We start from the raw sequence: 71,213 nt of genomic DNA, 5'->3' as shown, positions 1-71,213 counted from the left end.
CTCAATTAAAATCATTTTACTAGATGCAATTTTTTTTTTTTTTTAAATTCAAACTACTTCATTCAAATAACAGTAGAAGAGTTACAACAGATAGTGTTTTCATCTAATGGAAAGGCATAACCCATCCAAGACTTACACCCAACATGCATAGCATGACCAACAAGCCTACGAGCTAGGACATTTAAATCTCTACTTATAAAATTAACAGACACAATACTAAAAGCATTCAACAACAGTTTACAATCTGACACTATTGGTTCAATCCTAGCAATTGAATTAGATCCTCTAATTCATTCAATCACCACAAGTGCATCTGATTGGCTAGTAGCTTCCTTCAGATTTTGATCAGCCGCTAGTTGCAAGGACCAACGAATCGCTAAGGCTTCAGCTAGAGTGGGATCTGATGTCACTCTCTCTTGCAAGCTGAGAAATAAATGTTACCCGATGAGTCTTTAAACACACAGCCAAAGGTAGTAAAACCTTCCGAAAAGCAACCTGCATCAACCTGAATAGTATGAGCACGGTGAACGACAGGGCTAGTGGCATTATGATTTTGCCTTTGCTTTTTCTGCGTAGGAACAGTACGATTAAATTCATCAACAAAATTCAGAGCAGCAATTGCTATATCAGGGGGAGAGGGCCTGAGTTGCTTAAACACAACTTGGTTCCTAAAAAAACCACAATTTCCACAAAATAGAACAAAACAATTGAGTCCCTAAAGTATCTTTTCTCTTCAGCCAGCATAATAACCAATTGTTCAAAGAAGAGTTTTGAGGAACATGGAGCCCAAGGCTAGATGAAAACCAAGATAGTTTTGCAATGTTACAATGAATAAGTGCTCAGATGTTTCTACCTCATTGAAGCAAAAAGGACAAACATATTCAATTTTCAATTCTTTTTTACACAGGTTATCTCGAGTGGGGAGGATATTTTTTGCCAACCTCCAAACAAAGTTTTTAATTATGTTTGGGAGATTAATCCGCCAAATCTCCTTCCATAATTTATCATTTGGATCATGAGACGAGCCCGGTAGATCTTTCCTCCTATCAACTCCCAATTGATGGTAAGCTGAGCGAACTGAATACGTGCTATCCTTCTCACCATTCCGCAAAAAAGAATCCACTGGAAGCCTAAATGAAAGAGGGATACTAACAATAATTTGTGCTTCAAACTGATTAAAGACAGAAAATTAAGTCTTTGTTCCAATGCTTAGTGTCTTGATCAATAAGAGTACTCACAAAATCATCTTGGTTGAGAATTTCAACTTGACTTTTAACACAAGGATTGCTCACACTTGGGAGCCAATTGTCATGCCAAATCCTTACTTTCTCACCATTACCTATCCTCCACTTTCCGCCTTTCGTAATTACTTCTCTAGCACTCATGATACTTCTCCATGCATAACTAGGCAAGAAACCCAATTTTGCTTCTATGAAGCTTCCTCTAGGATGATAACGAGATTTAAAAACCTTTCCCATAAGTGATTCCTCTCCGATTAACAACCTCCAACAATGTTTCCCGAGAAGTGCTTTATTGAAGTTACTCACACCCCGGAATCTCATGCCCCCTTTGACTTTTGCCTTAGCCATTCGATCCAAACTCATCCAGTGAATTTTCCTTTTACCTTCTTTTGTACCCCACCAGAATTGTGCTAGTAGCCTTTCAATCTCACTGCAGCAGCCTTCTGGCAATTTATAGCAACTCATAATGTAGCTTGGAATAGCTTGTGCCACCGCTTTGATCAACACTTCCTTCCCAGCTCTCGAGAGGTATCTATCTTTCCAACCTTTTAGCTTTTTCCAGACGCGGTCAATGACAAAAGAGAAAATCTCCTTTTTGGATATACCAAATACAACTGGGAGGCCCAGGTATCTAGTGTGAGACATCACAGTCTTTACATTCATCTTATTACAGATAATTTCTTTTTCCATATCAAGCACATTTCGACTAAAGGATGCCTCTGACTTGTCCAAATTAACCACTTGTCCTGAAGCCATCTGGTAAGAATGCAGAATTTGCAATATTCGCTCGGCTTCTGATACATTAGCCCGAGCAAACAACAAGCTATCATCAGCGAACAGCAAATGTGAAATTTTCGGGGCCTTTCTTGCTACTTGAATACCATGGATCTTGTTTAATTTAGCCTCCTTAGACAACAAGCCTGACAAGACATCAGCACATAGAATAAACAAATACGGGGAAAGAGGGTCCCCCTACCTGAGTCCTCTCTCCAGAGTAAAATGTTTGCTCGATTGTCCATTTATCAGGATTTGGTAAGAAACAGAGGATATACACTTTAAAATAAGATCAACAAAAATAACAGGAAAACCCATAGCCTCTAACACACCACGGACAAAATTCCACTCAATTCGATCATATGATTTTGACATGTCCAACTTAAGGGCCATCATACCTTTCTTACCCTTCTTTTTCTTTTTCATCCAATGGAAACATTCCATAGCAATGAGGGCATTACCAATGATCAACCTACCTTTGACAAAGGCACTCTGTTCTTCATCTATTACGTCAGGCAGAATTTGCTTTAGTCTATTTGCAATGGTTTTTGTTACAATTTTTATCACCACATTACAAAGACTTATTGGTCGGAAATCCTTTGGAGAAGAAGGATTCTTGCACTTAGGAATAAGGGTAATATAGGTACTGTTTATATCCTTTGGACTTTTTCCTTTGTTCAAAACTTCAAGGACAAGATTCTGGACATCTCCACCTACAATGTGCCAGTACTTCTAAAAAAATACGGCAGGAAGGCCATCTGGACCTGGTGATTTCAGCGGATGCATATGAAAAATTGCGTCTTTCATTTCTTGACTTGTAAAACTAGATGCACACATTCCTTTATGCTCGCCATTTAATTTTCCCCTCACAACTTCACAGACAACATCAACATCAGTCGGGTTGGAAGAAGAGAATATTTTCGAGAAATAGTCAATTAAGATCCTCTCCACATGATCATCTCCATTCCACCACACCCCGTCTGCATCCTTCATCTTCCTAACCTCATTTGTTTTCCTCCTTTGGTTGGCCTTCTCATGAAAGAATTTAGTGTTTTTATCTCCTTCCATAAGCCACATCGCCCTACTTCTTTGTCTCCATATGATCTCCTCTATCTTCAATTTCTCATCAAGTTGGTTCTCAAGAGTTTTGAAACGCACCAAGTCTTCATGGGAACTAGACCATAAATTTTCATCATGTAAAAGTTTTTCAATTCTTTTGATCTCCTTCCTAACCGAGCTTAAATTAAATTTATCAAAAGAAAAGTCTAGATGGTGCATAGCCTTAATTCGGCTAGAAACATTGTTAGCCTCCCTCATCCAAGTATTCTGAATCGTATCCTCGCAACTCTCATCTTTTGTCCATGCTTCTTCAAACCGAAATAAGTGGACTCTTTTTTTCAATGTCTCAAAGAAACAGCTTCCAATTCAATTAAAATAGGAGCATGATCAGAACCATACCTGGGAAGGTGGATAACTCTGATAGGAGAGAATCTGTTGATGAACTCCTTCGTTGCCAAGGCTCTGTCTAGTCTGCATTGGATGTTTTCTTCAAGTTCCCTACCACATGTCCAAGTGAGTGGATGACCCTCATAACCCAGATCAAGGAGTCTGCAAGTGTCTATCGCATTCCTCCCCAACATAAGTTGGTTCGGACTTCTGGTATTGCCTCCCACCTTTTCTGTCGAGTTGATTATGTCGTTCAAGTCACCAAAACAGGTCCATTTGCTCTCAACAGTGTTAGAAAGTTCCTCTATCAGTTGCCAAGTTTTATTCTTGTTGCATTCCTCCGGGTATCCACAGATGCAAGAAAAATAACACTGTTGATTATTTTCTCCATCTACAAAAGAACCACCAATGTGATTTAAGGAATAAGATAAGACAGAAATTTGTATCGGTTCACTCCACAGCAAGGCCAAACCTCCAGCTCTTTCCTTCCCAACACCTCTATAGTCAACGGCAAGAAAAGAATTGAAACCACATCTTTGTTTTACTGCTTCCATCTCAAAACTCTTTAAACTAGTCTCCATTAAGAAGACACAAACATGATTTTCAACTCGGATAAGCCTCAACAAGACTCGAACTGTAAAGGGATTCCCCAACCCTATGCAGTTCCAACTTAATATTTTCATTGGGTAGGAGGTGTTGGTCTTCCAACACCCCCTCTGGTAATTGCACAGAAACCTTGTTAACTATGGTTCTCCTCTTTTGTTCGGCCCCACATAAGTCCATTGGGTCACCTTCTGAGATTGTTACCTCCACAAGTTGTCTTTTTCTTAGTTCAGCAACCAACTTTTTCTCTTGAGTCTTCCCCTTCCTGTCTCCTTTCTTCCTCGACCATTTTTTGGCTGGCTTCACAAGCTTTGATTCAAACTGTGACCCTTTGTCAGGGTGTTGTAGACCTTCAGGTGTGATTGCAACGTTACCTAGTGATTCTGCCACACTCTCCACTTCACTTTGTGACTTATCAATCTCAGTGTTCAATGTTGGCTCCTGCTGAATGGTTTTGATCATATTATTTGCCGCAATATTCTGCCCTTCCACCTCATTCCTTTTCTTCTCATGCGATCCTCCATTGCTATTACTTGTTTCTGCAAACAGACTTTTACCACATGAACCAGAACTATTTTCTTTCTTGATATCCATAGAGATTTTTGGTAGTGGGGAGGCCCTCATCCATTGACCAAATGGCAGCTCCTTTGCTTCAATTTCTTCAAACTCAGCTTCATCCTTCCCATCCATCTCTTCAGAATCTTTGATTTGATGGCCGATTTTCCCACATACAAAACAGAAAGTGGGCAATCGTTCATATTTGAAATAAACCCGAAGGTTCTTGCCTTGATACTTGACCACTGTTCCTCTCTTGAGGGGTTTGCCTAACCTGTTTGCTTCCCAAGCTTCTGCGCCATCTCCTCTGACCTCTGTTTTAGGGGAAGGTCATAAATCCTTGCCCAAAATTCACCCACATATGTTATGAGTATTTTCTTGCTGCCCTCTAATTGATTCTATTGAAAAGATGTTGAATGCGTTTTGGTGGGAAATGGTGAAAATAACGTCAGAGGTATTCATTAGCTATCTTGGGATAAACTCAGTGCGCATAAGAAGTGTGGGAGCATGGGATTCAAAGACTTAACAACTTTCAACATGGCAATGTTAGGTAAACATGGATGGAAGATTCAAACTGATACAGAGAGTTTGGTGACAAAATTGTTTAAGGCGCGGTACTTCCCTCGCACGGATTATCTTGGCGCAAAAATTGGTCATAATCCGAGTTTCGTGTGGTGAAGCATCTTTACTGCTAGGAGGGTTGTTCGTGATGGGTCTAGATGGAAAATCAGAAATGGTATGAATATCCCAATTTTTGAGGTACCATGGTTGTACAATGAAGGAAGTATTTCAGGAGTGGGGCAATCAGATGAAGTCATTTAGCAGACAAGGATTCATTCTCTTATTGATCATGGGAATAATAGTTGGAACCAACAATTAATTACTTATTATTTTGACAATACCGTGGTTCAAGAGATTCTTAGAACTACTCTGATTAGTCAAGTGGCGGAAGACCAACTAATTTGGAATATGGAGAAAAATGGTCAGTTTTCAGTTAGAAGCGCTTACAGGCTATGCTTGGAAAATATTGCGGACAATTCATTTTTGCACCGGCCCGGTAATTGAACGAGTATTTGGAAGCTGAAGGTACCTCCGAAAGTGAAAAACTTGTTATTGAGAGTGTGTAGGGGATGTCTGCGCACGCGAGCAAGATTGTTGGATGAAGGCGTAAATTGTCCATCTGCGTGTGCTATGTGTGAGAAAAATTATGAGGATGCATCTCGTGTGCTGTTTGATTGTCCGAAGGCAAGAAATGTATGGCTGATCTGCTCTTTAGTAGACAAAGTGAACTCGGTAATGCTTAGTAACAACACTGCGGCTGAGATCATTTTTACTTTATTACAAGAGTTAACGAAGGAGAAAGCCGAGCAATTTTCTGTGATTTTATGGAGTTTATGGAAAAACCGTAATTTAAGAATTTGGCAGGATATTTCTGAGACGTGCCAAACCATTACAGCTCGTGCAGGTCAGCTGTTACACGAGTGGAGAGCTGCAAATAATCAGAAGCAAAGTTGTGGCTTAACAGGAAGTTCAATGGGACTGCTAACAGCTGCTGGAATGCAACCAGCAAGAGCGAATGATACATATCAGCTGAAGTTCAGTGGATAAAACCGCAGCAGGGAAGATTGAAGTGCAATGTCGACGCGTCGTTCTCGGAAGCATTGAACCGTATTGGTATTGGTCTATGCATTAGAGATGCTGCTGGAAATTTCATAAAGGCTAAGACTATGTGGTCCAGTCCTATGTGCTTGCCAAAGACTGAGTTATGAAAATGTCAACAACTTTGGACTAAACCTCAGTTTCACTCAAGTACCAAAATCTTACTTGACTATTCCAAAAGTTAGATTACCTCGTCAATCCATCAAAATAACAGCTAAGTTGCGTCAAAATAATAGTTATAATTGTTAATCTATCAAAATAACATCAAAACTAAATGAACTTTTTCAGTTTTTATTTAAGATTTTGGTTTCATTGTTATGAACTCAAGGTTAATTGTGGTGCTGAATGTTGAAACATTTGTTGTAGTAGATCATTTCATAGTCCTGTAAGGAAATCTATAAATTGAGAATGAATGTGAGTCACCAGTTCAATGTTGATATAAATAATCAATAAAAAAAAGAGAGAAAGTAGCCTCTAGTGTAATTTTTCTTTACATATTTTTACAAAAGCACTGATATTTAGTTGATTGAAAATTTGTAGTGTAAGTTTAGGATGATTGTTTTAATATTATTGATCTATAAGTGTTGTACCCAAATTTAGTGAGCAGTTTTTGAATGAGAGGTTGGTTACTGAGGTTCATAGGCTTGGGGTGGAGGTGGGTGCATGTGAGTGGAGCTTATCACCCTATGGTCCACGACACAAGGTGGTGAGTAAGGAGCAAATTGAAAAGGTTGTGAGGAGGATCATGGAAGAGCTCAATGATCAGAAAATGATCAAAATAAGTGCAGGAAAAACTGTAAAGCAGTTTGAGAGTGTGGATCCTCTTATCACAGTATTTTTACCCTTGTTCAATCACTAAAGCATGTTTGTCTTGATATTGTACTTTAGGAAAATTAATGCTAATGCTAAAGTCTTGCTTGTTAGAACAGATATATGCTGCACATGAAGGGAAATGAGGGTCGTCGAAGCACAAATATGAAAATCGGACACGGTACTGACAATGACACGTAGACACCACACTATTAATAATATATGGAAATGAAATTGATTGAATACAATTACATATGTTGATATCATGTTGGTGGTGCAGACAGGTACCAAATACGTCTTCGATCTTCCATCACTCAAATAGAAATCCATGACAAAACGTAGTTAATGAACATTCTTTTTGTCATTTTCCATTTCGGCCATTTAATTTTCATCACTTGATGTATCCTAATGTCATGATACAGAAAAAACTTGCATACCATTTTTTTTGGATAGTCAATATGATAACAAATATGGAATAGCAAATCATTTTTAGTAGTTAGATATAAATAGTAAAACTAGTTACAAAACCCACAATGATATATTTCCTAAAAAAAAAAACCCACAATGATATATTTCCTAAAAAAAAACCACAATGATATATGTCCTCCAAAAGTTATTAACACGCTGTGGCTTCTTATTATTTTGGTTATTTTGCCAGCACTAACATGAATATCCTGCTTTTATCTTCCAAACTCATCCCATTTAGTTGTTTGTTTGGCCATCATAGTGAAGTAGAAGGATTGTATGTTTCTCTAAAAGTTGCTCAAGCAAATATTTAGTTAAGAAAATAATACCTAAATATGGCTATCGGCTAAGGATAATTTAGCTCTCCAAGAAATTCTTCAACATGGCTTTCTATTATGTTATGGGTGTTGTGGGAAGGAAGAGTCGGCTAATCACTTGTTTCTTGGCTATAATTTTCAGGAAGGATATTCACATTTGTTTTTCATATAATTTTCAGGAAGGATATTCACATTTATAAAAAAAATTCAACATGAATTAAATAAAAAAATTAAAGTGCAATAAACATAAAATTTCATATTTAATTAATCATTTGTTAAAAAAAATCAACTTTTGCAATAGTTAATTAAATGATGTACTAAATATGACTGAAAAAAAATGATTAAATATGGTTTTAGTCCATATTAATATGTCAACTTTTCGATTTAGTACCTCTAAAAAATTTCTTCAACTTTTAGTCCCTCCTTTAAAGTAAACTTATACCTAGAATTCATATTATTGAATAAAAATTTGCAGAAAAATTCATAATATTATAAGAATCTCTCCCAAAAAAAATTAGAATTTTTTAACTAAACATGAATTTAATACGAATTTTTATATTTCTGACGGTTAAAAATTCATATTTAATTTATGTTTTGTTAAAAAATTCTATTTATTTTGGGAATTTGTTTTACAATATTCTACACATATCATTAAAAAAAATACAAAAATTAACTTGAAAATAGGGTCCAAAAGTAGTGATTGAAAATTTTATAAGGACTAAAAGTTGAAGGAAAATTTTAGAGGGACTACAACGAAAAGTTGGTATATTTATAGGGATCAAAAACATATTTAACCCATTTTTTTTAAATGATACACATTTGTTGACTTAAAATAGAACCTAAAGATAATGGTAGAAAATTGCTAAGGACGAAAAACCGAAGTAATTTTTTAGGCAATTAAAATAAAAATATAAAATATTTAAAGGGATAAAAAATATAATCAACCCATAAAATTTTGTCTTAATTATACAAATAGTCTAGGCAAATCTGACATTTTAGTTTTAGTCAATGTAAAAATATTTTTTAGTTTTAGGCCTTGCAAATATATAAACTTTTGTTTTGATGTTTTGTTTTAGTCCTTATAAAATCATTTAATATTAAACTGGTCTTTATAATAATCATTTTAATCTTTACTTTAAAGGGTTAAATATGTTTTTGTTTCCTATAAAATTGAGACTTTTAAGTTTAGTTCTTCCTTAATTTTAACAGTCGTTTTAGTCCCTATAAAAAATTTCTACACTTAGTTTTAGTCCCTTCTAAATCCAAATGTTTTATAATCATGCTTAAACTCTTGAGGTTTTGAACGATTTTTTCTAGACGTGTTAAGAACATTACTAAAAGTTCCTCCGCAAAAAATTAGTTCAAAATTTGATTTCTTTTTTTTTTTGAAAAAACTCAAAATTTGATTTCTACGTTCAATTTTTTGTTATTTTTATGTTGAACTTTTGTCATTTAAACAAATTCATATTTAATTCATCTCATATTAAAAAAAAATCTAAATTTTAGCAAATGAACCTTTTATAATGTTTTATAAGTGTCTTCGAAAAATCGTTCAAAAATTTAACAGTTTAAAGTTAATTAAACAAATTTAGTTTTAGAATATTCTGCATATGACAAAGACCAAATCAAATATACGTGAATTTTACGACGACTAAAACAAAACAACAAGAATAAAAAAAAAATCAGATATTTACAACTATTAAAATTAAAGAAATATGTATTAGGGTTACCCTTTTTTTTGTTGAAAGACCGTAACGACTAAAACAAATGTGTATTAGGGTTTAACAACACCGTCGCTATCACTCTCATGAATTCCCCTCCAGCAAAGTCTCCTCCTTCAAACAGCGGCGTTGTTCCAACGTCGCTGTTAATCCTTCTTGATGAACTCATCACAGAGATCCTTTCACGACTTCCTGTCAAAACTCTGATGCAATTGAAATGCGTTTGCAAATCATTGAAAACCCTAATTTCTCATCCTTCCTTCATCAAACTGCACCTTAACCGATCGCCACAGAACACCCACATCTTACTATTACCAATCTGGTACGGTGCTGCCGACATTTATTCCAGTGTTGTACCCATTCCTGTAAGTCATTTGCTCGAAAGTCCGTTGGCTATCTACCAACCTTACTATTATCGATTGAGGGAATTCAATATTCCCAATGATCCTTACATATTGCGTAATATGAAATGCGATCACATTGTTGGTTCCTGCAATGGATTGATCTGCTTGGGTGGAGGTTCTTTCAGCTCGCGTAAGCATTGGTTCCGTTTATGGAACCCAGCCACGAATACATTATCTGAGAAATTAGGTAATTTAACTAACTTTTTCAGGTTAACATTCGGCTATGATATTATAAATGACATTTATAAGGTGGTGGCATTCTCTGCTAACACGGTGAAAGTTTTCAGTTTGAGTGATAATGTTTGGAGGGATCTTCAAAGTTTTCCTATTGTTCCGCTTTCCTTTCATGTTAGACGTCGTCATTGTCATCCAAATGTGGCTCACGGTGCTTATGTGAGTGGAACTATTAACTGGTTGGCTATTCGAGATAAGACTGAATATGAATGGAATGATATTACTATCAAACAATTTGTGATAGTCTCGCTTGATTTGGCTACGGAGACATATCGGCAATTGCTGCCACCTAGCGGTTTTGTTGAAGTACCACCTGTTGAGCCATCTGTTACTGTGTTAATGGATTGTCTATGTTTTTCTCACCGTTTCAGGGGAACCCATTTTGTTATATGGAAGATGATGGAATTTGGAGTTCAAGAGTCTTGGACTCAATTCCTAAAAATTAGTTTTCAAAATCTTCAAATTGACAATGGCATTAGTGCTAACCTTGCATATGGTTCTCAATTGTTCTTGTTACCATTGTGTGTTTTCGAGAGTACCAACACACTGATAATGGCAAGCAATCAACAATGCTTCATGGGGTTTCACAACCAACATGTGATTCTCTACAATTGGAAAGATAATAAAGTTGACCAAATTGCAACTAAGAATGAAATATCATGGTTTAATACCATGGATTATGTTGAAAGCTTGGTTTCAACCTCTTGAAAGTAAGTTTTTCTTCAATGATTTAATTGTTCTAATTAATTTTTAAGTGTTTTATGATCTCTGAACTGAATGAGTTTGTTTTGATATATTATCATAACATGAAGATAATCCCCCCAAAAGGAAATTCAATGACCCTTGAATACAAAAACTGAAGTATGAAGTTGTTCTCAATTTTGGAGGAAAATACATTTTTTTGGAGGAAAATTGAGATGCAGGGGGGAAGTTAAAATGTAGTAAAGTGAAATGTTAAAGCGAGAAGAATGTCAATGATTTGGCTACATATATCTTTAACTTGGACAAATTTATTATCTATTATTGATCTGTACATAACAAATATTAACTTCATTTACTTCAAAACTTTGTTATATAGGATGAGTGTGTAGTACTTGTACTTTGTATTGTATACACATTCAAAATGGCCTAGCCTTGTTTTTGAACCCACCTCCTTTGTTACTTGTGGTTGAACAAAGGTTTGGAATGAGTACCAACTGTTTTCTAATGCAATAAATTGAGTTAACAAACAAGGTTTAGGTCTTCCCTAAAAAAAAAAGGTTTAGGTCTAGCACAAGAGGCTATACTCCCACAACATGGAGAACCAAGGTTTGATACTAATTTTGGAAACGATGAATATTTTATTTTTGTACTTGATAATGGTATTGCGGTAGAATCTAAATTTTAATATCATAACCGTCGTGTCACTTGTGGTATTAACTTTTATTCATCAAGGTTGAAGCTAATATCTCTATTATTCTTTTTCACAAAGGAATGTAGCTGCACTTTTGAGAATTATGTATCAATTTTTTCTGGGTTTTTGTTCTACATTTTGTATTTTAATGTGTCTCACTCATGTGCAATATAGGTCTTTCTTGAATCATAGGACCACAACCTCAACTTCAAGCACATCTGGCGTTATTGATGGTCGGTGCATGATAGCGGGAAGGAAGAAATGGGAAAAGAGTCTTATTGGAGCTACATTTTCTTAGGTTTTAGTACTCATTTTGTATAAGACGTTTTTCTTGATCCTTTTTTTGTACTTTGAAAGTGTTTTTAGAAATTTACCACAATATTTGTGTTGTTTTGCAACTCTTCTTATATTTTTGTAAGCACCAGTAGAAGTCTCCAACTCTTTGCTAAGCGATTCAATCACACATTTGGCATGATCATTTGCAGTTTGATGATCTTTCTTTGACATATCCGTGAATTTTTCCATTGATTTAAATTGCTCCCGCTATCAAGTGTTTTCACCCAGTTAAACTCTATTTTATCCATGGAAGAGAGTGCAGGTATGGGTCAAGGTGCATGTACAACTACAAGTACATGGTCCTCATTAACTAACTTTGATATATCTGCACTTATTTTTCTTCAGTATTTTTGCATTTTAAGATTGGAGTGTATGAATTTCATGACAAACTGGTTCTACTTTAGGGGTTAATGTATAATTGAGTATGTATATTGTTCCTAGTATCCATGGAGATTTATTGTGACCAGTGAGAAACTCACCTCACAGGTTGTTAGACGATTTTTATATAAGCAACTGTCACACTAGCCTAATTGTGACAGGTTGTATGACTATGATTACTTTCACAAAATCATTCAATTAAAATCATTTTACTAGATGTATGGTGTTTGAGTTTGAGGTTGCTCAGCTCGGAGGTTTCTATTTGCTTTGAGAGTAATATTTGGAGTCAGGAAGTGGGATTGAGGCATCTTGAAAGAATTTCCTCGGGTGGTTTCTGTGGATGATGAAGAGTTTTGTGTGGCCGAAGCGGGTTTGAATATCAAGAGAGGGATGGTGGTGGGAGGATGTGCCACAGAAGTTGATCTTGAAACAGCCTGCAATTGTGTTTGGAATTTGATTGTTGAAGGGATCTGTGCTGGAGTTCTCATCATGATTACCATGCCCAGTTATGTCGGTAATATCCCGCCTGTCAGTATCGGAATATTATCAGTCGTGTGTGTCAGAGGATTAATATTTCAAAAGAAAGTTATGGAGAATATTTATTATGAGATGTCAGCTCATTACGTAATAAATATTAGAGTCGGATTTAACACGTTTAAAGGCAAGGGCATAATGGTAATTTCACCCTAAAGGATATTTATTTTGAATTGTGGCCAAAATATCTCATTTTTCCTTTTCTTTCTCTCTCTAGGGTTGAAGTTAGGAAACTTCTCTTCCTTCTCTCCTCTCCCTCACGCCCTTTCTCTCTTCTTCTCCATTAAATCCTCTTCCTTCATTTTTCCAAGTGAGCTAAGGTTGCTCTCTCTTGATCTCTTAAGCATGTGAAACTTGGATCTATCTTGAATATCCTTCACTTCCTCTTCTTCAATCTTTCCCAATCTCTTATCAAATCAAGAAGCTTGTTTTGGGGTTGTTCTTTACTCCTAATCCTCATCAAATATTTCCTCCTCAAGGTTCATGAATCAAGTTTTGGTTTTTCTATGATTTCACAAGGGGTTAGTAACTTGGATGAAGCTTGTTATCTCTTTTCCTCCTTTTTAGAAGATAATCAAGGCTAGGGTTTTGGTTTGGAAAAGTTGGAACTTGAAACATAAGTTGTTCTAGCCTTCACAAGTTTATAGACCAAGAAGCTAGGGCTTTGGGTTTGTATTGAAGCTTTGATGCTAACTTGGAATCAAGATCAAGATTTAGGGTTTCAAGATAAACAAGAAGTGGGTTTGATGATGTTATGATAGTTATGGCAAATTGGAAGTAACTAGTGGAAGATGGAGCATGAGCTAGAGTATGGATGGTGTTGCTTGGTTAACCTAAAGTTTTGGAGGCAAGGAAGTATACTTTGGTTTGGTTATGTGAAGGCAAGGTGATGCTTGAAGCTTGTGAATCATGATAGGTGAGTTCCTTAGATAGCTCCCACCCTTGGGATTATGTGGTTTATGCTTGTAAGATAACCATGAACTTTCTAGGGTTTTTATATGTATATGTTACCCTATTTTGTGTCATGCATATATATACATGTGAATACTTGTGTCAAGACTATTTTACATGTTCTATATGATATTTAGCAACTTGCCATGCTTTGGGATGATTGTATTGAGGTTTTTGGGTCAAAAACTCCATTTTGCAGGTGTTGGACTGTCAATACTCGCAACTGCGAGCAGGTAGCTCGCAACTGCGAGCAGAATGGCCGAACTGGAGGTTTACTCGCCTCCTAGCTCGCCACTGCGAGTTGAAGCTCGCCACTGCGAGTTGTAACTCGCCATTGCGAGTGGAACAGTGCCCAGTGCATTGTTTCACTCGTCTCGCCTCAGCCGTCGTATTCTGGTCCAGTTTGCTTGTATGCATTCTCCTTCAATGATAACCCCTCAATACATAACTTCAATACATGGACTTTTATAAATGTATCTTGATAGTTAAGCAAGTATTCATAACGTATAAATAAGCATGGCATGCAAGAGTTTTTAACATGAATTGAACGGGTAGCAAGAAATAGCAAAATTGGGAATGGAACTAGAGACTCGATGTAGTTGTCGAGAATTAGATCATTGATTATGATTATATGTAAGTAAAGTGCGATGAATATTCTTCTACGCTCGTGAACTTATATGTTATTACCCCAAGGGATCGATTAAGGATCCGAGTTAAGGAAGTTAACTCAAGAGGTTATAGATTAACCATTCATGTATGCATAAGATTATGATTAATATAAGTTGTAGGTGTTCGTGTCTCTCGTTATCCACGTTAGGGGGATACGAGAGGTTCTCGACCTAAGGGGAACGGTTTAAGCCGCAAGGGACCCGCACGACACTGAGGGAGTCCGATGTACGTACATCGGTCATGTATGGGAGTGTACTCGGGGTTACTCCACCCGGGACTCTCTGTAAAACGAACCAAGATTATGTTTGATTGTTCAACGCTAACATAAGAATCAATGAATACATTCATGCATGTTTTATGATATGATTATGTTAGGTACAAGTTAAGTAAAGATTATGATGTCGTTGACGTTCTTAGGTTTCCCTAATCGTCCGGCTTAGGTTTGTGTCATGAACATGTCACATGAAGACCTCGATGCGTTTACCGTATCTTGGCATAGTGGTCTTAGGTTCCCTTGACCGCCATGACACATATGATGATAGTAAGCCAATTACACATAAGTTGATTTATGACGGTCCTAGTGTGCACCTCCGTCTAAGCATGCAAGTCCCCACACACGTATAATCAACCGTCAGGTTGTAAAGTAGACACGTGGTGACCGTAGGTTTCCCTTGAGGTCGCCTATAGCCTAGGATTAGATGGAACTCACTGAGACATTATGTCTCATCCCAATCCTATTTTGTTTCAGATAAGCAGGTTGGACGACAAGTTAGTTGCCGGATGGACATCTCATCAAATGCTCGTTCGTACACGCTGAGGGTTGGATATGGATCTCAAGGACGTATCTGTTATTATTTTAGGAAAAAGGTGTAGTAACGTATTTTACGAATGTAACGCCCGTCTTAATTATTTACTTAATTTAATAAGGATTTATATATTTATTTATATATATATTTATATGATTTAAGAATTTAAATAGTTTGCATGATTTATAGATAAATTATGTGATTTTCTAGCATGACGTGAAGTATATTGATGTTGTGAAGTTGTTATGTTGGTGTGACTTATTTTATTATTAAATAAAATAAGATATGAGAAATAAAATAAAAATATTAAAGATTGGGCTGCGTGGTGAGATGAGCAATTAGTAGTGAGAAGAGTAAAAAGGAGAGATAAATAGACAGACATAAGTTAGGAAAAGTAGTACGTACGTTTTTGGAGAAAAAGGGAGAAAAGTCAGAAAGAGAGAAGAACCAAAGGAGGGCTGCGATTCTGCTATTATCAGGTAAGGGTGAGACTAATTTTCAATATTATTAAGGGTATAATTCTATAGGATGAATTTAGCATGATTAGGTTAAGTTTTGGTGAGAATTGAGAATTAGGTTTAGGATCAATTTTGATGAATGAATCAAGAACAGATGTTAGATTGATGCAAAATTAGTGTACAGACCTTAGATATGACTTAAGATGATAATTAGATGCTATTTGGATGAAGGAATCATGAATATAGGTGGAAAGTTGTGATTTTTAGGTTTCTGGCCGTACTGACATTCATCGCTCGCATCTGCGAGCAAGAACACTCGCATCTGCGAGCTAGAACCCAGAACTCGCAACTGCGAGCAATGCAACTCGCAACTGCGAGTGACCTGTAAGCTCGCAACTGCGAGCAGAATAACTCGCCACTGCGAGTAAAGACTTAGGAACCCAGAACGCATGCTTTGCTCGCCATTGCGAGCAAAGTTACTCGCAACTGCGAGTTAGGCTGTTAGTTGCCCAAAATTGTCCCGATGCGATCCTTTCGCACGTATAGTCTTGAGCTGACCTTAGAAGTAAGAATGAGGGTGATTTAGAATGTTTCCAGATGTTACAGAAGTCTGTTTATATGACCGAAATGATTAGTAATGTTGCATGAATAATGTTATGATGTTTTATGATATTTATGTTGATGTAATCCATTCCTTAAATGATGTTGAGATATTCCAACACTGTTATATGTTGTAAATCTGTTGCTGTTCATTGCTGCTGACCTTTAATGTCTTGAGATTGCATGAGTCGGTCTATGTTGCAAGAAATTAAGAAGTTGTCCATGATTATGAGTCGTATGAGTCGTTCATGTTGTCGTCTAAGTTGCTAGAAGTTTGAGTTCATTGCATACTCATTAAAGTTGGGGGCTTTAGGCCCGGCAGCCTTTGTGCTCATTAAAGTTGGGGGCTTTAGGCCCGGCAGCCTTTGTGCTCATTAAAGTTGGGGGCTTTAGGCCCGGCAGCCTTTGTGCTCATTAAAGTTGGGGGCTTTAGGCCCGGCAGCCTTTGTGCTCACACGTTGAAGAGCCTATTATGCTCATTTGTTGTTGATTGGTACCACATGCATTTGCATATCAAGAAGTTTCATGATGTTTAAGTTGTCAAGTTGTTGAGTTGATAGAGTTGCATGGTCTAAGATGAGTTGTGTTGTCAAGTTGTTGTTGAGTTGATAGTGTTTCATGGTCAAAGATGAGTTGTGTCGTCAAGTTGAGTGTTAAGTTGATTATGATTTGTGATGAAAATTAGTAATGATATTTGATGATTGTATTTGTTATGAAATGAAAAATATACTGATTGTTAATTGTTGACATGTTATTAATGTTTAAGTTGTTAAATGCATTTCATTGGATTATATGCTTAATGTATTGATTGTGAAATCTCACCCCTTCTGCGTATATGTTGCCTCGACCGTGGGTAATGTGCAGGTAATAAAGATTAGATGCGTTCGTGAGTGGACTCCTCACTTGGTGTCTAGGTGCTCTGATACGTAACGGGATGGGGGCTTGCTTTTACTTCTATTCCTTACGTGTCTCTTTTATGAACTAATTATGAGATTTTCCAATAAGGCATGCGTGCCAAGACTTTTAAATGCTGAACTATTTTCCGCTGCATGATTTTAGATATTGATGTTGAATTTGAGAGATAATTATTATTATCCATTTTATGTTTTAAAAGAAGTATGTGACATTCCGTTTGTGATCAAAATACTCTGATTTTAAATGAAATTTTTATGTTGGGAAAACGGGGTGTTACAATTGGTATCAGAGCAGGTCGGTCCGTCCGGCCAAGTAGTGAGTCGAGTTGTGTCTTTAGGAGTTGGAATACCACTATTATGATATTCTAAATGTTGTGTGTTGTGCAGAGAAGAGACCTGGAGGCTGCGAATCTTATTTGCTATAAGAGGACTAGAATGGCTGGAAGAAATGATGTTGCGATTGCTGCTGCTTTGGAAGCTGTAGCCCAAGCTGTGGGACAACATCCAAATGCTGGTGCTGGTGCGAATGCCGATGTGAGAATGTTGGAGACCTTTCTGAGAAATCATCCTCCTACCTTCAAAGGAAGGTACGACCCTGATGGAGCACAGACGTGGCTCAAGGAGGTTGAGAGAATTTTCAGAGTTATGCAATGTACTGATGATCAGAAGGTGCGTTTTGGAACGCATATGCTGGCTGAGGAAGCTGATGACTGGTGGGTGAGCCTCCAACCTACCCTAGAGCAGGATGATGCAGTTATTACTTGGGCTGTATTTAAGAGAGAGTTCCTCAACAGATATTTTCCTGAGGATGTTCGCGGAAGAAAAGAGATCGAGTTCCTTGAGCTGAAGCAAGGAAGCATGTCGGTGACAGGGTATGCAGCAAAGTTTGTGGAGCTGGCTCAGTTCTATCCACACTACACTGGGGACAATGCTGAGTTCTCTAAGTGTATCAAGTTCGAGAATGGTTTGCGTGCTGATATTAAGCGAGCCATTGGTTACCATCAGATCCGTGACTTTTCTGCTTTGGTGAGCAGATGCAGAATCTATGAAGATGACAACAAAGCTCATTATAAGATTATGAGTGAGAAGAGGGGTAAGGGCCAACAAAGTCGCCCAAAGCCTTACAGTGCTCCTGCTGACAAAGGAAAAGGAAGAGCTAATGATGAGAGGAGGTCAAATAAGAAGGATGCTGGTGCTGAGGTTGTTTGTTACACTTGTGGCGAGAAAGGCCATAAGAGTAATGCTTGTACTAAGGATATTAAACGGTGCTTTCGTTGTGGCAGTAAAGGACATACACTTGCAGAGTGTAAGCATACGGACATTGTGTGTTTTAACTGCAAAGAAGAGGGTCATATTGGGTCTCAGTGTACGAATCCGAAGAAGACTCAGACTAGAGGGAAAGTGTTTGCTTTGACTGGTACTCAGACTGAAAATGAGGATCGTTTGATCAGAGGTACTTGTTATATTAACAATACTCCTTTAGTTGCTATTATTGATACTGGTGCTACACATTGTTTTGTTGCTTTTGATTGTGCTTCTAAGTTGGGTCTTGCTGTGTCTGATATGAGTGGAGAAATGGTCGTCGAAACTCCAGCTAAGGGTTCGGTGACTACTTCTCTTGTTTGTTTACGATGTCCTTTGTCTATGTTTGATCGTGATTTTGAGATTGATTTAGTTTGTCTGCCTTTGAGTGGAATGGATGTAATTCTTGGTATGAACTGGTTAGAGTACAACCATGTTCTCATTAATTGTTTTAGTAAGTCGGTGCGTTTCTCTTCTGCTGAGGAGGAAAGTGGAGCAGAATTTTTGTCTACCAAGCAGCTGAAGCAATTAGAACGCGATGGGATCTTGATGTTTTCCTTGATGGCATCCTTATCTTTGGAGAATCAAGCAGTGATTGATAAGTTGCAGGTGGTGTGTGATTTTCCTGAAGTTTTCCCTGATGAAATCCCTGATGTACCACCGGAGAGAGAAGTTGAATTTTCTATTGACCTTGTTCCGGGAACGAAGCCTGTGTCTATGACACCTTATCGTATGTCAGCTTCTGAGTTGGCTGAGTTGAAGAAACAGTTGGAGGAATTGCTAGATAAGAAGTTCATTAGACCGAGTGTTTCACCTTGGGGAGCGCCGGTATTGTTGGTTAAGAAGAAAGATGGAAGTATGAGGTTGTGCATTGATTATCGACAACTGAATAAAGTAACTATAAAGAATAGATATCCACTTCCTAGAATTGATGATTTGATGGACCAGCTGGTGGGTGCACGTGTGTTCAGCAAGTTTGATTTAAGGTCGGGTTATCATCAGATTAAAGTAAAAGATGAAGACATGCAGAAGACGGCCTTTAGGACGCGATATGGTCATTATGAATATAAGGTGATGCCTTTTGGTGTGAGTAATGCGCCTGGCGTGTTTATGGAGTATATGAATCGCATTTTCCATGCATTTTTGGATCGCTTTGTGGTTGTGTTCATCGATGATATTTTGATTTACTCTAAGACAGAAGAAGAACATGCAGAACATTTGAAAATCGTTTTGCAAGTGCTGAAAGAGAAGAAGTTGTATGCTAAATTGTCTAAGTGTGAATTCTGGTTGAACGAGGTAAGTTTTCTGGGCCATGTTATTTCCGGTAGTGGTATTGCAGTCGATCCATCTAAAGTTGAAGCAGTATCACAATGGGAGACTCCTAAGTCAGTTACAGAGATTAGAAGCTTTTTGGGTTTGGCAGGATACTATCGAAGATTTATAGAAGGATTTTCTAAGTTGGCACTTCCGTTAACTCAGTTGACGTGTAAAGGTAAAACCTTTGTGTGGGATGTTCATTGTGAGAACAGTTTTAATGAATTGAAGAAGCGTTTGACGACGGCTCCAGTTTTGATTTTGCCAAAACCTGATGAACCTTTTGCGGTGTATTGTGATGCGTCCAAAATAGGTTTAGGCGGTGTGCTTATGCAAGATGGTAAAGTTGTTGCTTATGCATCAAGACAGTTGAGAACTCATGAACGAAACTATCCTACTCATGACCTTGAATTAGCTGCAGTCGTATTTGTCCTTAAGATTTGGAGACACTACTTGTATGGTTCGAGATTCGAGGTGTTTAGTGATCACAAGAGCTTGAAGTATTTGTTTGATCAGAAAGAATTGAATATGCGACAACGACGGTGGCTCGAATTGTTGAAGGATTATGACTTTAGTTTGAATTACCATCTGGGTAAAGCTAATGTTGTTGCGGATGCCTTAAGTAGGAAGAGTTTACATATGTCTGCTATGATGGTGAAGGAATTTGAATTACTTGAACAGTTTAGAGATATGAGCTTAGTTTGTGAAATGTCGTCTCGGAGCGTTAAGTTAGGAATGCTGAAAATTGATAACGATTTCTTGAAAAGTATTAGAGATGCACAGAAGGTTGATGTTAAGTTTGTGGACTTGTTGGTTGCCAGTAATCAAACTGAAGATGGTGACTTTAAAGTCGATGATCAAGGTGTGTTGAGGTTCCGAGGTAGGATTTGTATTCCAGACAATGACGAGATAAAAAGGATGATTCTGGAAGAGAGTCATAGGAGTAGCTTGAGCATTCATCCGGGAGCTACAAAGATGTATCATGATTTAAAGAAGCTGTTTTGGTGGTCAGGATTGAAACGTGATGTGGCACAATTTGTGTACTCTTGTTTGATTTGTCAGAAGTCGAAGGTAGAGCATCAGAAACCTGCTGGGTTGATGACACCGTTAGATGTACCAGAATGGAAATGGGATAGTATATCCATGGATTTTGTGACGAGTTTGACAAATACTCCTAAAGGGAATGACGCAATTTGGGTGATTGTTGACAGATTGACGAAGTCGGCACATTTCCTTCCGATTAATATTAGTTTTCCTGTGGCTCAGTTGGCAGATATTTATATTCGAGACATTGTGAAGCTGCATGGTGTTCCTTCGAGCATTGTGTCAGATAGAGACCCACGATTTACTTCTAGATTTTGGAAGAGTTTGCAAGAGGCTTTAGGCTCTAAGTTGAGATTGAGTTCGGCTTATCATCCTCAGACAGATGGTCAGTCGGAAAGAACAATTCAGTCACTCGAAGACTTGTTGAGAGTTTGTGTACTTGAGCAAGGTGGAACTTGGGATAGTCATCTTCCGTTGATAGAGTTCACTTATAATAACAGCTATCATTCAAGTATTGGGATGGCACCTTTCGAGGCTTTGTATGGTCGGAGGTGTAGGACTCCGTTGTGTTGGTTTGAGACCGGTGAAAGTGTGGTTCTAGGACCAGAAATTGTTCAACAGACTACTGAGAAGGTGAAAATGATTCAAGAGAAGATGAAAGCGTCGCAGAGTCGACAGAAGAGTTACCATGATAAGCGTAAGAAGGACCTTGAGTTTCAAGAGGGAGACCATGTGTTCTTGAGAGTTACCCCAACGACCGGTGTTGGTCGTGCATTGAAGTCAAAGAAGTTGACTCCAAAGTTTATTGGTCCTTATCAGATATCTGAGAGAATTGGCACGGTGGCTTACAGAGTTGGCTTACCACCGCATTTATCGAATTTGCACGATGTGTTTCATGTGTCGCAGCTGAGGAAGTATGTTCCAGACCCGTCCCATGTGATTCAGAGTGATGACGTGCAAGTTAGAGACAACCTTACGGTGGAGACTTTACCTTTGAGGATTGATGATCGCAAAATGAAGACGTTGAGAGGCAAAGAAATACCTCTAGTGAGAGTTGTTTGGAGCGGCACTACTGGTGAAAGCTTGACGTGGGAGCTGGAGAGTAAGATGATGGAGTCTTACCCAGAGTTGTTTGCTTGAGGTAAATTTTCGAGGACGAAAATTCTATAAGTTGGGGAGAGTTGTAACGCCCGTCTTAATTATTTACTTAATTTAATAAGGATTTATATATTTATTTATATATATATTTATATGATTTAAGAATTTAAATAGTTTGCATGATTTATAGATAAATTATGTGATTTTCTAGCATGACGTGAAGTATATTGATGTTGTGAAGTTGTTATGTTGGTGTGACTTATTTTATTATTAAATAAAATAAGATATGAGAAATAAAATAAAAATATTAAAGATTGGGCTGCGTGGTGAGATGAGCAATTAGTAGTGAGAAGAGTAAAAAGGAGAGATAAATAGACAGACATAAGTTAGGAAAAGTAGTACGTACGTTTTTGGAGAAAAAGGGAGAAAAGTCAGAAAGAGAGAAGAACCAAAGGAGGGCTGCGATTCTGCTATTATCAGGTAAGGGTGAGACTAATTTTCAATATTATTAAGGGTATAATTCTATAGGATGAATTTAGCATGATTAGGTTAAGTTTTGGTGAGAATTGAGAATTAGGTTTAGGATCAATTTTGATGAATGAATCAAGAACAGATGTTAGATTGATGCAAAATTAGTGTACAGACCTTAGATATGACTTAAGATGATAATTAGATGCTATTTGGATGAAGGAATCATGAATATAGGTGGGAAGTTGTGATTTTTAGGTTTCTGGCCGTACTGACATTCATCGCTCGCATCTGCGAGCAAGAACACTCGCATCTGCGAGCTAGAACCCAGAACTCGCAACTGCGAGCAATGCAACTCGCAACTGCGAGTGACCTGTAAGCTCGCAACTGCGAGCAGAATAACTCGCCACTGCGAGTAAAGACTTAGGAACCCAGAACACATGCTTTGCTCGCCATTGCGAGCAAAGTTACTCGCAACTGCGAGTTAGGCTGTTAGTTGCCCAAAATTGTCCCGATGCGATCCTTTCGCACGTATAGTCTTGAGCTGACCTTAGAAGTAAGAATGAGGGTGATTTAGAATGTTTCCAGATGTTACAGAAGTCTGTTTATATGACTGAAATGATTAGTAATGTTGCATGAATAATGTTATGATGTTTTATGATATTTATGTTGATGTAATCCATTCCTTAAATGATGTTGAGATATTCCAACACTGTTATATGTTGTAAATCTGTTGCTGTTCATTGCTGCTGACCTTTAATGTCTTGAGATTGCATGAGTCGGTCTATGTTGCAAGAAATTAAGAAGTTGTCCATGATTATGAGTCGTATGAGTCGTTCATGTTGTCGTCTAAGTTGCTAGAAGTTTGAGTTCATTGCATACTCATTAAAGTTGGGGGCTTTAGGCCCGGCAGCCTTTGTGCTCATTAAAGTTGGGGGCTTTAGGCCCGGCAGCCTTTGTGCTCATTAAAGTTGGGGGCTTTAGGCCCGGCAGCCTTTGTGCTCATTAAAGTTGGGGGCTTTAGGCCCGGCAGCCTTTGTGCTCACACGTTGAAGAGCCTATTATGCTCATTTGTTGTTGATTGGTACCACATGCATTTGCATATCAAGAAGTTTCATGATGTTTAAGTTGTCAAGTTGTTGAGTTGATAGAGTTGCATGGTCTAAGATGAGTTGTGTTGTCAAGTTGTTGTTGAGTTGATAGTGTTTCATGGTCAAAGATGAGTTGTGTCGTCAAGTTGAGTGTTAAGTTGATTATGATTTGTGATGAAAATTAGTAATGATATTTGATGATTGTATTTGTTATGAAATGAAAAATATACTGATTGTTAATTGTTGACATGTTATTAATGTTTAAGTTGTTAAATGCATTTCATTGGATTATATGCTTAATGTATTGATTGTGAAATCTCACCCCTTCTGCGTATATGTTGCCTCGACCGTGGGTAATGTGCAGGTAATAAAGATTAGATGCGTTCGTGAGTGGACTCCTCACTTGGTGTCTAGGTGCTCTGATACGTAACGGGATGGGGGCTTGCTTTTACTTCTATTCCTTACGTGTCTCTTTTATGAACTAATTATGAGATTTTCCAATAAGGCCTGCGTGCCAAGACTTTTAAATGCTGAACTATTTTCCGCTGCATGATTTTAGATATTGATGTTGAATTTGAGAGATAATTATTATTATCCATTTTATGTTTTAAAAGAAGTATGTGACATTCCGTTTGTGATCAAAATACTCTGATTTTAAATGAAATTTTTATGTTGGGAAATCGGGGTGTTACAACGAACGTGTATTGATGTATATTATTCATTCGAAGTTTTTATGTTGTAATTTTAATGTATCCAATACTAAAAATAACGCACGTGCTAAACTTTCTAGATACGTTTAGTATGGGTGTTACAATGTCGCTGATCAATATTACACATTTTATTTAGATTTTGTGATTTGTTAACTGAACTGTATTCTTTTGTCTATACATTTTGTTAAGAAACTGAAAATGTCAAGTGTCAACATCTTTTGCAGGATTAATTGTGGTGCTGAATGTTAAACATCTTTTGCAGTAGATCATTTAATGGTCTTGTAAGAAAATCTATATAATGGAGAATGAATGTTAGTGATCAGTTAAAAAAAAAGAGAATGTTATGAAACAATGAAGATTACAAACTACTACTTTGGCAACTTAATCAAAATACTCTGTTCACTTGAGATTTATAATTTTAGCTTAACACAGACAAGTATATAATTGCTAAATATGTATGCAAAAATTATTTTTGCTAGTTTTATTTACTATTGTGTACACCAACTAATCGATATTAGCTACATTATTTCAATGCATTTCTCAAACAGAAAGGTTTTAAAACTGTGTTTTGAATTTTTTATTTTATTTTAATCTAACACAAACTAAACGTCCACTTTCTTGTGTTTTTGCACTTCAAAAAACAATTTAATATTGGAAAAACATATTTCATTGAAAATAACATCTTTTGAGACGTACAGTTTTCCATCAGATATATTAATGATAAAATTTAGTGTATGACCCTAAAGAAGGGAAACATGCACAATCAAAGATTTTGCTGGAAAAATTAGTCGGGGATGGATTTATAAAGAGCATTGAGAACAACTATATGAGGAGGAGAACAACTCTTGCATATGTACAACCCCAAATAAAGTTTATTTGGACACACACTTTAATGATAAAATTTAAAAGAGAAATGATATTAAATAATGTAGTTGTTATGAATAATATTATTATGATGTGGATGTCCATATTCCCTAAGGCTCTCTATGTTCCATAACTCCTATGAATGAATGCCTATATTCATTGTTAGTGGCACTTGGTCTTATGGCTTTTCATGTACTTGTAACCAGTGGCGTTGCCAGGACCCAGGGTCAGGAGGTTCAAAATTATAAACTTTAATTTATAATAAATATAATAATATATAACCAAAAAATTACATTGTATTCAATTTACAATGTACTCAAAAAACTTCATCCATTCTTTACAAATGTCCCCTACGTGGTGCCATGTTCTGAAACCGTTGAATAATCAACTCATCATCAATTTTGTCCGCCACATCTCTCTCAATATAAGTCACGAGACAATCATTCATCAAATCATCTCCCATTCGATTACGCAATCTAGACTTCACAATCTTCATAGCAGAAAAGGCTCGTTCAACGGTTGATGTGGCAACGGGCAAAATCATTGCTAACTTCAAAAGTCCATAGACTAAAGGATAATCAATATGTTTTTTGAGTGCAACCATTTTTTTTGAAAGATCACTTATTCCTTTCAAAGATGCAAATTCAACACTCCTACACATATCAAAGATGTAAGTCTCAAGTTGACTATCAAGCAACTCCAATGAAGTTGGAGAAAATTCAATTGGATAAAACTTTGCAAATTCAATTAACTTTGCTTTGTCAAATTTAGAGAACGAGTTGTTTGGGCACAAACACTCCATACAAATGAGCAACCGACTATTTGTCTCATTAAAACGATTATTAAGTTCTTGAAGTTGCATGTCTACAACCGTATAAAATAATTCAATGCGATAATGATTCCCTATTGTGATAGATTCAGAATTACCTCCACGTTTTGACTTCCCACGGAAGAATATATCATCCATGCTAGGAATGTTAATGTCATGCTTATTGCAAAATAAAATTACCTCCTCCAATAAAGGATCCCATCCATCATCTCTTAGAGCTTGTAATCGCTCCTTTGTGATGCTAACTAGGTTCATAGCATTGACGATGTCTTGATCTTTCCTTTGCAATGCTTGTGACAATTCATTTGAAATACCTAAGACCTTTTTCATCAAATGCAATGTGAGTGCAAAATCAAAAGTATTCATGAGAATTAAAAGACCTTTTGCTTCACCTCTTCCATCTTTAATTGATACATCATCTCTCAACATTTCAAGAACATCAGTTATAGAACTATACATCAATATCAAGTTCACCAAAGTTGCAAAGTGGGAACTCCAACGAGTATCAGCAGAACGCTTCATATTAGTTTCTTGGTTCAAACCTCTTCCACTAACAATTTCCCCATTTTCCAATGCTTCCTTAACACGGATTCTTTGTCTCTCACGAAGCATGTCGGTCCGTTTGCAAGATCCACCAACAACATTTGTTAAAGTGGATATTACACTAAAAAGAGAGTTAACTTGAAGATGATCTCTAGCAATAGCAATCAATGCAAGTTGTAATTGATGAGCAAAACAGTGTACATAAAATGCACACGGATTTTCCCTTAAGATCAAAGTTTTAAGACCAGAAAATTGTCCTTGCATGTTGCTAGCCCCATCGTATCCTTGTCCACGAATTCTTGAAGTAGTTAAACTATGTTTACAAAACAGTTCATCTATGGCCATTTTTAAAGACATGGCTGTAGTTGTTGTAACATGAACAATGCCCAAAAATCGCTCAACAATACATCCATATTTGTTAACATAGCGCAAAACAACAGCCATTTGCTCCTTATCAGACACATCTCTTGATTCATCAACAAGAATAGCAAACAATTCATCTCCAAGATCCTCAATAATAGCTTTAGTGGTTTCCAGAGAGATGGCACTAACAAATTCCTTTTGAATAGCCGGACAAATCATTTTATCATTTTCAGGAGCATTTTCTAATACAACTCGATTCACTTTCTTTTTTCTCTTAGCAAACCATCTAAGCAATTCAAGGAAGTTTCCTTGATTAGAAGATTCTATTTTTTCATCATGACCACGCAAAGGCAATCCTTGCTTCAATAGAAGTCGAATACAATCAAGTGAGGCCGTCAACCGCCTTCGGTATAAGTTACGAGTTGTTTGAGAATGCTTAGACATCAAACCTTCAATATGTTGATCTTGTTTCATCAAATCTCCACATTTCTTCCAAGCAATATTGTGAGCAGAATTAGGGCCTGCTCCAACATGTGATGAGAGTGTGGCTTTTTTATTCCAACTTGTGAATCCCTCTGTTATAAATGTATCACCACCACCTTGTTTTCCAAAATCAGGTCTAAAGAGATAACAACACAAACAAAATGCGGCGTCTTTTTCGATACTATACTCTAACCAATTACTAAATTCATTAAACCAAGAGGGACAAAATCTTCTTATTGAATTTCCAATTTTTCTTTGAGGAAAATTATGTTGATTAGGTTGGCATGGTCCTTTTTGTAGATATGCTCGGCGTATTTTCTCTTGATCATTTGGATGGTATGTTGACATTTTGGGCCGTATTCCTAGATCCGATGGTAACTCTTCTAAATTACATGAAACATGTTGAGAACTAGATCCTTGCTCATGGGATGGTCTTGATCTTTTGAAAAAATTCTGCATAACTCCTACAACAACCAACACAATAACAAACTCTAAGATTCAATGAGCATGATATGAAAATATGAACAAAAGTTAAAAACATTATCACAGTATCATCATGACTGATAAAAGTATGGAAGTATTATTCATAGAAGTTCAAAACAATGTCATAGAATTATAGAAACAGTGGCCAAAAGAACAAAACAAAAGAACATACAGCCGCTAACCATTATACACTTTTGGAGGAACAAAAGAACATACACGGTAACAATCAATTTCGGCCATTCCAATTCTCAGTTCTCAGTTCATATTACAAGACTTTAAACCAATTCTCAATTCTCCATTCCAATTCAGCCATTCCAATTCTCAGTTCATATTATCACTTTAAACCAATTCTCCAATCAATTTCACAACACAAACATATCCTTAGGACCCTCAATTGCATATTCAATCAAACAATTTATCAAAATTGAAGTTATGTAAAAAATCCCAAATTTAAAAACCCTAAACCAAAGATTTATAATTGATTACCTTGGTGGTAGATTCAATGTCTTTGAAGGCTTTTGAATGTCCCTTTGTAGTTGCATGACGACAGAGGACGACGAAATAAGCCGGAGAGAGTGGTGGTTCGCGAGAAGATTTTGAGATGGAGAGAGAGAACTCAATCGATATTAGTTAGAGAGAAGTTAAAGAGAGGTTAAATTGTGCAAGTGATTAAAATGAAAGTGGTTTGGGTTTGGGCATAGGGCAGCTGGTGCAAAAAAAAAATATGAGCAGGTTCAATGTGCAAAAAACATAGGGGTATATGTGAAAAAATTAAAATTTGAGGGTTGGCAAGTGCATCCCCTGAGCACTATGTAGACCCGCCACTGCTTGTAACCTACCACATTTGTGTCCTATAAATAGGACTTATATTTCAATGTAAAAGACACACTTGTGTAGAGAATAATACAAAGTGCTTTCATCTTCTCCTTACTCTTCTTCTTTGATCTTGTGTTTTTTCCTTTTAATATTAAGGCATCCCCGAAGGATTGCTCAAAGAACGAATATAAATTTTTTTTGTTTTTTTTTTGTTTTTTTTTTAGGATTGCTCAAAGAACGAATATATATTTTTTCATTGATTAGAGTTATAATTCTAAAAGAACGAATAAATATCAAGCATTCGTAAAAGATTGCAAAATAAAAATATTGTCATTTTTCTTTGTTATTCTCAATAGAGGTTTATGGCGAGTTCTTGAAGAACTAGATCTTTGTTAACATCTACTGAATTTATATTTTTATTGAATTTTATTTAGTTAACATATTAGCATGTTTGATATTCTTGATAAATTTTGGAATAATTTAACATCAAGCATCCCTGAAGGATTGCGCAAAAGTATTGTTCTTGATTATTATGAAGATCAGTATTGTTCTTGATTATTATGAAGATCATGTGTAATATAATTCCTGAAGAACTAAATATATATGAAGATCAAAATAATTGTCCTCGAAGGATCACCCAAACTAAGAATTTTATCATTGTATATGAAGATTTGAGATATAGTTCTAGAAGATTCGTGAATGATAAAATATAATTGTGACTTTTTCTTTATCATTGTCGATAGAGGTTTGTGGTTGAGTTCTTGAAGAACTATATCTTTATTCACAATTGAAATATGAGATCTATTTGATCCTAGTATAAGTTATACAAAAGAAACTAAAGAAAAATTATTTATGCCCCTTGAGATGTATATAGTTCTTGAAAAACTAAATATTTAAATATAAAGCATCCTCGAAGGATAGCAAATCTATCTTATCTTTGTATAATTTTTAAAATGAAAGTATTGAAGAGTTACATGTTGAGAATGTAATATAGTTCTCGAAGAGTTAATATAGTTCTCGATCAAATAACGAATTTTCTTGATTATTGTTATGAAGATTTGAAATATAGTTCCTGAAGAATTGAGATTTAATATTAAATCATCCTTGAAGGATTGCAAAATTGTGATTTTACTTGCTTATTGTTCATAGATGGTTGTAGAGTTCTTAACTACAATTCAAATAGATAAGATCTATTTGATCTTAGTATAAATTCTAAGAAAAGAAAAAGTATTTATGCCTCTTGTTCCTGGAGTAGCAAAATCAAGAAAACAATATCAAGGAAATTTTGGCCGATAAATCACATTTGTGATTGAACGTAAGAGTACAATCAATGATGAAATGATCAAGACATAGAAATTAAAGGTAATGTCATATCTTTACATATTTGATATTTATAATTTGCGCTCCACGTATTATTATTTTTGGTAGAATACTCTATATAATTGCTTTTCCAATGAAATTTTAATTATGGTGGTTGTGAATGTGACATTATTATTTCTTTTGAAAATATTAAGTTTAAGAATAATATTATTTTGAATTGGGAACCTTGTTAGTTGACAGGAGAACTATATATGAATTTTGTAGTACTAATTCCTTCTAAAAAGTATGTCTATGATATTTTGAGGTCTCAAGCAAGTATTTCTCCTAGAACTTGACCTCACTAAGGATCACAATAATTTTAAGTATATTTTGTTGGATTTTGTTTGTGAACGAAAGATGTGCTTTGTGAAAGACTACAAATTATGCTATAATTACTGAAGGCTCCAGAAGAGCAAATATATTGTCTTTTGTGAAATTAATTTTAGTATTATATTTGACACTATAAAAATTATAGAAGACTCCAGAAGAGCAAATATATTGTTATATGGAATAATAGAATTACGTACTGAGATGCATTATTTGATATCCAGTACAACATTATATCATATTGAAGAAAAAAAAATTAAATATCTCTATATTACGATATTACTCTGGAGAAAATAAGTGTATTGAAAAAAAAAAGGTTATATCTTGATTTATACTGCACTTATATTAGTGCACTTAAACCAGAAGTTTACATATTATATTTTTAGTGCAATTGAAGCACATATTATTGTAAACTAGAAGTTTACAAATTGTATTAAATTTATCGTTGGCAAGACCGGTTGGGTTATCTCGGGTCTATTATGATGCATAAATTAGTTGAAAAAAAAAATTGGATATATGTTGAAGAGCTAGAAGATTCTTCAATCTAGTAACTATTTTGTTACTAGTTCCCATAGAAAGTTGACAATAAGAATGAGTCTCTCACTTATATAAGGTGATATTTAAATCACTTGGATATTATAACTAAATGATCACATGTATATCCAGTATCCACAACCAGAAGTTTGTGAGATTATTATGTCAACAAATTTGACTAAGAGTTTATTTTAAGATCTTTTCAGAAAGCATTTGATAAGTATCATTTGTCAATTTATATTGAACAATAGCATATGCTCATAAAAATGGACTTGAAGATCCATTCTTTAGACGTCTAAAGTTAATTGTATAATTGATACTTATCAGACTATGCCTTATAAACTCTATTTTGGTTATGAGACCATGTCTTATAAACTCAATTTTGGGAATCAACAAATTGTTGAGATATTGATTCGCATCAAGCCAACACAATACTGTATATAAGTTCTCCCCTTAATTTATCATTGGTTTTAGGTTAACAACCTAATATTTCTCATCTAAGTGAATGTTTGGATGTGTTGTGTACATCGCAATTGCTCCAATATAATGCACTACGATAAATCTCAAAAGAATATTGGGAAAAAAATATTTGATATGAATCTCCATCTATCATTAACTGTATTGAACCAACTTATTTACAGCCTAGTAGGCTGATTATCAATTGATGGATTAGTTTTCCCAATATTAGGGGGAGATAATAAGCAGCTAAAAATGTGAACCTGAAGTTCAATAAACTATTTGAAAGGAAATATTATTGTCTCGTCTTGATCCTCAAGGTATAACTCATTTGCAAAGGTAAATAAATCAAATATCAGCTGCTAATGCTCCAAATGAAATAGATGTCCTTATCGGATAATCTAATATGCAAATGAGTCTCAATGGTGCTTGAAGCATGATAGATCAATCGGTTCCAAATATAAAAATCCTCGAATAAGAAAAGGAGCTTAAATGAATGATAACCCAAACGAGGATATAGTAACTCAAAATGTTTTCTGACATAATTGATTTATTTGTTCCAGAAGAACTAATCAGGTACCTGAAACTTATGAAATATTGATAAATTATGTCATGAAAGAAAGATCTCAATGGAATGAGATGGAACCGAAATGAAGTCAACGTCGACGTGTTTTTGAATATAATACAGTGCTATATGTGATAAGTAATAATGAGGATCATGAATTCAAGTCTATTAAAGATTATACAAAAGGAAAACATCTGCAGATGGAAAAGAGACAGTTCCAGTGAAATCAAACTCTTTGGACCTGTAGTCCGCTCACCCGAAGATGTGAAGTTAAATGGATATATATATATATATATATATATATATATATATATATATATATATATATATATATATATATATATATATATAAAGTTTGATATGTTCACCTGAAGTGAATTGGTCAATGTCTACCATTTATTTTTAAGAGACATATATTCTTTAAAGACATATTCACCTGAAGTGAATTCAATAATTTTTTTTTGATTAAGTTCAGTAGCACATGAAAGGCTCAAATTATATGAAAGATGTGTTACAATATGACTCACTTGATAGTGATATATGAAACTCCCTGAAGGATTTCATTTGCGTGATACATATACTATCAAAATTATTGAAAAGATGACATCATTTGTCCATTTTAAGGATTTGAAATGAATTCATTATAATCGATTTTATGATAATAGTATAAAATATTAGAAATCCTGAAGATATTCTAAAATTTGTTATTATATAAATGTTGATATGGACAAATCTAATTGATTATATATTAGAATGATTGTGATATCATGTCCTCAAGAAAATTATGAACAACTTGAATTGGTCAAGTGAGGACACTAATGTATTTTGCTTATTATTTATATATCATGGTATTTTAGTTTTGTCAATACAGATATTGCAGCAAAGTCAAACATACAATTTGTACCTTAGAGAAAGAACAATATCATTCAATCGTTCGAAAATGCTAACACCGCATCAAGGAATTGGAGAATGCTCTTTATCAAAGATTATTATTTTATACATACAAGAAACTTGCAGTTTTCAATTTTAAGAGGAGGTTCTTTTAACAACCCAATATAAAGATATCTCATGAGCCGCTAATTTGGAGTAGAGTATGGAGATAGATCATATCTTTCTACAGAGTCACCGCCAAATAAAGATTTTGAATAACCACTATAAAATATTATTGAAATTTCTTCGTTGTCTTTATGAGGGGGAGACAAAAATGTGTTCTGCACTCTTTTTCCCTTAACCTTGGTTTTATCCCACTGGGTTTTCCTGGTAAGGTTTTTAATGAGGCAGATTAAAACACAAAAGGTTGTTGTACTCTTTTTCCTTCACTAGAATTTTTTTTCCCCATTGGGTTTTTCTCTAGTAAGGTTTTAATGAGGCACATCCTTCATGGACATCCAAGGGGGAGTGTTATGAATAATATTATTATGATGTGGATGTCCATATTCCCTAAGGCTCTCTATGTTCCATAACTCCTATGAATGAATGTCTATATTCATTGTTAGTGGCACTTAGTCTTATGGCTTTTCATGTACTTGTAACCTACCACATTTGTGTCCTATAAATAGGACTTATATTTCAATGTAAAAGACACACTTGTGAAGAGAATAATACAAAGTGCTTTCATCTTCTCCTTACTCTTCTTCTTTGATCTTCTGTTTTTAGTTTATTTTTTAACAGTAGTTAAATTATTTATTTTTGTAAATTTTGTCATTCATGTATATGTGTTCAAATACTTTTGCTTCGAGGTTGTGATCAACCGAATATTTCTGCAAAGAAGAAAACTAAGAAAGTTGTGGTCCTAAATTTTTAGACGAAAGAACCAACAAAGCTTAGAACCATGTCAACAATTTGTCTATGTTTACGTTCAAAAATTGGTGAAAGGTATAAATTCGTTCGCTACCCCCAATCAAATTGAACAACAGAGAATTGAGTTTTAATAAGAGAATGAAATTGTTTCAATGGAAGAAAAAAAACTTATTTACTCTGAAGAAAGTACACCAAGTATAGTTAGTACAAGCATTCACAAATGTAATATATCAAAGAAATCCACAATAAGTAGGAGAAGGTGCATGTCCCGTAAATCCGTAAGAATAATTTTAAAAGAGATATGTTATTTGAACAAACTGTTGCGAATTCGATGAGAAAACTCACACCAATAACAACTTGATGTGTGGAGCAAGGGATAATTAAGCAACTAAAATCAAAGTGTATGGAACAGTTATAATCACATGCCAAAAGTAGAAAACAACAGCGAGAGAAAAGAAGAAGAGAGAACACAAAAAATCTGTTTACCCAGTTCGGTCCAAATTGACCTAGTCTGGGGGAGAGAGCAGCCCTCCGTTCCACTATATGATGAGTAACGTTACAAAAGAGATGGATTACAAGAATAAGTCTCCCGCCTAATTCTACCCAAATCCCAGCCTCTTCCCGTAACCAAGAGACTCAATCCTAATAGTGTTTCCCAAGGTGAATCAACCCTCAAAACCTAGTGTTTGTTCCAAAGAGACAAACTCTATACAAACCCTAGTTTTGTTGTTGCCTTTTTAAACCCTTGTTTCAGCCCCCTCTATCTCCCAAGGTTTACACTAATACAATGTCTATATTTATAGTAAAAGTAACTCCCATAAAATTGTACCAAATCTGGCCCAAAAAATACGTTTCTGAAAAATAACAACACGCAAAATCGGGCCCCGATTTTTACCATTCGGACGCCGATTTTTCCAGTACCAAACTGCTCCCAAAGACAGCCAAAATCGGGCCCCGATTTTTGCCATTCGGGCCCCGATTTGTACTTTCAGCAAACATCAATTTTTGGCCTCCAAACTCCAATTTTGAGTCACTTTCACAACAATCTCCACCTTGACTCCAAATTAGTGATGATGCCCATTTAACATCAACACCTTGATGCTCTTTCCCTTGTTCCCACTACACCAAGTAGCTCCACAAGTTTGCACCCTAATCCCTTCAGCCATCGGAATGTCTTCCGCCTTCTCGAAGGTACTTGCAGTCCAACTACGCCAGGAATTTTAGGTAGTTCCACAAGCCTTTACCATACCTCTTCAATACGAGACATCTCCCGCTTCCTTGAAGATCTACTTGTTCCCAATCACCCTTGGCTTTTAGAGTAATCCACAAGTATACACCTCCCATCCCTTCAGCCCTCGGAATGTCTTCCGCCTTATCGAAGGTCCTTGCAGTCTAACTACGCTAGGTATTTTAGGTAGTCCCACAAGCATTCACCATGACATCTTCAACACAGGACATCTCCCGTTTCCTTGAAGGTCTCCTTGCATCCAATCACCCTTGGCCTTTGTTTAGGGTAATCCCGCAAGCTGTGCGGTACATTCTTCAACCTTATGAAGGAATCCCTTGCTCACCATAGAGCATAGCACCCAAGGTCCTCCATAGCCGTACCATTACCGGTGTGTTCAACTCCACCTCAAGCTGAGCGTAATTTACCTCAACTAGCAAATGCGTACATCCCACTATGTCTTCAACCTTGAAACTCCACCTCAACAGGTAGATCATGAGTATTGTTGCCTCCGCCTCTCCAGACTGATCATGAGTATTCTTACCACCGCCTCTCCAGGCTGATGTTGAGTGTTTAACGTCTCTCCAGACGAACATCGCTCCACTAGGCATCAATCCCAAGGTGACCAACATCACCTTCATCCTCCAAACAACACCACACCATCAGAGCACCTGCATCCTCATAACCCTCAGTGACAATTTGTGCGGAGTTACCATTAATCTCCGGACAATCCTTCATGAAGTGACCCATCTTGTGACAGTTAAAGCATTCAGATTTTGACTTTTTACCACTCTTTCTCCGGTTACCTCTACCTCCACCATTCCCTCTTGTGACACTTAGGCCTTCACCGTTTTCATGAACTCTCAAGTCCTTGGACTTGGTCAACTCCTTGGTTCTCAAAGCCGATTGAACTTCTTCCAAGGTAACAGTGCCTTCTTTGCCATAGAGCATGGTATCTTTGAACGATTCATAAGATTTCGGTAGAGCACACAACAAGAGTATAGCTTTATCTTCATCCTCAAGTTGCACCTCAATATTCTCCAAGTCATCAAGGATTTTGTTGAACTCCGTAAGTTGCTCCATGATGGCCTTTGACTCCACCATCTTGAATGAGTAGAGTTGTTGCTTTAGGAATTGCCGATGAGGCAAAGACTTTGTCATATACAAAGATTCCAACTTTGCCCACATTGATGCCGCGGTTGGTTCCTTTGCTACTTCTCTCAAAACTTTATCTCCGAGGCACAAGACAATGGAACTCCTGGCCTTGTCCACCATCTCGGTCTTCTCCGCACGTGACATGGTGACCGGTAACGCACCTTCACCCTTCAAAGCTTTCTCACACTTTTGCTGTATTAACACCGCTTCCATCTTTACCTTCCATAACCCAAAATCGTTATCTCCGGTAAACTTCTCAATATCCCACTTCGAACCCATGGTACTAGATTATCCTTTGACCTTGCCCCACGGTGGGCGCCAATTGTTGCGAATTCGATGAGAAAACTCACACCAATAACAACTTGATGTGTGGAGCAAGGGATAATTAAGCAACCAAAATCAAAGTGTATGGAACAGTTATAATCACATGCCAAAAGTAGAAAACAACAGCGAGAGAAAAGAAGAAGAGAGAACACAAAGAATCTGTTTACCCAGTTCGGTCCAAATTGACCTAGTCTGGGGGAGAGAGCAGCCCTCCGTTCCACTATATGATGAGTAACGTTACAAAAGAGATGGATTACAAGAATAAGTCTCCCGCCTAATTCTACCCAAATCCCAGCCTCTTCCCGTAACCAAGAGACTCAATCCTAATAGTGTTTCCCAAGGTGAATCAACCCTCAAAACCTAGTGTTTGTTCCAAAGAGACAAACTCTATACAAACCCTAGTTTTGTTGTTGCCTTTCTAAACCATTGTTTCAGCCCCCTCTATCTCCCAAGGTTTACACTGATACAATGTCTATATTTATAGTAAAAGTAACTCCCATAAAATTGTACCAAATCTGGCCCAAAAAATACGTTTCTGAAAAATAACAGCACGCAAAATCGGGCCCTGATTTTTACCATTCGGGCGCCGATTTTTCCAGTACCAAACTGCTCCCAAAGACAGCCAAAATCGGGCCCCGATTTTTGCCATTCGGGCCCCGATTTGTACTTTCAGCAAACATCAATTTTTGGCCTCCAAACTCCAATTTTGAGTCACTTTCACAACAATCTCCACCTTGACTCCAAATTAGTGATGATGCCCATTTAACATCAACACCTTGATGCTCTTTCCCTTGTTCCCACTACACCAAGTAGCTCCACAAGTTTGCACCCTAATCCCTTCAGCCATCGGAATGTCTTCCGCCTTCTCGAAGGTACTTGCAGTCCAACTACGCCAGGAATTTTAGGTAGTTCCACAAGCCTTTACCATACCTCTTCAATACGAGACATCTCCCGCTTCCTTGAAGATCTACTTGTTCCCAATCACCCTTGGCTTTTAGAGTAATCCACAAGTATACACCTCCCATCCCTTCAGCCCTCGGAATGTCTTCCGCCTTATCGAAGGTCCTTGCAGTCTAACTACGCTAGGTATTTTAGGTAGTCCCACAAGCATTCACCATGACATCTTCAACACAGGACATCTCCCGTTTCCTTGAAGGTCTCCTTGCATCCAATCACCCTTGGCCTTTTTTAGGGTAATCCCGCAAGCTGTGCGGTACATTCTTCAACCTTATGAAGGAATCCCTTGCTCACCATAGAGCATAGCACCCAAGGTCCTCCATAGCCGTACCATTACCGGTGTGTTCAACTCCACCTCAAGCTGAGCGTAATTTACCTCAACTAGCAAATGCGTACATCCCACTATGTCTTCAACCTTGAAACTCCACCTCAACAGGTAGATCATGAGTATTGTTGCCTCCGCCTCTCCAGACTGATCATGAGTATTCTTACCACCGCCTCTCCAGGCTGATGTTGAGTGTTTAACGTCTCTCCAGACGAACATCGCTCCACTAGGCATCAATCCCAAGGTGACCAACATCACCTTCATCCTCCAAACAACACCACACCATCAGAGCACCTGCATCCTCATAACCCTCAGTGACAATTTGTGCGGAGTTACCATTAATCTCCGGACAATCCTTCATGAAGTGACCCATCTTGTGACAGTTAAAGCATTCAGATTTTGACTTTTTACCACTCTTTCTCCGGTTACCTCTACCTCCACCATTCCCTCTTGTGACACTTAGGCCTTCACCGTTTTCATGAACTCTCAAGTCCTTGGACTTGGTCAACTCCTTGGTTCTCAAAGCCGATTGAACTTCTTCCAAGGTAACAGTGCCTTCTTTGCCATAGAGCATGGTATCTTTGAACGATTCATAAGATTTCGGTAGAGCACACAACAAGAGTATAGCTTTATCTTCATCCTCAAGTTGCACCTCAATATTCTCCAAGTCATCAAGGATTTTGTTGAACTCCGTAAGTTTCTCCATGATGGCCTTTGACTCCACCATCTTGAATGAGTAGAGTTGTTGCTTTAGGAATTGCCGATGAGGCAAAGACTTTGTCATATACAAAGATTCCAACTTTGCCCACATTGATGCCGCGGTTGGTTCCTTTGCTACTTCTCTCAAAACTTTATCTCCGAGGCACAAGACAATGGCACTCCTGGCCTTGTCCACCATCTCGGTCTTCTCCGCACGTGACATGGTGACCGGTAACGCACCTTCACCCTTCAAAGCTTTCTCACACTTTTGCTGTATTAACACCGCTTCCATCTTTACCTTCCATAACCCAAAATCGTTATCTCCGGTAAACTTCTCAATATCCCACTTCGAACCCATGGTACTAGATTATCCTTTGACCTTGCCCCACGGTGGGCGCCAATTGTTGCGAATTCGATGAGAAAACTCACACCAATAACAACTTGATGTGTGGAGCAAGGGATAATTAAGCAACCAAAATCAAAGTGTATGGAACAGTTATAATCACATGCCAAAAGTAGAAAACAACAGCGAGAGAAAAGAAGAAGAGAGAACACAAAGAATCTGTTTACCCAGTTCGGTCCAAATTGACCTAGTCTGGGGGAGAGAGCAGCCCTCCGTTCCACTATATGATGAGTAACGTTACAAAAGAGATGGATTACAAGAATAAGTCTCCCGCCTAATTCTACCCAAATCCCAGCCTCTTCCCGTAACCAAGAGACTCAATCCTAATAGTGTTTCCCAAGGTGAATCAACCCTCAAAACCTAGTGTTTGTTCCAAAGAGACAAACTCTATACAAACCCTAGTTTTGTTGTTGCCTTTCTAAACCATTGTTTCAGCCCCCTCTATCTCCCAAGGTTTACACTGATACAATGTCTATATTTATAGTAAAAGTAACTCCCATAAAGTTGTACCAAATCTGGCCCAAAAAATACGTTTCTGAAAAATAACAGCACGCAAAATCGGGCCCTGATTTTTACCATTCGGGCGCCGATTTTTCCAGTACCAAACTGCTCCCAAAGACAGCCAAAATCGGGCCCCGATTTTTGCCATTCGGGCCCCGATTTGTACTTTCAGCAAACATCAATTTTTGGCCTCCAAACTCCAATTTTGAGTCACTTTCACAACACAAACGAAAGAGTAAACACAATGTAATGTCTTTTTTGAAAGAAAAACAAATGTAATTTTAGTAGTAAAAAAGCTACTTTGTATGTGAATGATAAAATATTACATTTTCTTATGAAATACAACAATGTTTAATCTTTTTAAAAAGAAACTTTGTCGTTCATTATGGTTCTACTTGAGTCGAGTAATTAGTTTTTACTATTAGAATAATAGTAAGAGACAACACAAATGGTTGGAATTTGCACATATTTTTTTTATTACATTTCCACATGTTGACTATAGTTGGAATTTTATTGTAAAAACAAATAAATAAAGACTTGTTGGAATTTCCACATGTTGACTCTTGTAGCTCTTCTAATCCAAAAAGTTAACAAACAATAACAACTAAAAAAACTAAAAACAAACAATTCAAAAAAAACTCTTCTAATTCAAAAAAAAAACTAAAAAAACACTCAAACAAAAACAAAACAATTGAAAAACAAATTCTTGTACAATTTTCCTTTTTTTTTTTTTGTTGACATTAATAGCGTTGTACAATTTCAACAATAAATTCAGTTGCAGCAACACACCACCGTATAAGTTGAGAAATGAAGAAGCAATTAAATTCTCACAGTCTCTTTTTTCTCGCACCATCTCGTCACGCGATATTTTAAGCTTTTCGCTATGGAAATCAAACCCACGCTTCTGCAATTCTTTCTCCTTCTCTTATCTTTGTTCGCTGTTCCTGGAATCACTTCCAATGCGGTGAGTCACTTTTCTTTAAGCTTTTTCTTAGGACATGTTTGTTTGGAAATTAAATTTACTAAGTTGTTTTTATCTTTTGTTTTTGGTTGTAGACACTTAATGAGACTTGTGGTTACTTTGATGGTTCACTCAATAGAGATACTAAAGGTATGTATTATTTCTTACTCGTAACTTCAAATCTGGTCAATTTATCTGTTTCCAGTGAATCTGGACAAATATAACCTCTGAAGCACAAACACGGACACCGACACTGACCCGTGGACATTAGTAATAATTTGAGAAAGTAGAATTGATTCTGTGTAATTACAAGTGTTAGTGTCACTGTGTGTTGGATGCTCAGACATGTCTTCAATCCAAAATGTCGGCGCAAGAGTTTAACTACAATTGATTCGAATAATCCTTTATCTCTATTAATATTATTTGGGCAAACAGTCGTTTTCGTCTTTGAATGTATAACGAGTAGTCACGATAGTCATCGTTTTCGTCTTTGAATGTATAACGAGTAGTCACAATAGTCATTCAATGTATCGAAATTCCAAAATAGTTATGATTGTGCACTCTGTTAGTCAAAATAATCTTTGATGTTAAAATGCTCCGTTAATACTTTCATATCAGTCCCTCAATCTACTTACTTACTTTCATATCAGTCCCTATAAGAAAATAGTTACTGTCAGCATTGAGAGACTATTTTAACATCAGGGAATATTTTGACCAACAGAGTGCACAATCAGCACTATTTTGGAATTTCGATACATTGCGGGACTATTGTGGCTACTCGTTACACATTCAGGGATGAAAATGACTATTTGCGCATATTTTTTCTTATTCTACTTATGGAGATACCAAGAAGCGAGGGATGGACTTGGGTGGAATAAATATAGTGCTTTAATGATCTTCTAATGTGACAGACATTTTGATACAATGTTTTAATTGCAATTGTGGGTACTGGTTATGTTGTAATCCTTGAAATTGAAGATAAATACAGCTGAAATAGCAATTAGGGAGTATTTCTAATAGATGTTATTTGGTGGTATTATTTTGAGTGCTTTAATAAAATGTAATTAAAAGCTTTCTTAGTCTATATGCAATTACCTTAAATAATACTAGTTGATTGATCTTTTGAAATGGAGGGATAGTATTCATAGAAATGTGATGGATGATGAAAACTAATCTATATCTGAGATTATACAGGAGGAAACTTATATTGTTGTTAGCTGGTATATAAGCAACTATATACTTGGCCACATACAATCTTGTCCCACATGAAATTAGTAGTTACTAACTGAATAAGTAACAAGATTTATAAGTAATCTTTTATTGACTACCCTATTTAATCAATAGCGGATGTAGTGGCATAGCAGACTCTAGGCACTACGCAAAACGGCATTTCATGTGGTTTTGGGTAGCCTCTATAGTACCTCCAGTGACAGCCAGATAGTGGTAACAGTGGCATATACAGTGAAACTCTTGTAAAAATCTGTAAATGTTTTAAACTTATATCTGTTTCTGTTGGAGATTCCGCCTTAATTGCGGTCCGCCCCTAGTCGCCTAAATTGCGATCTTTGGTTAGCCTTCATTGCAGCCTCCAACACTTTCATTGTGTTGGCTTTGAGGGGGTGGATTAAGTCCCACATCGGATAGATAAGACTCTTGAAAAGAGTTTATAAACAGGAGACACTCTTCACCTTACAATCCGGTTTTGTAAGAATGAGTTAGGCCCCAAATTTCAACAGTTTCCTCTTTTTTTTTTCTGGAGTTTTGGTCATTTCACACACCCCTAAACTTTTGATTGACAACGAAATAGGGCTCACCTGTCCTCTCATTTCTTCTCCTCCAAAATGGCTTCATTTCACTTCCTAAACCCTGAACGGCTTTGTCTCCTCTCCTGGAGACCCTCCTCTTGCAACAACCACTAGGCAGCAAAAAAGAACGAGGAACCAAGCTACCACTACAGACACAAACATATAGGCAGAAGAGGAGGAGGATGCAGAACAAATGCGGTCTAGTAGTGAAGTGAGTGAACATGATAATGAAGAAGAGCTTGGAGATTAGTGATTCCATTTAGGGAATAATTGTTATTTATTTTAAATGCTTAGATGAGTTATTTTCAGCATTGGAGGCTAAAATTTAACTGCTTTATACTACTATTAATTTTTAATATCGGCGACAATGAACTTTGATTATTAGTTATGACTATATCTTTTTTTATTCTTCTATTTTTGAGGTATGTCCCTTCTATGGCATAAATTTCTAGCATTGTTTCTCTATACTGCAACGCAGCGGCCTTTTGCTGGCCGCTATATTGCCAAAACGTGTTGGGGGGACTGCCGCTGCGTTATGCTCTGCTATCCGCAGTTGACTGCGCAGTGACCAACCAAATAAAATTAGGAAGCTAAATAATAAACAAATCACTAGAGACTCATCTAATTATTTCTGCCCCAGGCTCGTTCTTCTGATGAGTTTGTTTCCACTTTCCAGACCAGATGTATGCTCATGCTCACATCCAAATGAAGTGTCTAACAACCTCATAATACAAATGCTTCTTTGTTTTTTAATATTTCTATAGTTACATGTATTCTATCTTAATTATAATGCACTTTATCTTAAGGTGCTTCAAGTCATATTTTGTTAGGTTCCACAATAATTCTGTTCCCAAGGATAAAAAATACTTCAATTTTATTATAGAAAAAAGGGGAAAATGGTTACTTAACTTCTAGTTGTATAACTGGTTGTTTGTTAGTTAGTTGAAGGTTAGTGTGTGTTTTGATATTTCTGTTGCAATCTGATCTTATTATAAATAGGATCAAACCCCTCCTTTTGTAGGTAGGAATTCATTTGTTTAAGTTAGTGTAAACTAGAGAATGCTCTGGTGGAGGGGATTCGAATCTTTGTTATAAATAAAACTATATGGGCAAATAAACCCCGTGTCTCTATTCTGTTTAGAAGTTTCTATCACATTTTAATTATCTTTATCTGCATATTCATGTTTTAGTATCCATATATTTTATATACATTTTTTCCACTTCTTGTGCAGCACCATGCCCAAATGGTTGGGTTATGGACCCTAATAAGACCAAGTGTTTTCTCCATGTTGGGAGGCCTCAATCATGGAATGACTCAGAGACATGTTGTAATAAATATGGTGGGCATTTAGCATCATTGGCATCACTTCAGGAGTTACATTTTGCTCAAAGTCTATGTGGTGAATCCATAAATAGTTGCTGGATTGGTGGAAGAAGACTCAACAACACTATATCGGGTTTTCAGTGGACATGGTCTGATGATTCACAATGGAATAAGTCCATATTCCCTTTGGCTAATGTTCCACTTAATTGTACTGGAACTGGACAATCCTGTCTTAGGAACATTACGGAGTATTTATGTGCAGTAATGTCTAATAATTCAAAATCTCTCTTAAGTGAGAGATGTGATAATCCTCATGCCTCTCTATGTATACTTGACTTAGGTACGCCCTTATTTATATTACCCGCGGATTCTCATTTTACATTAATTAGAAATTCAGTATGTATATTTATCAATTATTTATTTAATTCATTCTTCCAAAAGGTTTGTCTTTTTCATTTTTATTTTTGGGTGTGCCATTTTTTCAGATACAAAATGTAATCATATGCACTGCCATAGAGAATACCTTATCATCCTTGCAGTGGTAAGTGGATTGATACTCTTGACAACATTAGCAGTAGTTGTCTGGCTTCTTGTATATAAGCAGGGCAAGAAGAGAAGACGATCTAGAAAACTAACTGATCCTGCCGCTACACTTCCATCATGGAAAATTTTTACAAAAGAGGAACTAAGGTCAATCACGAAAAATTTCAGTGAAGGAAACCGTCTTGTTGGAGATGCCAAGACTGGTGGTACGTACAGTGGGGTCCAACCAGATGGCTCAAAAGTTGCCGTTAAGAGATTAAAGAGGGCAAGCTTTAAGAGGAAAAAGGAGTTCTATTCTGAAATTGGCAGGGTTGCAAGGCTTAGACATCCAAATCTGGTGGTTGTGATGGGATGCTGCTATGACCATGGTGACCGCTACATTGTTTATGAGTTTGTAGCTAATGGGCCCTTAGATAAATGGCTACATCACATACCAAGGGGGGGTCGCAGCTTAGATTGGGCTATGAGGATGAACATTGCAACGACGCTTGCTCAAGGAATAGCGTAAGTTCAAAATATACTTATTCTTTGATAACTTTCTACAAGCTTTGTCTAATGTGTACAAGTAAATAATTCACATCATATCACATTTGATCCAGTGCTAAGACTTTCTGATTTAATGGTGGAAACAAGCTTGTGCATGATGCAAGACTTGTTCCACTTGTGTACCATAGAATTGGCCCTTTCTATATGTCCATTTAGAAATATTCTTTCTTAATTATACATGTTTTCACTCTATTAATAGAAGTATTCTTATGAAATCTAGCACCATCTTATGCAATAAATATGTTGATAGCACATCTCTTATACAAATCTAGCACTGCCTTGTATGTTTTCAAGATTATCATGAAGAAACTTGACACCCATTTCCAGGGCACCACATATGTTTGTTGGGTTTCACTTAGTTATGGATTATAGTTTTCATCCTTTCAAACAAAAGTATTTCTTATAACTTATTGGAATCTTTACGAGTCTGATTTTTTTTTTGTTCAAGCATTACGAGTCTGATTTACTAACAAGAAAAAAGGATTATATAGTCCATAGCATTTTAAACTCGGTGGATATATTAATCACAATTTTTTTTTCTCCCATTTCAACAGGTTTCTGCATGACAAAGTTAAGCCACAAGTTGTTCATCGAGATATTCGAGCTAGTAATGTGCTGCTGGACGAGGAGTTTGGAGCGCACCTTATGGGTGTTGGCTTGTCCAAGTTTGTGCCATATGAAGCGATGCATGAGAGGACTGTGATGGCAGGGGGAACTTATGGATATCTTGCTCCAGAGTTTGTGTACAGAAACGAGCTTACAACAAAGAGTGACGTTTATAGTTTTGGTGTCCTACTACTCGAAATAGTTAGTGGACGTAGACCAGCACAAGCAGTTGATTCTGTGGGTTGGCAGAGTATATTTGAATGGGCTACACCTCTTGTTCAAGCTCATCGCTACCCTGAACTCTTGGATCCTTATATATCTTCCTCATCTACTAGTATCATACCAGAGACTAGTACTATCCAGAAGGTGGTTGACCTTGTCTATTCATGCACGCAGCATGTCCCTTCTATGCGCCCTAGAATGTCACACGTTGTTCATCAGCTGCAACAGTTTACCCAGCCACCTTCAAAATAAAGCTAATTTAGTTGCTATGACTGACTGAAGTTTTGAAATTGCAGTCGCCGTTGTGGTTATCTCACAATCCTCGAGATTAAAAGATTGTAGACAAGTTTGGCTGATACTGCTGCAATTGTGGTTCGTAGATGTCTTAAAAATCTCAATATAGTGGTCCGTAGAGCTTAATTTAGAACCTTGGTCTAGAATTCAAGTTTTTGTATTCATAACTTCATAGTTGTCAAAGTTTGTTCTTAAATGTAATAGATAAACATATACTTTAACATGCCCTTCATTAGGGTTGAAATTAGATTGGCTTAATTATTAGGTGGCAACAGCTAGGGTTAGATTGGGAAAATTCTGCTGAACATACATGTATTGTAATTGTGCTGAGGTGGAATTTCTACTTGAATTGTGTGTGACCCTTTTGTCATTCTTGGCAAAATTATAAAAAGGACATATGGAAAAAGGGGGACAAGAGGTAATGTTTTTTCTTTAGCTTGGATTTGAAAAAGTAACATCCTGTCATTAGTTTCCTTTTCTTAATAATCTACAAGTTGATAATGGACTTGCCAATTGTACTTCTATTATTCATTTTTATATTACAAATTTGAGAGAAGATAGAGAGCACGGTAACTCTTGCAAACAATTCAAACTTCAAAGAATCAATTTCGTCATTAGACCTCATAGGCTGCTAACATCTCTGCAGACCATCCTTTGTGCTTGGTAGGGGTGTACCAAAGACGAGTTAGACTGAGTTGTGCGTCTCTCATCCAAACCCTAACATTAGACAAACTTATTTTTTAGACCCATACCCTAGATCGATAAAGCCCGATGAGGTACTAGTTCAATAAGGATAAGTTCATACAAGACAATACCAAATTGATCCCAAGACAAGTCACCAAATCATACTACATAATAATATATATTTTTTTTGGAAAAAAAAAATCAAGTAAACTCATGGTAATTCAAAAAAAAGTAACTCATAATTATGTTTTTTTTTTCTTTTTGAAATAGCAAAGGAAAATTATTTATATTAACAATAGGTAGAGAGACTACAACATAGCACCAATACAAGCTATGTCAAGATATTTGACACAGCCATGCAACCAAACTATAGTAGCAGCAACTAACCACCTGAAAAAGTAATTCTATGATGGCTAAGCACCTCCAGAAAACAACAATGACTTACGCCTATATTTCTTTAGGGATGATGATTACACCTGTTATCCCCCAACAAATGCTCAATACTGCATCCATAAAATCAATTTTTCCTTAAAACAAACAAAAATGCAAGGTGTACTTGAACGCTATATGATACAAACTAACAATGAATGGCTGGATATATTGCAAGAGGCTCAACTTGCACTTCTAGGGTTGCTGCCATAATGAAGTAATAGTAGCACTAATAATATTTGTTGGATCAGAATTCCTCTGATATAGATATAATGGTTGTAATATAATGGTTGTAATGACCATATTCCACCACTCCCTGCATCATGTGTTGAAAAGGACAGATTATAATACTTAAAAAAAATAAAAATACAGGCAACAGGAGGAGCACACTAATGATCAGGAAAAATAAATAAAAACCTTCTCTTAGCATGAAATTTAATCTCACATCTAGGTTATCAAGTCTCTTTTAGCTACACGAGTCTCTCTCATATTCTCTTATACACAGAAGTAAACAAAGCCCTCATGGAACCAGTATAAAATGATGGTGTTAACAGATTGTTTCATTTCTAAGTAAACACAAATACATACTACCTTTGTTTCTATACATACGACCCTCTTCAAAAATATTTCTGTCCCTTTTTATAGGACGTCATTTTAATTTCCAAGTACATAAATTATTTCTTTACCAAATTATCTCTAATTATTTCACCTCTTTTTCATACCCAATAACTATTACGATAGAAAAGTTAAATTAATACTAATAACCAGTGTTGTCAATAGCGTGCAATACCCGTGTAGCAGAGCGGCCCTTGGCAGCTATATGACACGCACTAGAGGAGCAGTTTAGTGTAGTGGCCATAACAGATGTAACGGCTGCTATTAGCATGGCACCTCATAATGACTTAAAATGATTTTAAAAGTCCCTTAAAAGTTAAATTCAAATGCTTTTTACTAGGAGTATTTTAAATTTTTTGAAATTAAAAACATCAAAAGATTTTAAACAACATTTAAGCTTCTCCTTTCTCCCCGTCTCACTCCTGCAGTCATTTTTCACCCTCTCACTGGTCAACCACAGCTAATTGTTGAGTTTTATGTTTAAATTATTATAAAAAATATACTCCCTTCATCCCATAATACTTGACACAGTTGACCTTATTATGCATGCCAATGCATAACTTTGAGCTTAAATATCTTGAACAATATATTAGAAAAAATTATGAAAATTCGATATTTTGAAAATACTCATCGAGACGAATCTAACGACATCTTATATGATATTATTTATCTTTGTATATTAGTAGAAAAATGCGGTCAAAGTAAGTTAGGTCAAAATTGCACATTTTCAAATGGGTCATCTATTGCGGGACGGAGGGAGTATAAAAGTTTCAAAATAGCAGTCGTCCTACTAAGGGTCTGTTTGTTTCAAATTTTCTTAGAAAAAAATCTAGTTTTTTAAAGAAAAAAATTACTTTTATCATTTTAGTTGTGTTTGTTTGGGATTTTTAGAAAAATCATTTTGTGAAAAAAACATTTTTGGCGTCAAAATGAAAAGCTATTTGAGAGATACGGAGGTTAACCTAATGAACAACAAACGACACTCTTACCCTCAAAATCTATTCTTTTGCTGCAGTGCTATCTCACTAAAGCGTTTTTGGAGTTGGCTGCTACGCTATATAACACTGCAACTGACAACTTAATATCTATTATTTAGTCTACAAGGACCTATATTTAAGGACGGATGTAATAATAAATAAGCAAACTACAACTTGATTAAAAAATGGACTTAAAACACTGCAGAAAAGTAGGTCACAAGAATTTTGTTTTACGTCAAATTCACTAACCTCAATCTATAGTTTCCGTCGTTGGAGATTGTTGCGCTTCGAATAAAGTCTGTATTCTCTGCAATAAACATGAAAGCCTGATGCTTAGCCAAATGAAAATATCCAATTATCCAGTTACAGAAGCGACCCCATAAGTTTTCGCTATCGCGTCTCTCTAAAATTGCAGTCATGTTTTACTCCTAGAACCTCGCTCTTTTTATTCAATTCTGTCTTCAGAATCTTTGCTGCTTGTTTAGTTTCATAAAACGTTTTAGGTTTTTATATCTTGTTTTCATTTTTAATAAACTTTTATTTTCTATTTTCAAAATTTGTATATGAAATAGTAGCGAAAACTATAAAAAGATGTTTTCACTGTTCTCTACACAAATCTTTAAAAACAGAAAACAAAGTAAAAACAGTGAATAAAATGTAACCTATATGCAGCGTTTACTTTCTACCTTAACAGAGCTTCCAACTTCCTCCAGCTTCTGCAATAGTAGCAGATCCTCAGAATGAGTAGAATCATATCTCAATGACTTGGATGGAGACATCTACAATGACAAAAAACAATGTGAGCGAGAAGATAAAGATCATAAGTAACCAACATGAACAACAGCAGTTAAAAATATACTCGACACGACAACACCCTCAACTTGAGATTTCCTGGATAAGTAAACGACTTATATTATTGGCCACTTAGAAGCAAAAGAGACCAAAATATAGAGGAAAAAATTGAATACTTCTCGGATTGGCGAATGATTTACCATCAAATGCGAACCATCTTCTAATGTAGACACATGTCTTGAAACAATCTCATTTCTCATGTTTGATAGGTGCATCATAACAGCCTAAAAAGAAACCAGGCAAAGAAAAAAGAAGTTTAACATATACCATCAATTCAAAAGTGAAAGAAGAAATACAGAAAGAAAATCACAATTTGATCAGGCACAATCAAATACCTTCTTGAAAGCGTTAGGATTTGCAATTCCCAAGATTTTAACATCGTCACCGGGTGGCCTTCTAACTCCAACATTTTCAATTCTAAGAGAATATACACCAAAAAGGGATTGCAAGTACCCTATGAGAAGATATTATTAATCAGATACTAGAAATTAAGCCACAAAAACGGTTCAACTGTGCAAGTACCCTATGAACAGGTACAATTAATGAGATACAAGAAATCATGGTTTTAAATTGGGGTTTGCAACCCCAATTGCAGCCACAATAGAAAGGATATTGATTTTTCCACGACGCCATTGAAACCACAATTTAGACCGCAAGGATTTCATTTTCCTACATCTTGCGGCAATGTAAATGTTCACAACGTAACCGCAACCACAGCCGCAATTTTAACAATGCTAGAAATTAAAACCCCATAACTATTGCAAGTAGCATATGAACAGATATAATTAATCATATACTACGAATTAAAACCAGAGGGCCATAATTATATATAATTACACGAGGCTGGAAGAATAAAAGTAAGGCATAAAATCTACCAAATCTTATAGCATGAAACTAGCACTTGAAAACAAAATAGGGTTGTCCAAAAGCTTAAAGAACACAGAAGAAAACAGCAAATAGCGCACCTTGTTCAACCACAACATCAGCCACAGAATGCAATAAAACATGCTTCTCTTTATTCAGCACTCCAAAACAAGGAAATGGTACCGGTCTTGTGACCTGAGCTAGATAAAACACAGCCTTATTACAAGTCAAGAGATCCATACATGCAAATATCATACATTCACAATTTATCAAAATCAGTACAAAGCTAAAACCACCCAAAATCATGTCTAAAGTGAACGATGTATCATAAAAGGCAGTTACCTTTTGAATATAGACCAGGTATCTTGCGCGCAACTAGAAAGACTATCACTCTAACCAGATAGAACCACATGAGCAACAAAACTCCCTTAAAAGTTTTAATGTCACTCGGGAGTTTTGACAGCATCTTGTCATTTGGAAGAAATAGTCTTTGTCACTGGGAGGCAGACCCTCGAAGTGCTGTCTTGTTTGTAATCAAAGGGGATTGTTCCCAATATTCAGTAATAATATACCAGTTTGTTCTACCACGAACGCTAAATGTTACTATATTAACATCTTTTACTAGGATTTAAACATGAGGCCCTTTAACTTCTCAACTCATTCAACTCAAAGTTCAAACTCCCAGCTCCAATAACAAATTCATAGTTTATTATACATATTAACTTTTTAATGAGCTTAATTCTTTTATATATAATTTATAATAATTTATCAAGAAAGTGAAGGCAAACGGACAACAAGCTGCGCCGCTAACACTTTCTGGATGACAAAACCAATCCTCTTCAATAGGCCCAGAAGACAAAACAAATCCTCTTATACATATTAATGTATTTTATCATAATCACAACAAATTTCCAATTTCAACAACAAAAATTCATATAACTTATACTAACAATCTCTCAAATCCATACCAGTAATATTCCCAACAGAAAAAAACTAAAAAAATATAAATTGAAAGAAATAGTAGGAAAGTGAAGAAAAGAATACCTTATAAACAATAGCATTTGGTGTAAGGTAAAGGCTTCTAGAACGAATATCTCTTCTAAGTATAAACCTTCTGATTGGTACATAAAGCAACATGAGTAACCCAATTCCCCAAGCTAATATAAGTAACAGTGAGTAAAGTACCCACTGTACTGTTTGATACTTGATGAAATTCTTCTCCATTTCTTGAAACGATGCTGCATATAACACTACTTCTTCTTCGTTTCCTTCATTCTCTTCCAATAAACCCTTCTCTAAGGTATCTATTTCCACTACTTCTTCCATTGTTGTTTTCATAATTGTTTGTTGATCCTCTTGCTAGTTGGTTGCTACTTGCTACCATTCAAACGAATTTCAACTAATCAAATGAAAAGTCAAAGATGAAAGAAAAAAAGACCTCTATCGGCTGTGTTATGTTGGGCTTCTGAATTTCTTTTCACACTCTGTCTTTACTTAACACACCACAATAAATACTAACTACTAACAATTCTCTCACAAAAAAAAAAAAAAAATACTAACAAACTAACGTCCTGCATTGACATTAAAAAAAAGTTTTGTTATTGTGTGCAAATTTACACATGTTAAGAAGTTTAAAATAGTAATTTTGCATTATAAATTGTATATTTTGTACTCCCTCCGTTTCAAAATACATGTCCATTTTTTGCAATGTGCACTATTCACTTGACTTACTTTGACCATACTTTTTTACTAATGTATAAATACAAATATTAGCATGTAAGATGTTGTTTGATTTGTATCGACAAATATTTTCAAAATATTAAATATTTATAATTTTTTACTTTAGATAATTAAAGATATTAACGGTCAAAATTGTGCATTGGCATATGTGAAGTAGTTGACTTGGACATGTATTTTGAAACGGATGGAGTATTAGTTTGAACATAATTGGTATTTTAAGAGAAATGTTAATTAATGTCCCCGACACTCTTGAAGGACCTTAAATGAAAAGTTTAATGAAAATTTGTGTATTCAATTCATAAGAAACGAAATATTTGATTTTTGTAAGAAGTAATTTATTAACTGAAAATCCTTAAAGAGTGTTCCGGAAACACTCGTTGACAAGACTCATATTTTAATCATATGTAATTTATTCTTTCAAGTTCATAATAAATAACTATATTAATCGACATGTTAACAAGGAAATGTTTCATAAATGAAAATGTTCATAAGTTGATTCCGCACATTCGTAACCTAAAAAACATGAATTGACAAGTTCAAATCAATCATCCATGACGTAAATAAATAAAAAATATCAGCCAACTCCTTATGTTGAATATCGTGGTTACCATTTTTTTACGTTGAAATAGAATATATAAACGTAAATTCTAAAAAGCTAAGCTTTTAGAAATATATTTATGGTTTATTCAAATAATAAAAGTTTTGATTATTATTTTTTGTCAAATAGTTTAATTATTAGAATTTATTTTTTAAGATCAAATTTTAACCAAGGCATGTAACAAACAACATAGACAAAGTTTTAAGCAAAAAAAACTAAACACAGGAACAATGCAGAAATTCAATTTGACTAAAAAAACCCGGTATAAAAGAAGTTAGAATTTGAATAACGAAAACATGGACCGGACAGACCGGGAAGCAGTGAGGTGAACCGGTGGGTCGTTTTTGATTACACAACAGAACGTAATTCTCCTCGTATCTCACTGAGAAACACGCAGCCGCAGTCGGTGTTTGGTTTTCGTTGATCAGAGAGTGAGAGTAGAATGGGGACGACGAATAAGACCAAAACCCAAATGGTGAAAAACAAAGACAAACAGAACAAAAAAACTACCAACAAAGTAGTAAATGAGAAGAAAGCTATTATTGTTAATGGAACCAACAAAGGAGACAACAACGTTTTTGCTTCTTGTTCCTTCTCTAGTCTTGGTCTTCACCAAACCTTATGTGACCAACTTCGTGGTACGTAACTCTTGTTCCTATTTATTCGTTTCGTGAATTTGGTTATTTTACATTATATAATAATTCACTTAATCTTTTTGAACGAACAGAAAGAATGGGTTTTGAAGGTCCAACATTAGTTCAAGCTCAAGCTATTCCTGTTGTTCTCTCTGGTCGTCATGCGTATCCTTTTTTTTTTTTTTGTTACTAGTATACTACTATTTTTATTTGTTACTTCATGTTATAATTTGTTTGGTTTTTTGTTGTTGTTGTTGTTGGTTATTGTTTTTGAATTGGGTTCTTTAATGAGAAAAATTTAGACTGGTTAATGCTGCTACGGGCACGGGGAAGACTATTGCATACTTGGCTCCAATAATTCATCACTTGCAGAGTTATGATAAACGAATTCAACGCTCCGATGGAACATTTGGTATGTGTTATTTAGACTTTCCTATCATTGCTTTGATTTTCAAATTCACCTATTTGTTCAGCTTCTCATTACTTCTATTGTTTGTGACTGATAATTGTTCACGCTACCTAGTATCAATTTTCTATGTTTCCTTGCATACAGTAACAAACTATGAAGCACAAACACTCCTCGGATTAGGCGTGTCCCGGTGTCGGACACGTGTCGTATCCGACACGACACCGACACTTGTAATTACACTGAATTATGTGATTTTTTCAAATTATTAGATGTGTCGACGTGTCAGTGTCAGTGTCGTGTCCGTATCCGTACTTCATAGGTGACAAATGATAAAATAATGAAAACAATTCTTTAAAGGAAAGGATGCGTGAAGTTTAAATGTCAATGACTATTTCTCCCAAAAGGCAAAAGATTTAAGCTGTACTGAGACATGAATAATTTTGTGTTTCTAGCAGAGTATCATGTCCCCTCATTGCAAAGCCCTTTGATCTTGAAGTATAGATAATGCTGAGCTTGCTTTTTATTTTGTTAAATTTAAACTTTATTTAGAAGAAGTGGAACTAAGATCAAAATCGTGACCACTTAGTCATGGAGGTCATATTAGACGTAAATTATCCAATATTCAAAAGCTTAAAATGTTAAGTGGAAAGTGAAAGATAATTCAGTATCACATGTCAAACTGTATTCACAAAAGTGTCATCCAACTAACGTATCAATTTTACTGTTTTATAGCATGCAGAAATGTTTATCAATTTCACAGATTTAATTGGTTTATTGGCAACAGCGTTGGTTCTTGTACCAACGCGTGAGTTATGTTTGCAGGTTCACGAAATTCTTCAGAAGTTATTGCACCGGTTTCATTGGATTGTTCCAGGATACATTATGGGTGGTGAAAGTAGATCTAAGGAGAAAGCTAGACTGCGCAAAGGTAGAAATCATGCACCTTTCATTTGAAAACTGTTCTTTAATAGTTGTTGAAAAATTAAATCAGGAAAAAATTATGAAAAACTAGTATTAGTATATCCTTCAAGGTAGTTAATGTTGTGATCTTGTAAGATAGTTCAGTTTTATGATTTTTGGGTGCATCCGCGATCCAAATGCCGTGCTGGAACATTTTATGATTTTTGAGTTCGTCAACGAGTTGGTTCGGATTGTGTGAGCACACTGAGTCTTGTTTCTGGAACTGTAAATTCTTTTGTTTATTGTCCTTCAACCAAAGGCTCAATTCTGTCGTTGTTCTTCTCCTCAACTAGCAACTTCTTCCACTGTTCCCATCTTCGATGCTAGTTCCTTTGTATCCTCCCTTTGCACAAGTGGTTGCTGTCTTTGCTCTTGCACAAGCTGGCACTGATTGCATCTGTTTCCGGGCGTTGGTTTGCTGGGGATTTGGTTGTGAGCTGTTTGGTTTATGTCTTGCCGCTTGCCAAAAACTTCTTATTTTGCTTTTAGAGTTGTCAAGTTGTTTAAACTTTGGCTTAAGTTGTTAATTTGTGAAATTATGGATTTTAAATTTATTTAATTAATTTCTTGTGATTATTTAATTAAAGGCTTTTTTCTTAATGTATGCACATATATGAATTTTTTAGGAGCTCAAGATCCTTGTTACAATTCCACGACTTATGATTTGTAGTACTCTTGCCAATTGTTTGTAGGATTTCGGATTCAACGTTTACATTTATTAGTATGTTTAGAAGAAAATTTATCTATCACAGAAAGGAAATTTCACAATGGCAAACATTGACGAATTTTTAATCTGTGATTCCAATTTAGGCATATCAATTCTTATTGCAACTCCTGGGCGTCTTTTAGATCACTTGAAGAACACATCATCATTCGTGTACACAAATTTGCGCTGGATAATTTTCGACGAAGCTGATCGGTGTGGTTTTCATCTATTGCTGCAATAGAAATTACATTATCTATGTATTGTAACTGTGATACTGTTTTCTCGGTGCATTATTTTCTTTGCCTTACATGTTTTTTTCTTTTTGCAGTATTTTGGAATTAGGATTTGGAAAAGAGATACAAGAAATATTAAATCTTCTAGGTTCAATGAAGGCAGGGCATGATGACCAAGAGAATGGAGTTCCAAGACCTTCTAAATTTCAAAGACAAAACCTGCTTTTATCTGCGACTTTAAATGAGAAAGTAAACCACCTTGCCAAAATTAGCTTAGAGGATCCGGTGATGATTGGTATTGATGATAAAGTAATGGAACCAACGTCAAAAATTAGATTTGATAATTCAGATTGTGATGAAGACAATCAAGATACGCATTCCAGTAAAGTACTTGCAGTTGGAGCTTATAAAGTGCCCGAACAGTTGATTCAGAGATACATGAAGGGTATGTTATAAACTAATAATTATAAATTTCTTCTACAAGATTTCTAATTTCGTATAATGTTTTAAGATCATGCATACCTAATTGGTTTATTATGCAGTGCCTTGTGGATCACGGCTTGCTATACTTCTTTCTATTCTAAAGCATCTTTTTGAAAGGGAACCTTCACAGAAGGTAAGGCTTGGTGCCTGAAATCCGTAAATTTTGCACGCTGTATATTCAATTGTTTCTCATGCTTAATTATTGCTTGTCAATAGGTATCTGATGAAATGAATGTCACAAATCATGTTATCTTTCTGGTTTGATTTTGTTAGGGCTCTGACATGAATCATGCTTATATTTTTATTTTAGGCAAAACTACACCAGAGATCCTTTAGCATAATTTAAAAGTTTAAACATATGCTTTATCATTTTTTCGTTCAAGTCAGTCCTTTATGTTTAAAAACGTGAACAATGTTGCACCAATATTTATTTATCATCTATGTATGTTACCAAAAGTTTTACTTAACCGATCAAAGAGGTAAATTACATCTTCAATTCATCAAGATAGCATCTAAAGAACACAGGAATAACTGTTTTAGTATCTAATCCATCACAATAAACATAATCTAAGATTGCGACCTCATTATTGTAAACAAGAGTCTAATTGTGGGGCTGTATGGTGAAACATTCTTGATAATGTATCATTCGATTCAACGATCATGTACACAAATTTGTAACAAAAGTGAACTAAAAATTGAAGTTAGTTCAAGCATATAAACATTTTTTAAAGATAAAGAACTAATTTGACAAAAAAAAAAAAAGATAAAGGACTTGTTTGAAATCATTAAATTAAACTGAAGGACTTGTTTTGTAGTTTTGCCTTTCTTTTATTATAGCCATCACGCTTCTGTTCGCAAATCAATGCAATCTGCCATATTTTTAGATTCTTTCCATGAACTGACAATTCCCATTAATCAGATTTATTTCATTCAAAATATTATGCCTTAGAAGTCACATCATTCATCTATTGACTTCACAGGTTGTGCTATTCTTTTCAACATGTGATGCGGTGGACTTTCACTATTCATTGCTAACCGAATTTCTTTTCTCACCGTTTCCACAAACCGGAGAAGGGAACAGACCAATGTTTCTTGGATGTAAAACTCTTCGGCTACATGGTAATATGGAACAAGAGGACAGGACAACCAGTTTTCAGGCCTTTAAAACTGAGAAATCTGCCCTTCTTTTGTCTACTGATGTTTCTGCCAGAGGCTTAGATTTTCCAAATGTTAGATGCATAATACAATACGATTCTCCTGGAGAAGCTACTGAATATGTGCACAGGTACCTAATTCATCTTTTGTTTTTCTTTGGTTGGGGTGTATGTTCCAATTAATTATCGATGCTTTCTGTTCTTCCGATTGTAATCCAAATACACATGCTAGGACCAGTTTATATAGTCTTAAAAAAATGGTTCATTTTCTGTAAATTAAATAGGACTAGAAATTTGACACGGAATATTAAATTATTCCATTCAAGTATTCATTTTCACATGTTGAAACTTTTGTACATGATTTATACTCCATATTACACATCCAATCCAAGTCAATAATTTAATTGAAGTTAGACTTTTACAAATTAATTTCTCTAGTTTATATTGGCTAGGATATCAAAATGTGGTGCTAATATAAAATAAAATGTATCATGGCTAAAAAGTAAATGTTAAGCATTACCATCATTGGTTGCCTTCATGTCCTATTTTCTTCCACTTAATAGTTCATAATCTTTTCCTTTGGATACTAATCTTATCTTCCATTCCTTTTGTATTACAAATTTAATTTCTTTTGTGAATATTTAAATGATGCTCATTAGTGGTGTTAATTTTTAGTTTACTATGAGAAAGTGCCTAGAATGAATCCTTTTAAAAAAATGAAATTATAAATGTAAATCCCACTTCTAGTGCTTTAAAGCAATATTTAGCGTACTTTATCGTCTAATAGTTCCATGATAAAATTTAGAGTTATGGCCTGTTTGGATCGACTTATTTGAGCGTATCTATTGACATAAGAATTTGTAAGGCTGTTTGGGAGAGCTTATAGAAACAGCTTATGACATTTCCATTAGCTGTTTTCAGCTTATTTCCATAATGTCTCCAAGAAAACTTAGTGTATATGAAAACAGTTTGATTTGATTTTATTTTATATTTTTTTTATAGAAATAACTTATACATAAGTACTTATATGATAAAAACTCATGCTATAAGTGCTTGATTAAACTGTTTATCCAAACAAATTATATTTCTAGAAGCGTAAAGGTACTCCTTTTACTCTTCTCAGTGTGATTTTAACAAACGTGAGTAAGTGGGGGCATGTTTCACTAGATAGCTCATCTAGTAGATTCAAGAGTCTTCCGATATCCCTGTTTACGAAAAATAATAATCTTCCAATATGATTTGAAAGAGTCTTATTTATGATCTATGATTAAATCATGCCGCAGAGTTGGAAGAACTGCTCGACTTGGTGAAAGAGGAGAGTCATTGTTATTTCTGCAACCATCTGAAATAGACTATTTACAAGACTTGGAGAAACATGGTGTCTCACTAGCAGAGTATCCTCTCCTCAAAGTGTTGGATAGTTTCCCACTGTCTGCACAGAAGAACAACACAAAGAAATCTGTTTTCATAGACATGCATCCATGGATCATGTGTCTCCAGAAGGCACTTGAGTCCTGTATCTCATCCAAGGTGATCCTCATTGCTAATCTTATTGAATTCTACATATGTGAAATTGTATATAACTTTTCTCATCCTCTTTTAGTTGGACATGTTAAATTTGGAATCATCATTGCAATTGTGTGGAGTTTATAACTTTTGAAAACTATAAAACATTTCATGTTCGTTTATTGCATCGGCTAAAGCATTTGATCTACAAACGAGTGTAATCAAAATAAAAATGTCTTTGTCAAAAAAAAAAAAAGTCTAATTTGCTCATTTCTTCTGTGTTTGGAAGTTCTTGAGTGGAGGGAAATGGAAAGTTAGTGAAGAAAGGGAGAGGGATATTCCTTATTCTTAATATAAATCAATCAACGATACACTCAAATTGAAGAATGTGATCATTCTGATCTGCAGATCAATGTTTTTAATTCTTCCATCTACAGTTTGGTGGCTTGTTTATTCCTTATGATTTTTCACTAAACATTAATGTTTTTAGTACTGTTTGGATTGGACTATTTGAGCTCGTCTCCTGGTGTGAGTTCTTGTGAAACTGTTTAGGAAACCGCTTATGCCATACATGTTCATTAGCTGTTTCATCTTATTTCCATAAGCTCTCCAAAATAACTTATTAAAAACAATTTATAGCTTATGTAGAAATAGTAAACCTTATTTTATCTTTTGTTATAGAGTTAGCTTATGAATATGCACTGATGGTAAGTGTCTATGCTAATACGCTCCTAAGTAAGCTGTTTATCCAAACTGGTAAATAGTATGATCCTATAACGGCTTTTTGTTTCTTCTTTGTATTCACAAACCAATTATTGCCTTGTCATTTTCAGCCCAAAATGGAAGAACTTGCCAAGAGAGCATTTTGCTCTTGGGTCCGTGCATACACAGCGCATCGTGGGGAGCTGAAAAGAATATTTATGGTTAAGAAACTTCACTTAGGGCACGTAGCAAAAAGCTTTGCATTGAAACAAATACCCTCGTTAGTTGGAAAGTCTTTCCAAAACCAAACTAAGAAGAGAAAGAGATTCGAGAAGAAAAATGGGTCGTCGAATAAGAGAAAAGTTGCACGACGTGTGACATAATGCCGACCCTGAATGTAAGTTTTATGAAGCAAAAGGTGTCAAGTTGTGACTACCAGAATCTACGTCATTGTGTCAACAAAGTTGTCTCTTTAATCACCCAAGATCAAGTAATAGCATAGCACCAAAGGCCTTTGAATTCATTGATAGACAAGAATGACACTAACATACAGCATGTTTGTTTCTTCAGGAGTCCTTAAAAACACGGCGGTTTCAGTGGAAGAGATTCTTATAAAAAAAAAAAAAAAAAAAAAAAAGAAAGGGATTTCTGAAAGTGTGCCTTGTCGTGTAGATAACTTATCTAAACACAAGAATGGCATGTCGATACTAATTTTGTTTAGTTCTGGTTTTGGTATACGGTTTTGTAGGCATGTTACTTGGAATTTTGTTTGTTTTGCTAAGTTATTATTATAACCATCAAACATGAGTGGTTGAAAATCAGATAGGGAGAAACAGTTCTACAAACATGTTAGGATTTTGGATTTAGTTATTTTCATCTTAAAAATACCATTGTTGTTGCTTTGTCTTTAATACGTTAATGATGTTTAATTTAATTTTTTCTCTCAGTTATGCATAGTGTCACTTGATTACTCAGTCTGAACAAGATCAATGAGTGTACTTGTTTGAATCCTCTAAAATAAAAACATATACACTTGTTTGAAATATTAATAATAGTAGTAATTATTGTGTATAGGAAAAACCCCACCACCTATTTGACATGCCATGAATAATTGTAACATAAAATGTTGGCCCCCAGTCCCCACTATCATGTGCAGTGGAGAAACAATAAATTCGGTGGAGCAACGATGTAATACAATGTCAGCAATCTAGAGCTCAAGTTTATTCATAAATTAAATTTTGAATGCAATATGGTTAGCTGGTTCCTTAGATTCGCAACCCTACATTTTTAGTGTTCTTGCCCTTCTTTGGTAGGATTGAAGGGATGGTACCAAACATGTTTTCTTGCAGGGTTGTGCAAGAAACAAGAAGTAGGGAACTTGCAAATGAAATTAAGGATATTAATACAACCCTAGATTTGAATTTTTTTTATTATTCGCATATAAAAGAAAAATAGTTTTCCATGTTTCTCCATAGGTAATTCGTGTTGAACACATTTGTATCTTTTCAGCTGTCATTCAAACATTGGCTCGCAACTTTGTGAGAGTTTAATCTCCTCCGGTAGATTCAATCTATGATGGTAAATTAACCATTGATTGGTCTACGGTTAAAATTGTAACAATCTTTCAACGGTTCTCACTTATCTCCCAATTAACCTAAGTTACACAATTAGTGCCAAGTTCTTTCTTTTAACCAAAGTTACAAAAATGTTGGTGTAACATGTCCATATTTTAATTGAATAAAATCCATTAAAGAAATATCATTTGTAGATTCCACTAGCACAATGAAGCTTTCATTGAACCATTTGCATGTTCCACACGAAAACTATCTTCAAAGCTTCGATGACCTCCATATATCTAAGTGTCTTTATCTAATCCCTACCAATTTCTTGCCAAACATAATGGCCCTATGGCATCAATTTAACTAGAAAATTGTTCTTCTCCCAACAAGAATTGTTCACTCCCAAAGTGATTTGTCTGCTAAGGTAGGTGAAGAAATATTACTAATATTTTGTACAAAAAAAAAAAAAAAGAAATATTACTAATATTGAGTGGGAAGACGATTTGAAATGGGGATATGTGCCTAAATAAGTGAAGGCATGAATTATGGCAATGGAAAAATGAATAATGCAACCCCACCTAAGTTAACTCACGTTGGGTTCGGCGTGCGTTAACTCACGCTGGTATCCAGCGTGAGCGTGACTTAAGTCACGTTGATGATACCGAACGTAACTTAAGTTACTTGGAACGTATTTTAGGTAGTTCACGTGGGAGTGGACAATTTTGTACGAGAGAAGAGCAATTTTCATTTAATTAAGTTCTCTTTCTTTCTTTTTTCTCTCTCTATTGTTGGTCCAAATTTAGCCAAGCTTTCAATATTTGGACTTTAACATACCCTCTAGGTTCAAGTGCAATTTCTCACCTTAATTGCTTTACAAGCCCCTCACATTACCCAAAACCCCTCAAATTTATTGGATCGTAAACAAAATTTATTGATTGAGTCATTGTTTTCCGATCGAGTCTTAACTCCTGATTGATTTATTTTAGAGGTTAAACAATTTGAAGCACCTATAGGGCAATCACTATTCCTCACAAGCTTCTAAAAGTGAATTATATAATAAAATCCAATTCTAACTAAGTATTTTGTAATGGTAAAAAAGAACGGAAGTATTTTCTACTTTTTTTTTCTAACGGTTCCCAGGAGAAGAGATTCTAGTAATTATAAGTTCGTCCATGTGGTATGTATAATCTAATCAACAATTGTTTCAGTCATAAATTAAAATCAGGTTCTACCGAATAATTCATCATTTGGTGAAGCTCATTAACGCCACTTGATCACAATTACTTGGTTAAGTATTTTATACTTTATTTACAAGAAAGTGTAATATACTCAATATACTTTGATGGTTATAAAAGCTTCTCTAAATATTGAATGAACATGTGGAAAAAAAATTACACAATTCAAAAATCATTCCAAGCAATTTTTTTTATTTGTTTTGAGGAGTTCAAGCAAATAGGTTGTCATGCTACAATTTTATCAAAATAAGTTTTACTTTTAAAAAATGGAAAGAAAAAAAAATGTGAAGAAAACATTTTTGTAATAATGTTCTATAGTTATTTTTTCACACCAATCTATTACTAATCAAATTAAATAATATGCGTCCCGTGAGCTTAGCTCAGTAGGTAAGGACAATGCATAATATATGCATAGTCCGGACTTCAAACCCGGACACCACAACCAAAAAAAACAAAAAAATAATATGCAGATTTGATGCATTTGGGATATACAAGAATACAGTCTGGTTATCCTTGCTAGTGGTGTTTAAAGATATTGTTGAAGTGAATTGAACCTTATCGGAATAAACTGAATTGTGACTAACAATTCAGTGAACTGATTCTAACCACTTCGTTTCAATTTTTTTCAGTTCATAATTTATCAGCATTCGGTTTGGTTTATAGATTCAGTTCAATATTTGGTTTTTAAAAATAGTCCTAATATTCCTTCAAAAAAAAAAAAAATAGTCCTAATATTCAATTTGGTTCACATATTTATACTTTTTTTTTTCAACGCTATTAATTATAAGATGATAATAATAACAATGGTAATTTAAATTGAAAAACATTGATTCGGTTTGGATTTTTTTTTTAAGTTGGTCATGCAGTATAAATCCCAATTGCATGACCCACCATTCTTGTGTATATACAAACATTGGGAGTAATACAAGGCTATAGCAAAACTCCATGCATGGGAACTCTTTATTATATTTTTTCAAAGAGGGAAGTTAAATGTATCAATAAAAACAAAATGAAAGCTGTAGAAGAGCCCTTGTCCACAGTTTCAAACCCATTTTATTTTATATTTTGAATGGTGACCTTTCCTTCATATACTTGACCCTTGTGTTTCTCTTGGAACTAGAGATGCCGATCAAGACCAAAAATAAATTTAATATGAAATAGAATTTAATATGTCTATTTATAAAAGAAATCGTAAAAATTGTTCTCGTCGGGAAAAAGAAGTGTCGGTCGGAGGAGGTGCGAAACAACTTCAACGGTAGTTCATGGTGGTTGATTATTATTCATAATACTTAAGACATATGTAAAGACACTCTTAACGCTCAAGTAAGTGAAATTTTAATGTGTGTTGAGAAGATTCATCGAAATAAGGGTGTATACCTTATTTCGGTGAGGAACACTCTATTTATAGACCATGTAGTGGTTATGTCAGTTTTACCCTTGTGGTTAAGTGGTGGGGGAACTATTGGATCATGTAAAGGGATCAAATGTGCTCTAAGTGTATTGTTTGGTGTATCGAGATTCTTCATCGGTGCATGTAGCCTCCAACTATAAATTGGTGTCTTATTAGACCTAAGATGGGATAAAGACCTCTTCGTTATAAGGATTGAGCCTTGGCCCAGTCCGATATAGTTGTCTCTCAAGTCATTGGCTCGTGGCTTGAGCGAGGACTTTAATGTATTCAGGTATCCAAAACGGTCGATGTGTTGGTTGCCGACGTCAGGAGAGCAGCATGATTCCATGACCCTAGGCGTTGATTGCATTCGGCGGGTTTTGTGTTTTTGAGTCCTTTTTAGCCTTATTATGGACGGTCCATATTAGCTTGTTAGATCTTGGTCCAATGGAATTAGGGCAAGTCCATTAATGATCCGCACGATAACTAACGACTTAAGGTGACCAAGTTCGTTGAGAAAATGAGTCTTGACTCGGTCCGAAACGTAGTCTTACCCTTAGATCGATAACGGTTTAATCTTGCAAAAAAAGTAACCAGAATAAAAACTCAGCAATCATCACAACCTCATGCAAGTCAATAATGGCAAGAGTGCAAGACAATAGTTTATTAATTGTATAGCGGGAGCTAAGAAAAAGCAAGGTGGCTACAATCTACATTATTCTTCTTCCGTACTTTGTCGGTGTTGACAAATCAAATAATCCATTTTTGCAAGCCTAACTTCTCTGTCCTTTTTCCTTAGAAAAAGAGAAATAATTGTTTAATTAACAATTTATTTTTTAACCTTTTATTGTTTTATTTTGCATGTGCTAGCTGCTAAAAAATAATAATTGAACAAGGGATTCGTGAGGTGTATCTAATAAACAAGACATAAATAGAAGATACATTACGGCCATCTAAGGCTTTATTAAATTTATATAAATTTACATTACCAAAAAAAAAAATTATATAAACTAGGGACACTTTGTAGGGAAGGTTCCCACAAAACAGTTATTTGTGCCTTGAATTTTGCTTCTTGCTTGCTTGTGAGGGCTCCATGGATTATTTTGTACTCCAAGTTCGTTGTACCAAATTGGGAACTTGCATGTATATACCATTTGGGCATAGTTTTATATTTTCTATCTTCATTTTTATATTGGTTTGTCGAAATTGGCATTGTATTGTCTGGCTCCATTGAGCAATGAGCATGTTCTGCTGATAGTTTTTTTTTATTTTTTAATAGAGGTTCTGGTTTTTGTTAATCGGCGGCCTTTGCATTATAGGTAATAATTACGAATGAATTGGGCTCAAATATTAATCTATTGGCTTTAAACTCCGGACTTTGTATATATTATGCATTGTTCCTACCAACCGAGTTAAGCTAATGAGGACAATCTATTGGCTTTATAATCAAAGGTGGGTGGTCATTCAATTTAATTGGAAATATGTCTATTGAAATTTTTTTATAATCAAAATGAATTAATGGAAAGTACATGATGTTCAACTTGAAAGTAAAGTTGGCCGATAATTCAACTAATTATGACTCATAAGAATTCTCATTCACTTCAAATAATTACAATGAGGAAGGAATTTTTTTCTTTCGGTTGTGGGTTCTTTAACTCCTTACAAAGAATTTTAAGTAAATATAAGAATTTTTGAGAAATAATGAGCTATAAAAAACATAAGTAAAGAGTGAAATCAGGAAAACATAGATAAAATGCAAGTAAAATAAGTTGATTGATTGATTCAAGTGTCTAAAATGAAATGTGCAAATAGTATTTATCAAGAATGGTTCAAAGTATGAAATTATGTTGGTCGTGAACATAGCATACAAAGATATGAGTGCCGTCATTTGGCTAAACTTGTTTGTAGCACATGAAAATTGGTTGTTGTTTCATGTATGTGGCTAAATTCAGGTGGACCACTAAAATAAACTAAAATATATAGACACACAATTTAAGTTGTATAAATTATGAAACTGTTTTTCGATAGTACAACTAATTGGGAGAATTTTTTAGTTGATATGATAGTATAAGGGAGGTTTGAAACCCCCACAATTTGAAGATTTGTAAACCTCCACTAATCGACCATGTATAAGCGTGACAAAAAACCCACACACACTTTACAGGTATGGAAGCGCCGAAAACTAAAACTGCCACAAAGTTGTTTAAATTATATCGCAAAATAGACCTATATTTTTTAATTTTCTCAGGTGGGACATGGCCCACCACAACCTATGAGGGGCTCCGCCACTGTCTTTCATGGTCTTTACTAGTACCTCATTCACATATCATGCTTTCTTTGATTGTGCTTCCTAGGTTCTAGTTGCATTTGTTATTCATGTTTGCTATAAGGCCAAATTAGTTATAAAAAAATAAAAAAAAAAAGGACACGAGAGCTCTTAAGGCCACGACCCTTTTGGGAGTCTTCGGAGCTGAGAAAGATTCGGCTAGCTCATCTCTTTCTTTGACCGGTTATTTAACCGACCATCTATACATTAGTTCATCCTTAACTCAGATGTAGGTCGTGTTTTCTGCTAACAACTTAGAATATTATTAGATGTTAACCATACATGAAACTTGAACCCATTCCAAGAATGGAATTAGCCATTTTGAAGGCAAGCTAATGTGTTTGAGCATTAATGTTGTTCATCTTTACAATTTCTAGGTTAATTTGGTAGTCCAAGTAAATATTTTTGGTTGATTTTTTTAGATGTAAGGTCAATTTGATTGAGTTTATGGTTTATTAAATATATTATTTTTTATATAAGCTAATTTGTAAGTGCTTATATCTTCTTAAACAAATTTTATGTCCATGCACAAGAAAGTTGATATGATAAAATATTGAAAATTCATGAGTATTTTCATAATATCAAAATTAATATAGTAATTTTGTTACATATTTGTTTATTTTATAGGCCAAAAATCGTTTAACATTTGCAACGTGCTCGTTGTGAATTTTATGTGGTTATATATGTGTTTGCCTGTGATTTTGGCAAACAGGGGCTAGTTCTGATTATTAGAAGCGAGATCGAACTAGAAATCTCAAGACTGTTGTGCAAAGGTTTTTACAGGAAAAAGGGTTTGAAAAAAGGCCACGAAATGCACTCAGGTTGCTTAGAGAGTAGGACGGGTTTGATAGTAAAAGGCATTGTCTCTCGACAGGTTTGAGATTGCAATTAAAAGCTTAAAACAAAGCAAATAAAAGAAAGATAAAAGTAAGTTTACGCACGTAAACTCAAAGAAAAGGTAAAATGCAATGCATTAAAATAAAAGGGGTGGTCTACAAATCATTTTACATACATTCTGTATAACTCGTTTCCCTAGACGCCGGTAGTCTGAGTGTTGTAGAATTCTGTATATGATTTGCGACCCATTTTCCGGCTTGGAAACTCTTATTTATAGTAAAACCTAGATGGCGGACCACTAACTCCATGATCAGCACTTTCTCCATCTTGGACAACTGCCTGTCCCACATCTCCACTACTTGGAAACCGTTTCATTGCTTGAAATCGTGCTTTCCCGCCCTTTTGCTTGACTTCGACGCGAGATTACTCTTTCAGCCTTGCTACATCGAAACTTTGACTATGCACCTTAGGCTTGATGTTTCGTCGAGATTCTTCAATTGCAATGAGAAAGCTCTTCATTCCTGCAAAGTAAAAAGGTCAAACAAATGTTAACCATATTAATGAGCCTGTTAAATTTTCAGGCTAACAATATGCATAAACAAATTTTTATATCCTAATATGACAAAGTCGATATGATAAAATTTTGAAAACTCGTGAATATTTTCAAAATACCCAAAATAATTTTTTTTGAAGGAAAATATACCCACATTAATGTAGTGTTTCTATAAATATTTGTTTGTTTTGTATGCTAAAAAAAACGTAAAATATTTGCTTTACACGCGTTGCGGACGTTTTGTGCTTATATCTACCAAAATAATTTTTTATGTCCCACTATAATAAAGTCGATATGATAAAATTTACAAAACTTATGAAAGTATCAAAATATATGTGTGTGTGTGTGTGTGTGTGTGTGTTTTTTATTTATTTTCAGCTCTTGATATTAAAAAATGTGATTCTTGATCCAAGTTTATAGGAAAATATGTCTTGATCCAATTGTTGAGATATTGGAAGAGGAATATACGCAGGTTAGCATCTATTCATGAAACAATCACTTTGGAAGACAATACTTTACTGATGGCACCTTTTGTTATAGAAGAATTTAAAGCTGCAATTTTCTCTATGAAACCTGACAAGTGCCCAGGGCCGGACGGATTTAATCTGGGTTTCTTTCATAGGTTTTGGCCATGTGGTGAAGAATTATTTAATCAATGTTGCGGTTGGTTGATGTCAGGTATTTTTCCTTCATCCTTGAACTCGACAAACATTGCACTTATTCCGAAAGGATATTCTCAGACATCTATGAAAGATTGGAGGCCTATAGCGCTGTGTAACATGATTTACAAAGTCGTAGCTAAGGTACTAGCCAACAGGTTGAAAGTCGTCTTGGATAAATGCATATCAGGCACGCAGTCAGGCTTTGTTTCCGGACGATCTATTTTGGATAATGCGATGGCAGGTATAGAAATCATTCATCACATGAAATCTTAAGTTAAAGGTAAAGTAGGAGAAGTAGCTCTTAAACTTGACATAAGTAAGGCGTAAGACATAATTGAGTGGAATTACCTGTGAGAGGTTATGAAAAAGATGGGGTTCTCGTATCAGTGAATCAAGTGGATTATGTTGTGTGTAGAAACTGTTGATTATTCTGTCCTTGTCAATGGTAATGTAACTAAACCTGTTGTCCCTGGTAGAGGGTTGCGGCAGGGTGACCCTTTGTCGCCATATCTATTTATTATTTGTGCGGAAGGTTTATCTGCACTTATTCGCAAAGTAGAGGCTATAGGTGAAATTAATGGAGCTAAAATCTGCAACAATGCACCGATAATTTCTCATCTCCTCTTTGTTGATGACTGCTTTTTATTTTTTCGTGCTACTCCGAATCAAGCTTTGAAAATGCAAGACATTTTTCTGTATATGAGAAAGCATCAGGCCAAGCTATTAATCTCTAGAAGTCAGAAATTTTTCGTAGCAGGAATTTCCCAACGGTTGATCACAATAACATAACTAATATACTTGGTGTTCAGGCTGTGTTGGGTACCGGTAAATATTTAGGCCTTCCTTCCTTGATTGGGCGAAGTAAGAAAGCAACCTTTAATTTTATCAGGGATAGAATATGGAAGAAGATTAACTCTTGGACCAGCAAATGTCTCTCTAAGGCAGGATGTAATGTCTTGATTAAGTTTGTACTTCAATCCATCCCAACTTATTTTATGAGTTTGTTCACCCTCCCTTCGTCATTGTGTGATGAAATTGAAAAGATGATGAATTCTTTTTGGTGGGGTCATTCTGGATCAAATAAGAAAAGAATACATTGGATGTCTTGGGATAAATTATCAATGCACAAAAAAGATGGAGGTATGAGTTTCAAGAGTCTTGGTACGTTTAATTTGGCAATGCTTGGTAAGCAAGGCTTGAGAATTATGACGAAACCTGACACTCTTATTGCTAGAATTTATAAAGCAAGATATTTTTCGAGGTGTAATTTCCTTGAAGCAGGTTTAGGCCATAAGCCAAGTTTTGTGTGGAGAAGTATATGCAATTCAAAGTTTATTCTTAAAGCAGGAAGCAGATGGAAAATTGGTGATGGTACAACTATCTCGGTTTGGAATAATTGCTGGATGAAGGAGAATGTTACCCTTTATCCACCTGATAATGTTGCATCCACGCTAGCTAATTTGCGTGTTTCAGATTGTATCTTGTCGGAACAAAAGTCTTGGAATATGCCTTTTTTGCATTCGATTTTTAATCAACAGGTTGTGGAGCACATTGTCAAAACACCTTTGTATCCTTCAGTTCGTGAGGATAGGCTAATTTGGAAGAAGGAAAATGATAGAGAGTATTCAGTTCGTAGTGCATATCATTTATGTATGAATGAATTGCTGGATACTTCACACTTTAAGATGCAAGGCTCGTGGGATTTGATTTGGAAGCTCAAGGTGCCACCAAAAGTTAAGAACCTTATTTGGCCCATTTGTAGGAACTGCCTTCCAACACTTATTCGACTCTGTGATAAGGGTGTAAATTGCACGGCCAGTTGCGCCCTTTGCAATATCGATGATGAAGACAATATGCATCTTTTATTTAGATGCCCAAGTAGTGTGAACATATAGAATATGTGGAATGCCTTTCCAGCTATTAGTAATTTATTTTTCCAAAGCCAAGAGGCAAGTGGTGTAAATTTCCAATCTTTGCAGGTTCTAAATATTGATGATGCAGCCATGTTCTGTTGTATAATATGGAGTATTTGGAAGCAAAGAAACAACAAAATCTGGAAGGAGGTGATTGATGCACAGACCTTCGTTTTTGACCGTGCGAAGGTGTTGTTAGAGGATTGGAAGTCCGCAAAGCTAGTTCAGGAAACTTCACCTAATCGTCAACAACAAGATCGTAGTGTAAAATGGGTGAAGCCAAGTGCAGGTCGTTTTAAATGTAATATTGATGCATTTTTTCTGAGAGTTTAAATATGGTTGGAATAGGGATGTGTATCAGAGATGAAAATGGCATTTTTGTTTTGGCTAAGCAAGAACATTTCAGCCCCATACATTGGAGAAGCTCTAGGACTCTTATATGCTTTGGATTGGGTTCATGAGCTTAATTTAGGGCCTGTGGATTTTGAAATAGATGCAAAGAGAGTGGTGGATAGCTTTAATTCCCTGAGCCTGTGGGTTCATGAGCTTTAATTTAGGGCCTGTGGCATTTTTTCTAAAAACTCTTGAAAACCTAAATCTACAGACTATATATACAGTTGAAGAAGAGAGGGAATAAATTTCCCATAACTGCCAGAAATTGAAAGGATCGGTCCAATGGGAGGGGACAATTCTCGAAAAGGTAACTGCATTAAAGCACTATGAGGTGCATCCCTTCGATCAACAAAATCATGGGACATGTGACACGAAATCCTGGCATAAAGGACCGTTTCAACTTGACATCAATCAAAATTACATTTACCCTTACTTAGAACTCTTCAATAGCTACTCAGGTGAAATCCGTCCACCTTCTTTGTCACGCAATACTGGTAGAGCAACATCTTCACAACAACGAGGTCGTCCAATGATTTTCAAATCTGTCACAAGCTCTTTACGTCATAAAGACCCTTAACACAACACCAGCAAACGAGAACAATGCCTCCCATAGGCTCCCATACTAAGCAATTTAGGTTCATCACAACATGGAACGGGGTCTCACAACGACATCACCTACGATATTATGATCTGAAGATCATCCATCGCCCAAAACGTCTATACAAGTGTGGCACCTCTGTCACACCAGGTACACAATCACATAATCTCTAAACTACACTTTTCATACTTTTCATTCTCTCAAAAAAATAATGACTTGGGCGTCGATGAGGTTGATCATCCTAGTATCCACATTACCTTTCAAATAATCAAATCGTTGCAAAGTTTCTTCAAAATTGTTTCCGCGCATAAAAAAAATTAGAGAATTTATTCACCCTTCTATCTAAATTCCTATTACTATCGTCATATCGACCAACATGGATTTTTTTTCTAGTATAATGTGGTTGTTGCTTATATATAATTGGCTGCTTTTGCTTTATGATATACTCGTATATGGTGTCACATTGCAAAACTTTCTTGTTCTCACATCGTCACACACACTAGTACATTCACATAAAATTACTTGCCCAAGACTTATAACATACAAATCTAGTCTTTATCTCAATGTTGTTGTAGGAAGGGAGCAGAAGTTGA

At 35.6% G+C, this 71,213-nt stretch overlaps 7 protein-coding genes and 1 pseudogene across 7 annotated transcripts; 5 read left to right on the top strand and 3 right to left on the bottom strand.

The window, feature by feature from the left end:
- Window positions 1–3,118: 3,118 nt before the first annotated feature.
- Window positions 3,119–5,437, bottom strand: LOC146946160 (uncharacterized; annotated as a pseudogene).
- A 373-nt stretch (window positions 5,438–5,810) lies between these two features.
- LOC146946159 (uncharacterized) lies at window positions 5,811–6,227 on the top strand. The gene has a single exon (XM_085748156.1). It carries the CDS (start codon window positions 5,811–5,813, stop codon window positions 6,225–6,227), a length of 417 nt encoding a protein of 138 aa, XP_085604282.1.
- Window positions 6,228–9,660: 3,433 nt separating this feature from the next.
- On the top strand, window positions 9,661–12,128 carry LOC146946158 (F-box/kelch-repeat protein At3g23880-like). Its single transcript, XM_085744337.1, has 2 exons — window positions 9,661–10,939; window positions 11,797–12,128. Exon 1 carries the CDS (start codon window positions 9,678–9,680, stop codon window positions 10,935–10,937), a length of 1,260 nt encoding a protein of 419 aa, XP_085600463.1. The 5' UTR covers window positions 9,661–9,677; the 3' UTR covers window positions 10,938–10,939; window positions 11,797–12,128.
- A 13,343-nt stretch (window positions 12,129–25,471) lies between these two features.
- LOC146946157 (uncharacterized) lies at window positions 25,472–28,695 on the bottom strand. The gene is made up of 2 exons (XM_085744336.1): window positions 28,347–28,695; window positions 25,472–27,841 (listed from the first exon to the last, which is right to left on the bottom strand). The coding sequence occupies exon 2, from the start codon at window positions 27,834–27,836 to the stop codon at window positions 25,497–25,499; it is 2,340 nt and encodes a 779-aa protein (XP_085600462.1). The 5' UTR covers window positions 27,837–27,841; window positions 28,347–28,695; the 3' UTR covers window positions 25,472–25,496.
- Window positions 28,696–40,101: 11,406 nt separating this feature from the next.
- Window positions 40,102–46,042, top strand: LOC146946156 (protein kinase family protein / C-type lectin domain-containing protein). The gene is made up of 5 exons (XM_085744333.1): window positions 40,102–40,270; window positions 40,363–40,417; window positions 43,305–43,736; window positions 43,882–44,443; window positions 45,040–46,042. Exons 1-5 carry the CDS (start codon window positions 40,190–40,192, stop codon window positions 45,563–45,565), a joined length of 1,656 nt encoding a protein of 551 aa, XP_085600459.1. The 5' UTR covers window positions 40,102–40,189; the 3' UTR covers window positions 45,566–46,042.
- Window positions 46,043–46,693: 651 nt separating this feature from the next.
- Window positions 46,694–51,556, bottom strand: LOC146946155 (uncharacterized). The gene is made up of 7 exons (XM_085744334.1): window positions 51,073–51,556; window positions 50,130–50,223; window positions 49,500–49,618; window positions 49,305–49,388; window positions 48,999–49,091; window positions 48,562–48,619; window positions 46,694–47,036 (listed from the first exon to the last, which is right to left on the bottom strand). The coding sequence occupies exons 1-6, from the start codon at window positions 51,364–51,366 to the stop codon at window positions 48,563–48,565; spliced, it is 741 nt and encodes a 246-aa protein (XP_085600460.1). The 5' UTR covers window positions 51,367–51,556; the 3' UTR covers window positions 46,694–47,036; window position 48,562.
- A 1,184-nt stretch (window positions 51,557–52,740) lies between these two features.
- LOC146946154 (DEAD-box ATP-dependent RNA helicase 17-like) lies at window positions 52,741–60,065 on the top strand. Its single transcript, XM_085744332.1, has 10 exons — window positions 52,741–53,004; window positions 53,094–53,166; window positions 53,304–53,413; window positions 54,195–54,338; window positions 55,181–55,289; window positions 55,405–55,754; window positions 55,852–55,925; window positions 56,773–57,077; window positions 58,230–58,476; window positions 59,286–60,065. The coding sequence occupies exons 1-10, from the start codon at window positions 52,809–52,811 to the stop codon at window positions 59,535–59,537; spliced, it is 1,860 nt and encodes a 619-aa protein (XP_085600458.1). The 5' UTR covers window positions 52,741–52,808; the 3' UTR covers window positions 59,538–60,065.
- An 8,856-nt stretch (window positions 60,066–68,921) lies between these two features.
- On the top strand, window positions 68,922–70,181 carry LOC146946153 (uncharacterized). The gene is made up of 3 exons (XM_085748155.1): window positions 68,922–69,344; window positions 69,696–69,893; window positions 69,978–70,181. Exons 1-3 carry the CDS (start codon window positions 68,922–68,924, stop codon window positions 70,179–70,181), a joined length of 825 nt encoding a protein of 274 aa, XP_085604281.1.
- Window positions 70,182–71,213: the final 1,032 nt, after the last annotated feature.

Source organism: Medicago sativa, chromosome 2 (genome assembly GCF_051527215.1).
Source record: "Medicago sativa cultivar Bolivia chromosome 2, Bolivia_mono, whole genome shotgun sequence".
Classification (NCBI taxonomy): Eukaryota; Viridiplantae; Streptophyta; class Magnoliopsida; order Fabales; family Fabaceae; genus Medicago; species Medicago sativa.
The sequence above is the reverse complement of the archived record's forward strand: the minus strand, read 5'-3'. Positions and strand labels throughout refer to the sequence as shown.

Excerpts from the sequence above, each read along its gene's own strand:
- LOC146946159 (XM_085748156.1), top strand. The coding sequence starts at position 5,811 with ATGTGTGAGAAAAATTATGAGGATGCATCTCGTGTGCTGTTTGATTGT.
- LOC146946155 (XM_085744334.1), bottom strand. The coding sequence starts at position 51,366 with ATGAAAACAACAATGGAAGAAGTAGTGGAAATAGATACCTTAGAGAAG. Across the intron at positions 50,224-51,072 it reads CAAATGCTATTGTTTATAAG|GTCACAAGACCGGTACCATT; the intron begins GTATTCTTTTCT and ends TATCTAGCTCAG. Across the intron at positions 49,389-49,499 it reads ATCCTAACGCTTTCAAGAAG|GCTGTTATGATGCACCTATC; the intron begins GTATTTGATTGT and ends GTTTCTTTTTAG.
- LOC146946156 (XM_085744333.1), top strand. The coding sequence starts at position 40,190 with ATGGAAATCAAACCCACGCTTCTGCAATTCTTTCTCCTTCTCTTATCT. Across the intron at positions 43,737-43,881 it reads TCTATGTATACTTGACTTAG|ATACAAAATGTAATCATATG; the intron begins GTACGCCCTTAT and ends CCATTTTTTCAG. Across the intron at positions 44,444-45,039 it reads ACGCTTGCTCAAGGAATAGC|GTTTCTGCATGACAAAGTTA; the intron begins GTAAGTTCAAAA and ends CCATTTCAACAG.
- LOC146946157 (XM_085744336.1), bottom strand. The coding sequence starts at position 27,836 with ATGCAGAATTTTTTCAAAAGATCAAGACCATCCCATGAGCAAGGATCT.
- LOC146946158 (XM_085744337.1), top strand. The coding sequence starts at position 9,678 with ATGAATTCCCCTCCAGCAAAGTCTCCTCCTTCAAACAGCGGCGTTGTT.
- LOC146946154 (XM_085744332.1), top strand. The coding sequence starts at position 52,809 with ATGGGGACGACGAATAAGACCAAAACCCAAATGGTGAAAAACAAAGAC. Across the intron at positions 53,167-53,303 it reads GTTCTCTCTGGTCGTCATGC|ACTGGTTAATGCTGCTACGG; the intron begins GTATCCTTTTTT and ends AGAAAAATTTAG. Across the intron at positions 58,477-59,285 it reads AGTCCTGTATCTCATCCAAG|CCCAAAATGGAAGAACTTGC; the intron begins GTGATCCTCATT and ends TGTCATTTTCAG.
- LOC146946153 (XM_085748155.1), top strand. The coding sequence starts at position 68,922 with ATGACGAAACCTGACACTCTTATTGCTAGAATTTATAAAGCAAGATAT. Across the intron at positions 69,345-69,695 it reads AAAATGATAGAGAGTATTCA|GTTCTAAATATTGATGATGC; the intron begins GTTCGTAGTGCA and ends CAATCTTTGCAG. Across the intron at positions 69,894-69,977 it reads GTCAACAACAAGATCGTAGT|GGATGTGTATCAGAGATGAA; the intron begins GTAAAATGGGTG and ends TGGTTGGAATAG.